At 36.7% G+C, this 70387-nt stretch overlaps 6 protein-coding genes across 14 annotated transcripts in view; 3 read left to right on the top strand and 3 right to left on the bottom strand.

The window, feature by feature from the left end:
- The first annotated feature begins 3607 nt into the window (after positions 1-3607).
- ubxn1 (UBX domain protein 1) lies at positions 3608-7221 on the top strand. 2 transcript variants are annotated; one of them, XM_048177011.1, is made up of 10 exons: positions 3608-3686; positions 4245-4307; positions 4381-4434; positions 4764-4876; positions 4995-5073; positions 5160-5351; positions 5886-5937; positions 6337-6459; positions 6555-6732; positions 6879-7221. In XM_048177011.1, exons 2-10 carry the CDS (start codon positions 4249-4251, stop codon positions 6926-6928), a joined length of 900 nt encoding a protein of 299 aa, XP_048032968.1. In that variant the 5' UTR covers positions 3608-3686; positions 4245-4248; the 3' UTR covers positions 6929-7221. The 2 variants fall into 2 exon arrangements, with proteins under 2 accessions (XP_048032968.1, XP_048032969.1); XM_048177012.1 differs by having other exon boundaries at positions 4998-5073.
- Positions 7222-7532: 311 nt separating this feature from the next.
- On the bottom strand, positions 7533-15757 carry si:ch211-114c17.1 (pre-mRNA-processing factor 39). 3 transcript variants are annotated; one of them, XM_048177009.1, is made up of 14 exons: positions 15476-15757; positions 14804-15033; positions 14594-14719; positions 14266-14384; positions 12894-13061; positions 12347-12530; positions 12154-12258; positions 10033-10269; positions 9797-9923; positions 9381-9652; positions 8602-8786; positions 8404-8475; positions 8155-8326; positions 7533-8020 (listed from the first exon to the last, which is right to left on the bottom strand). In XM_048177009.1, exons 1-14 carry the CDS (start codon positions 15696-15698, stop codon positions 7955-7957), a joined length of 2286 nt encoding a protein of 761 aa, XP_048032966.1. In that variant the 5' UTR covers positions 15699-15757; the 3' UTR covers positions 7533-7954. The 3 variants fall into 3 exon arrangements, with proteins under 3 accessions (XP_048032966.1, XP_048032964.1, XP_048032967.1); XM_048177007.1 differs by having other exon boundaries at positions 7533-8023; positions 15476-15752; XM_048177010.1 differs by having other exon boundaries at positions 7533-8023; positions 15490-15651.
- A 421-nt stretch (positions 15758-16178) lies between these two features.
- LOC125259382 (neutral alpha-glucosidase AB-like) lies at positions 16179-33814 on the bottom strand. 5 transcript variants are annotated; one of them, XM_048177004.1, is made up of 24 exons: positions 33518-33757; positions 27314-27415; positions 26994-27102; positions 26673-26800; positions 26334-26513; positions 25439-25481; positions 25080-25161; positions 24221-24317; positions 23949-24129; positions 23713-23866; positions 23363-23598; positions 23113-23239; positions 20824-20903; positions 20010-20150; positions 19746-19842; positions 19538-19639; positions 18968-19211; positions 18773-18837; positions 18592-18668; positions 18131-18205; positions 17930-18043; positions 17708-17820; positions 17501-17601; positions 16179-17376 (listed from the first exon to the last, which is right to left on the bottom strand). In XM_048177004.1, exons 1-24 carry the CDS (start codon positions 33592-33594, stop codon positions 17270-17272), a joined length of 2832 nt encoding a protein of 943 aa, XP_048032961.1. In that variant the 5' UTR covers positions 33595-33757; the 3' UTR covers positions 16179-17269. The 5 variants fall into 5 exon arrangements, with proteins under 5 accessions (XP_048032961.1, XP_048032962.1, XP_048032963.1 ...); XM_048177005.1 differs by lacking the exon at positions 33518-33757 and adding an exon at positions 28740-28892; XM_048177006.1 differs by lacking the exon at positions 33518-33757 and adding an exon at positions 28615-28638.
- Positions 33815-42039: 8225 nt separating this feature from the next.
- LOC125259348 (phospholipase A and acyltransferase 3-like) lies at positions 42040-48953 on the top strand. Its single transcript, XM_048176943.1, has 5 exons — positions 42040-42198; positions 45369-45418; positions 45842-45950; positions 46053-46321; positions 48627-48953. Exons 2-5 carry the CDS (start codon positions 45404-45406, stop codon positions 48744-48746), a joined length of 513 nt encoding a protein of 170 aa, XP_048032900.1. The 5' UTR covers positions 42040-42198; positions 45369-45403; the 3' UTR covers positions 48747-48953.
- A 5063-nt stretch (positions 48954-54016) lies between these two features.
- Positions 54017-63851, top strand: LOC125258879 (phospholipase A and acyltransferase 3-like). Of its 2 annotated transcripts, none has more exons than XM_048176063.1 (5): positions 54017-54116; positions 59909-59964; positions 60362-60470; positions 60614-60882; positions 63335-63851. In XM_048176063.1, exons 2-5 carry the CDS (start codon positions 59950-59952, stop codon positions 63452-63454), a joined length of 513 nt encoding a protein of 170 aa, XP_048032020.1. In that variant the 5' UTR covers positions 54017-54116; positions 59909-59949; the 3' UTR covers positions 63455-63851. The 2 variants fall into 2 exon arrangements, with proteins under 2 accessions (XP_048032020.1, XP_048032019.1); XM_048176062.1 differs by lacking the exon at positions 54017-54116 and adding an exon at positions 59384-59532.
- A 1112-nt stretch (positions 63852-64963) lies between these two features.
- Positions 64964-70387, bottom strand: part of scyl1 (SCY1-like, kinase-like 1) — a 9122-nt gene continuing 3698 nt past the window's right edge. Inside the window, exons 7-18 of the mRNA XM_048176061.1 lie at positions 69602-69760; positions 69368-69475; positions 69045-69158; positions 68628-68783; positions 68328-68516; positions 68123-68198; positions 67828-68022; positions 67274-67392; positions 67060-67140; positions 66216-66557; positions 65992-66070; positions 64964-65876 (exon numbers count right to left, since the gene is read on the bottom strand). Of these exons, the coding sequence (XP_048032018.1) occupies positions 65752-65876; positions 65992-66070; positions 66216-66557; positions 67060-67140; positions 67274-67392; positions 67828-68022; positions 68123-68198; positions 68328-68516; positions 68628-68783; positions 69045-69158; positions 69368-69475; positions 69602-69760 (1743 nt within the window). The 3' untranslated portion in view covers positions 64964-65751. The remainder of the gene's footprint in view (positions 65877-65991; positions 66071-66215; positions 66558-67059; positions 67141-67273; positions 67393-67827; positions 68023-68122; positions 68199-68327; positions 68517-68627; positions 68784-69044; positions 69159-69367; positions 69476-69601; positions 69761-70387) is intronic.

The raw sequence follows: 70387 nt of genomic DNA on the forward strand, positions 1-70387 counted from the left end.
AATTCAGCAGCAAAAAGTATTCTAGCCTAATTCTTGGGAAAGAAAAAAAAAAAAAAAAAAAACTTTGCACAGTAATTTTATAAATCCAAATGTTAATAAAAAGTTTAAAATGACTATTTGTATTCTTATGAAATGGAAAAAAACTATTTATATTAGATTTATATGTAAATAATTATATGTATATTATTGTAAGATTAAAAGACGCTTATTTTAAATGTATTGTGCAGCTTTTTAATGGGGCAACAAGATATGATAGATACGACAGAACAAAATAGGCTATTAATAATCGTTCAGTGTGCAAAACAATGATAATATGAAATGCTTCAAAACAGCAGCAAAAAAATAAATAAATGCTAATGCGCATCCCGGGAGCAGAATGATGTGCTTGAAGCAGTATAGAGTCAGAGCGCGCAGTTGCGCTGCGCATTGAAAAGTTCACGGCACAAAGAGAATCCCTGTGTATATCTGCATATAGCAGTTTATTAATCATATGTTTCTTCTCACTTTTTTAAATTCCAGTTATTGTGCATGTGACGCCAATTCATAGTCCTTGTGTTGTGCGATCTAACAGACATCCTGTAGCCAATATGATGACATCGTTCAGAAACAACAATAAACTCCAGCAAGATAAAGTCATTTTATGCAAATCCACAGCCCTTTATCTACATATCAAGTATTATAATGGGAATATATCATATTGGAGAGTTTTACCGTGCTGACTGCCATTACCGAACGCGACGCGCTGTTTGAGTGCTGAATGATTGACAGCTGTAACAGAGGGAGACGAGTTTCTGACCGTGAACTTAACGATGTAAGTTACATATCCTTCTGTTCCTCACATGAAGAATGGCTTCAGATGACTTTGAATATAGTGCACGAAAACTTAATTGCTTCTAGTCTACTTATTTTGCTCTATGATTCCCACTTTTGCCATATAAAAGAGCGCAATCTGATGGTAATTTAAATATTGCGACCTAATTTCCGTTTCATTTTGAGACTGTGGCGGGACAAATTAGAATGTGGCGGGCGGCCACATGATAGTCAATGTATGGGAAACATTGTATATATATATATATATATATATATATATATATATATATATATATATATATATATATATATATATATTCAACCCCTCCCCCCATCATTCAGAGGCGATGCTTCTTCACCATTGCTTTGAAAAGTGTATTGTGAGAACTCTCTGAACTGCACGCGCGGCACACACACACGTCCAGCTACAAATGTAGGCTATCATATTAATTTGAAACAGCAACCCAGAATATTTGTCACAAGCATTGATTAAAAAATATAATTACAAAAAAAACAAAAAAAAAACGACTTAAATCTGGACCTTTGGCAGTGAGAGGGGGGGTTCGTTCGAACCACCCGAACCCCCCCTGCCTACGGGCATGTATTTTATTTTATTGTAAAATAACACAAATATTTAATTATTTCTAAATGCAATAATGCATTTTTTACAAACCATGTGATGATGACATGTTAGATAAAGTAGGCTTGTAAATTTATATAGATACATTATAATCAAAAGGATTCATAGGCACATGATGCAGCTCTTCCGGCCTCCGTCACATGTGACTCTCTGCAGGTAACAGCTTCTCCACTGGCACTTCAATAGTTTTCCACATGGAGTGGCTGTTACACCCAGTGAGCACCAGGAGTAGCTCTTAACACTTCCTATGCTTGTCCAATGTCCAACAAAGTTTATTCTGTTAATAAAGATAAGAGATCAACATTAGAATGAAAAACATCACCAAAAAAAAAAACACCCTTCTTGTCACAACTAGTAATTGCATCATGCCATAGTCATATGATTTGAAGGATAGGTTTTGATTATTGATATTTACGTAAACTGTAAAATGTGTATTTATTTAAACTGCACTGTTAACCATTTGCTGATCTCTTTCTTATAAAAGAGACTTTGACATATTGAACTTTACACCTTGACTCTGAAAGTTATAAAGTCAAAGTCATAATTAAACAAATTTGTTGAAATGAAAGCTTCTTTGTCTTTTCTTTGTGTAATACAACAAACAATAAAACATTCTTTGTTGACTGCTATCACTTAAGTATACATTTAGAGAGTTTCACTGTCATTTGGTAGCTACAAATCCTTACCAAAACCAAAACTGCATATACAGCATAAAATCACAAAAATACTAAAAGAAGTAATAATAAATTATGAAATATAACTCACATTTTCTGTTCTCCTTTTTATCAGACAGCGGAAACTATGGTAGAAGCAGTGTGATGATCTATTTAAGCACACAAATGACTGGAAAAAAAGAGAGAGTAAAAGAGGAGCATGTATGAACTTCTGTCATTCAGAAGAAGAATGTCAGAGAGTATGTTGTTGGCAGATTAATTATTATACATTCATCCAATAAGTAACAAGCTGCTATATGAGGCCCATCCCATACTGCACTGTTTGCACATCCACCTGTGTAACATCATATCTTCACCTTAAACACCTTGCAGAGTGAAAATGGACATTGGACACTTTGGATGTCATATATATATTGAGCAAATGACTGTCCTTAAATAAAATTAAAACTGACTGTTGTTTAAAGTATATGACTAAACATCATTGTGATGTTAGGGAAATTTACAAAACAGTCAGAGACAAGAATACTGGTTAGATTATTTTATTTGAACTGATGCTGTTACTCTGCATTCAGGACACTATAGTTCATTTATGTAAATGAGGATAACAAAATAAAGCAAACTGTGATATATTATACCCAAAAATTCTTCATACAATCGACTACTAGTAAAATTGATAAAAAAAATTGGAACCAAAAATTAGTCAGACACTTTGACCTGACCATGTTTTGCTTAAGTGTTTTCTGACATAATTAAGATTTTTTTTTTTTCTGACACAGTTTAACTCTGAGATCTTGTCATATTTTATTACCCTTTTTTTTAAACTATTGTGAATAAACTGTATTAATGAATAAAATGTTCATGGTGTCTGAATAAATTTTTGGTTTGACTGTATAAGATATTTTTCTCAAAAGCTTACAAAATTAGTTTCAACATGGGATTTTTAAAAGATGGTTAATGCCAAATACACACACACACACACACACACAGTAACAAATTCTTTAGTCACTTTTTTAATCAATTTAATGGATCTTTTTTTTAAATAAAAATATTAATTTCTTTTTTAAAATCTTATTTACCCCAAATTTAACAAGATAAAGCAGCAAAAACCATTTTCAACATTGATAATAAATGTTTATTGAGCACCAATTCAGTACATTAGCATGATTTCTGAAGGATCATGTGACACTGAAGACTGGATTATTGATGCTGAAAATTCAGCTTTGACATCACAGGAATAAATTACATTTTAAAATATATCCAAATAGACATTTTATTAAATAAATACAGCCTTGGTGAGTTTTTGAACAGTAGTGTGTGTGTATAATATAATATAATATAATATAATATAATATAATATAATATAATATAATATATAATTATACTACTGATAACTAAAACCAATTTTATAAAAAGCTGAATAATTTTCAGTTTTAATTGCGTTTGCTTTTTATTGTGTCGTTTCTTTTACTAGAGTACTAGAGCAGAGAAAGGCTCATTTTCGCGAATTGTCTGTTGTAGGATTCCGTAGTGTGTGGTAGCGCGTCCCAGTGCAGACTACAAATGTAAGTAGCTGTTGAACGATGTACAGGGCTAATTAATGATGAAATCATGTAAAACTATTGTACCTGATATACTGAAGCGCTATTACTTAATAAAGAAAACTCTGAACAGCTCTCTAGAAGATACTAGTTAGGCAAAAAATAATTAGCTGTTGCTGGAGGCTGTTCAGTGTTAGCCTGCCAGCTAGCTGAATTTAATCATGTATTTAACAGTATAAATATTATAACCACACTTATTTAAACGGTCAGATATGATTGTTATGTATTGATAATATGATAATGTGACAGTCAGGAAAGTAGAATTCATGTAATTATTTAGAGCTGGAGTTACTTTAGTATCTACACAAATGTATCACTTTTTTGTTGTATTTTTGTATAATACATTTATAAAATATTTTAAGCTTTTTCTGAAGAGAATAAAGAATTCGTCCCCAAAACTCCTTAATTCTAAGAAAGCTTTTGAACAACAAGAGGGATTTTATATTTATTTTCTCTTTATTTGTGAACTTTAAAAATGTCATGATGTGCCTTGTTATAATGCTATTATAAACTTATTTCCAGCACAATGGCTGAGTGCACTACATTAGACAGTTTGCTGGAAATGGGCTTCGACAGAAACAGAGCGTAAGTGATGTCTCTACAGTGATGTTTACACACTGATCCAGTATTTTGCACTCACCCAGTGATTGTTTTGTAGGGAGAGGGCAGTAGCACATACTGGAAACCAGGGCATTGAGAGAGCAATGGACTGGTGAGTCATCATGGATACATTTTATACATTTTACCAGATGAAACAGGCTTATCCGGCCATGGCATGACTTGATGCCCTAAGTGAGATTAGGCATGACCAAAGGGAGGGAAAAAAATCATAATTTTATTTTAATAATGAATAATTTGTATTTTTAAATGCATTATTTATTTATTTTTAAATAAACTGCAGTGCAACCTGATTTTCATTGTAAGAAAAGGGGCAATTTAATTGCAATTTAATATAGTATATAATTAATTACAATAAATAATTTTAATAAATAAAAAATGATCTTTTTTGGACATTGCATTTACAGTTGTGTAACTGTACAGGTTAATGGAGCATGAAAATGATCCAGATATAGATGAGCCGTATGTTCCACCTGCTGGGAATACTCTTGGCTCAACAGAAGAACAGATCCAGTCTCCTACAGAAACCTCTGAATGTATGTTCTTCTAATGCTCCTTGCTCTCAATTTCATGAAATCATTGTGGTCAGCATTTCGTCACACAACACAAAATGTTACTTTCTCTTTCACTTTTGCCTTTAACCAAAACAAAAAGCAGCTATTGAAGGTGTAGAACAAGAGGGAGATGCCAAACATCCTATGACAGAGGAAGAAAAGAGGGAACAAGTAAAACGGTTTGTGCTTTGTACAGCTGACCTTAAAATGTATGAATGTAAAAAACACATTCAAAAGCTGACAAAAAGTATTGCTTTTCCCCCAGACTGGAGGAGTTGATGAAGGCGAGGCAGGAGGAGAGGAGAGAAAGAGAGCGACAGGAGGAGATAGAAAGAGAAAAGCAGAGGAGGAAACAAGGGCAAGAGCTGCTGCAGGTTAAACAAAAGCTTCAGGAAGACGAAATGAAGAAGCTGGCAGACCAGCGCAGGAGGGAGAAGATGGAGGACAGGCTTGCCAAGTAAGATGAGCATGAATACAGTGCCCGTTTCACTTTGATCAAGCACTTTCAATATTCAAAGGCCTCATGACTTTTCCAATATTTTGTGATTTACTGTATAAGGATTATGGATAAATATTTATATATATATTTTTTTTTTTTCATTAAAAGCTTGGCATAACTAGGAAAATATTCATGGTATGCCCAAGCAGTTATAAGATTTTATTAATTTACATTACTTTTCTAATGAAAAAAGTGATGCTTTTAAGAATAATTGGTTCTTCATATAAACAAATCACAGAGGATGCGTTAATATGGACATAAGGCCGTGATATTAGATAAATCTTTATTAATTAATATGCATCCATACTCATTTTCTTCATAGTAAAATGTCAGTGATGCGCAAAGAAAATTGTAACGTGTGAGCATGCAATAGTTTCTTATGAGTATGTGAAAGTCTGTATATATTTAGTTTTGCAAAGGTCCCTTTAGGGGCTCCTTATGTTGAGAACCATTTCTTTAAATGAAAGTAATAACCTGCGATTCCTTTCTCAGGCAGCGGGTTAAAGACAAGATTGCACGAGACAGAGAGGAGAGGGCACGAAAGGTATTAATTTATTTATAATGCTTTTAATTTGCTCAGGTCACATTACTGTTGATATTTCTCTCATGCCAAGTGCAGTATATCAAGTAAGGTTCATTAGTTAATCACTAGTTAATGTATTAACTATCATGAACTAACCATGAGCAATACATCTGTTACTGTATTTATAATCTTTGTTAATGTTAATGAAAATACAGCTGTTCATAGTTTGTTCATGTTAGTTCACAGTGCATTAACTAATGTTAACAAGATTTTAATAATAGATTAATAAATGCTGTAGAAGTGCAGATCATTATTAGTTCATGTTAACTAATGTAGTTAACTAATGTTAATTAATGAACCATATTGTAAAGTGTTACCAAGTGTATAAATAATAAATTACAAAAACCTGATTCTTGGCAGTTTGGAGGTGGTTCATCAAGCACGGGTTTGTCATCTCCCCCCTCTGAAGCCCCTCTACAGTCTCCACCTGAGAATCAAGGGGCTCCTCCTGCTAAGAAAGACTACGATGACTGTAGGATACAGGTACTGCCACATGCTGACTTCAGTTTAATTGAGCAGATAAAAATGATTCATATCAGTAAACTGAAACTCCTCTCTTACCCTACTTTGGTAATTAGGTGCGTCTTCTAGATGGCTCCACCTTGAGTACTGTGTTTAAGGCTCAGGAACCTCTGGCTGCTGTGAGAGTCTATGTTCAGATGAATGGGGCAAACGGACAGGATTTCAACCTCATCACCCCGTATCCTAGACGCGTATACACGGATCTAGACATGGAAAAACCCCTGCGTGAGCTGGGTAAGACTACTTATATTAGGTTAATGTCGACTAATGATATAGAAAAAAAAACTGATCGCTGTTCTGTCTCTGAGGAATCAACTTTTTTCACTTTATACTTTGTTCTCAACATCAGTCATTTATGGAGCTTTTGTTTTACTTGACAGGTCTGGTGCCTTCTGCCGTCCTTGTCGTGACCAAGAAAGAAATTAATTGAAATGATTATAGAAAAAACAAGCTGTTCTTCCAGAAGTCAAAGCAAGATCAAGCAGATTACTCTGTGGAGACTATGTATCAGTGGACTTATACTGCAGTGATCACACTCAACAAAGAGCCAAATATACAATGCAATGAGTTGATCAGTAATTTCATTAAATGTAAACCTGCCGATACCGCTCAATAAAGGGCCAAGTGAGTTCTCACAATGATGAACATTGAGAAGGTGGTTGTTACCTTTGTTTCGCTACATTGGAAATATGACATTTTCAACAATAAAATTAATCTAACTCATCTTAGTTGTATGAGTTGAATTGTATGATGGCTTTGGGAGTGAAGGCAAAATTTGTAAATAAGCAGGAGCTTATTTGGATATTGGAAAGAAATTATTTCAGTTTATGTCTTGTTTTTTTTATCATTTTAATTTAGATGGTTTTAATATATAATTAATTCATTATGCAGCCCCCTTAAAAGTTTGCTGAATTACCCTATTGGTCCCTGACCTCCTGGTCAAAAAATACAGTACAAGATGATGATGAAAGTCTTCAACAGCTGTTGAAATATGAGCAAAGTTAAAACTTCATTACAAACATATCAATTAAAAATTGTTTTATGTATAATATATTTTATTAAAATTATAAGACAGTGACTGCACAGAATAAACTGAATTTTAAACATTGTAAAAGAACTTGCTACAAAATGGTCAATGGAAAAATGTTCACAATACATTTCAGGGAGTCAGTAAATGTAACTTAATTCACAGATAAATTACTTCAAAAGTAAGTATGAACCAGTATATATTTATATATATACAAATGCATTTTAAGTTGCAAGGTGGCACATAGTACAAAAATTCCAGGGAAAGACAGGGTCACGCCCTTTAAAAACACAATAATAGGTTTATACATTTTATCCCTCACTCTTTTGACACTGGCTCAAGTTACGCACTGCTACGGCTTTCTGAGGATTGAGGATGTGTGAGTGGATCACATGAAGCAGCACCCCAGACCTCCGTCTCTGAAGAGATTTAGCTGGGAGGGTAGTACTGATTATACTGGTTCCATGGGTTTTGGTAGCTGCCATACCCTCCATACTGCTGCAGAGACACAGGGACAATATTTGTATACAATACACATTTTAAATCACCAATGCACTGAGTTTAATCTTTGAAAGGGTAGATGCAGTATTTTAACAATACGATTTACATGTGCAAATTCAATTTTTTACCTGATACCAGCTGCCATAACTTCCATACGATCCACTCATGTCTCCGCCCATCATAGAGGGAGGTGGTGTTGTCATGGGAACGTGAGGCATCGTGGGAGGAGCAGTCTGTGGAGGCACCGTCAAGGCAGATCCATCGTCCATTTTGTTAATCTTTTCTGGATCATCATTATCGCTTGAGGAATATACAGAAGCACATTAAAAAGTCTTTCACACAGCTAAATATTGAAAGGGTTTGTTTTTTGAGCTTACCCATTCTCTGCTCCTCTCTTTGCATTGTGTTCCTTTAGCAGCTTCTGGTGCTCCTCATATATGCTCAAGACACTGATAACATACAAGCAAAACACCTAAATAACATTTAAGTAAACCTATTAATGGAGAATCCACATAATAATAAGTAGATTGTAGTGAGTAAATAATAATAATAAAAAAATTAAAAAAAATTCTGACCTCTGTACTGTGGTCCCAAAGTCCTCAGCAAACTGCAGGCTGCGCTGGGAGAAAAGGATTTTGGTCTTTGGGGAGAGAGGAGCAGCAAGTGCTTTGGCCACACACTGCTGAACACCACCTCCATTAGCCCGCAGGTCACCTGACATCTCCAGCTCCAGAAGGTTCTGGTACAATCTACCATTATCCTGAGGAGCCAAATGCCAGAATACTGAAATGAGCGAGTCATAAAATATTGGTACTGTGATGCATCATATTGTGATAATTTTCAAGAATAAAGAATTTTCATATCATAGTAAGATATAAAGACTGAAATAAACTACTATTCAAAAGTTTGAGGTCATTACATTTTTTGAAAGAAGTCTCTTATGCTATGATAAAAAAAAATACAGTAAAAACAGTAATGTGAAATATTAATACAATTTAACAGAACTGCTTTTTATTTGAATATATTTTAAAATGTAATTTATTCCTGTGATGCAAAGCTGAATTTTCAGCATCATTAATCCAGTCTTCAGTGTCACATGATTTCTTATTATTATCAATGTTTAAACAGTTTTGCTGCTTAATATTTTTGTGGAAACTGTGATGCTATTTTAATTATTCTCTGATGAATAGAAAGTTCAAAGGAACAGCATTTATTTGAAATAGAAATCTTCTGTAACATTATAAATATATTTACAGACACTTATGATTAATTTAATGTGTCTTTGATGAATAAAAGATTTTTTTTTTTTACTAAGCCCAAACTGCTTGTAAAATGTCAAACGCTGGTATTTTACCGGACTCAGCTCTATGGCTTCCTGGAGAACAGTGCGGGCCCTGGCAGGGTTCTTGCACAGCTTGTGAAGGAAGCGAGACAGTTTGATGGAGTAGAAGGCGTGGAGTGTGGGGTTGTCTTTACTCTGGTCCACCGTCTCCTTCAACAGTGACTCTGCCACATCTAGATGCCCTGCTCTCCTCTCCAGACCTACCCTCCTCAGACGCACAGCAGCCAAACCAGGGACTGTTATCTCAAGGGATTCTAGAATACGCCGTGCCTCTGAATTATTACCTATGGGAGAGAAGACAAACATATGTAAAATACAGATAATGCAATAGCTGAAGACAAAAAAACCCACACATTTTAATTAAAAAGTATTAAAATGTTTTATCTTTCAGATTAGTGTATTTTCTATGCTTAAGCTGACATTCTCACCATGTTTTTCCTCAAATAAGGCCCACTGAAGGTGGATGCTGTGTTTGTACGGAAGATGGATTTCACAAGCTCTGTGGTACACATTACGCACCTCCTCCAGCCCGCGTGGCTCCAGGTAATGCACATACTGTAAAGCACACAAATAAATTACAAAAAGCAACAAAAAAGGTCTCAAAATAATAAGGCAGATCATTGTGATATTTTATAAAAGGTAGTTTGATGTCCTTTCCACTTACTTTATCCCAGAATTCCTCATAGAGTGCACAAGCAATTAAACAGCGCTCAAAAAGAATCAGTACTCTCTCGTGTCCAGCTACACACTCTTGTTTTGAATCTTCATGGCCTTCCACGGCTGTCCCTTCAGCAGCCATTGCAGCTGTTTCAGCTTCTGCTATCTCCCAGTCCAGATAGCTCTGCCAGGCTTTCAACTGAGCTCTATCCAGAGGCTTCACGTGGAAATATGGCCTTTTAATCTGGAAAAAAATGGAGAGAGATTCAAGCAACAGGAAGGTAAATTGCTTTGATGAAGTGCTTTGGTGACTGGTCTGATGAAAAGGGTCGCAGCATAGTCTGGCTATCACCAGACCAAGCTCAGTTTAAAATTGAACATTGGTCTGGTGAGTTTGCTATGTATTTCCTACTGCACAAGAGGCGTGATCAACGAGCAGGGAGCTAGGGAGCTGATTGAGACGCAGGGTTAGTTTGTATTGGTTTGTAGCATTGATCCGCGGTTTGCAGAAGCAGCAATGGCATCGAGCGATTTTTGCAGGTTGTGCAAAAAAACATGAAAGTGATCGGTATTTACACCCACTCGAGCAATTTGTTTGCTAACTAAAGAAGTCATTCAGCATCGTCGAGAGTTTAAAAGGCGACTCTGATACTGTTCTGGTTCAGTGTAAATGAACGCGGAATATAGCCGCCCTAAACTACGTCATTGTCATGACAACCAAAAAGAATTCCAGTCAGCTCAGGCAGCGCGAGATTCAAGAAGCAGGGAGACGAAACATATAGAGCAAATAATAAAAATATTGTCTACCATCAAGGGGCATTTAAGTAAAAGAGTCCTGTACTTACATCGTGAAGCAAACCACCAAAATAACAGCAGAGAATCATTGTGTGTCATTAATCGCTGTGTGTAATCTTCCTATGAAGAGACTGTCGGATCAACGCTCTGCTATATTTCTCTCAGATAAGGTAAATGCTTAACACAATCGGCGGTACTGTGATTGTGCATTGTTATTTTGGAGTGACGGGTAGATCAGATAGAGTTTGAAAGCTGCTTGCCGTCGCTTCTCTATCGTCATCGTGGATAAGCCAGTCTGTGATTGGTTCCCGCAAATGTGTAACAGCGCAGCAGAAATTAATGCACGGGTTTCCAGACTGAGTTGCCGAGCGAAATCAAATCGCCGGCAGATCAGGCTGGGTTTACCCAGACTAGTCGCAGCATTGATTTTAAACAAATCACCAAGACAGAATTCAACGAAATTCTCAGCGACTTCTACGGAACCATCAGAAGCTCCAAAGGTGAAAAATATGGCATCAGCAGGTACATAGCTTTACGTGGCAGTCTCTACAGATATCTGATCCACCTTTGAGTTTGTCCTGGTGTTTAATGAGACAGGGAATTCACCTCAACAAATAATGCTTTTGCTGGAGTCGTGAAGACACTGAGATGAGAGGGCCATGATAAAACGGAGCATCACACACCGATTTCAGGATTTCAGCACCATTAAACACACCTGAAGGACTCGTAAATTAAGTCTGGTTTGACGTGCTGTGCAGTAACATTTTGGACGAAGAGGGAAAGAGGGTAACCGAGAACTCATGCCAGGCTCATTTTTCGCATTTTAACCAACAAAAATGTCACAATAAGCTTTAACGAAGAAACGCTTTGCGTCAAGCCTAACAATGCCCTTCAGCCGTGACTTATTCACATTTCAGCACGGCCGCTAGTACCTCATTGCTTACTTAAAATAACTTTTCTATTGGAATATATTTTGTAAATGTAAATTATTCCTGTGATGCAAAGCTGAATTTTCAGCATCATTAATCCAGTCTTCAGTGTCACATGATCTTTCAGAAATTATTCTATTATTCTGATTTGGTGCTCAAGAAACATTCCTTATTAGCAATTTTGAAAATTAATAATTAGAGTTTAGTCGTCCCCCCCATGATTCTTTGATCAATAGAAAGATCAAAAGAACAACATTTATTTGAAACAAAATGTTTGTAACAATGCAAATGTCTTGGCTGTCACATTTGATCAACTTAATGCATCCTTGCTGAATAAAAATATGGATTTCAATGCAAAAGCACAACTGTGAAGCATCTTTCTGAGAAACAGTTCTGGAACTTACAGCGTCCTCATAGTTCCATCTCTTCCTGACTTCTGCCTCATTTTGTTGGTATAGTTCCTCTCTACTGATCAACAGGAGCTCCTGCATCTTCTGCACTGCTTCTTCCTGCATAAAAACATATTAAAGATTAAAACGATAATCTCTACATTCTCACATCAAAAGAAAACCCTCTAGCAAAGTGGGTTAGAGTTACCGAGTCCTCGCCGTTGTCTGCAGACTCTTCCTCCCCTGGCGGCCTCTCCTCTTCATCTGCAGTGATATCAGATCTCTCTTTTTTGGCTTGAATCTGGCTCTGTTTGTACTCGGTCCTCACCTTACTGTACTCCTCAGGAGACAGAACGTCCTGAGGCGGGTGGGAGGTTAGATGAGTTTTCAGTCTGAGTGAAGAGACAGAAATTCAAAGAACATTAGCCTTGATTAACGTAAGGGTCATCATGATTTTTATGGACTCTGAAAGCAAAAGAATTTTTGTGATATTTTGGTGATCTGGATTTGAAGTGTTTAACTGCAGGTGTTTGACAGTTTACCAATTAGGCTTTTGTTGATGCATTCAGCTGCATCTAAATATAAAGGGGGAAAGAGATCACAGAATATGAGCGTGAGAAGAAATTGTAACAAATTCTCACAAATCCATGCGTGTGTGTGTGTGGTACTTGGATTGTGTGCCTCAAATCTGAGGAGTTGTGCGAGAAAAAAAAATTGTTATGACAAATAACATATGGTCTATGAGCATAGCGTACTTTTCATAATGTGTGTTGTAGAGCTGTGTGGGGATCCTCAGTACTCGGTCATAGACACTGGTCATGGACTTCAGGTTACCCTGCTCCTTCTCCCACTCGGCGTACAGATCCCACAGCCTGTCTGAATGGAAGTCCCAGCCAGCGGCTGCAACTGCCTCCTCAAACACGCTGAGGAGAGGACAAGACTTTACTTTTCATGTTATACTGTTTCTTGGGATGTTTTATTGCTGTAAAGTATAATATTTAAAGTCATTATGAATTCAAAACTGACAATTCTTATTTTTTATGGCATACTGCAGTGTTTATATAAATGACTTATCCATGTACATAATCTTTTTAAATTTATGTGCCCTAGTAATCTTTAATCAATGACATTAGCGTCTCCTGTCCTTTTCAACGGCATCTCTTCTCTGATGACGTGCGTCCTCCAACCAATCACTCACATGAGATCGCAGCAATACCAAACAACAATGATCCAACAATCCAATCAATTCTTGATGGACAAAATTAAGTCCCGCCCAACAGTTTTGCTTGTTAGAGAAGCCATTTCACTCAGATATGTCACAACAGGGAATAAAAGGCAATCACTATCTCCGTTTTATTCTGACTTTAAGCTTTAACTAAAGGCTGAAATACACAACACCAGGCATCATACACTTGCTGACTTTGTCACTGGTAACAGAGAAAAACTGGGCATCATACACTAAATGACTGAGGACCACATACTACCTGACCTTCAAGTTATTCCAAACACAACATATTCAGTCAGAAACTCGTAGCTAGGAGATGCATTACAAAAACAATATGTGTTCTGAAATTATTTCAAAATATCAAACATGTCTGATATCCTCTGACAGGTTGTATTCATAGTCTGAAGCCAAAAATTAGACTATGTGGCCATCATACACTACCTTATTTTCTATGAAATCAGTCAACTCAAATCTGCAGACTGTAAATCACGGGGCAAAAATATGTGTAATGTGTTCAAGCCTTAATTCGTGCATCTTTGCTAAAAAGTGCTAAGGAGAATAACTTTATCGTAAAGGTATTTAAACACTTTTAAGTAGCATTAAATTTACTTTTCCTTTTGCTTAAGAACACTTGCTGTAATTTTTTTTCTGGCTAGACAGAGCTTTAACAAAGATGCAACAAAAGTTATTCAACAAAATCTGATCACATATTATCACCACTTCATCTCCTGCCTCTTGCTCTTCCCCTGCATCTGTCTCTTGGCTGGTTGAGTTAACGTGGCATCAGTGGCGACAGAATTTCAGACAAAATCTGATATTACTGGAAGGAGAAAGAGGTCTAGTAACAAACTGGATCTAACAATATTATTGAATAAACATGGAAGCTGAAACTGCATCCATACCTGCGGATACGCCGTGTTGACTCTGGCAGGTTCATGTTAAGCGTTCCCAGCAGAAGGTTGATGTAGTGGATCCAGAGATCAACACTGAGCGGAATGGCCTTCAAACCTCGTTCACACACCTGTCACAGGAACCAAATAGAGTTTTAAATTTCCGCTTCAGTATTATGAACAAATCGTTTTTGAGGATTACAAAATTGCAGACCAATCAGAACGGTTAATATAATAACATGACAACCATAAATGAGGAATTTTTTTCTGTTTTGAGATTGCTTTTGTTCTTTTGTATTTTTATTCAATAACTGAACTGTCCATCTATGCATGTTCTCACCTCTTCAGCCTTATCGTTGTGTCCGACCTGTCTCTCAAGGTCCGCAAACTTTTTCCAGTAACCGTAGCACAGAGGATACCTGACCAGAAATGCATTCAGGGCTTGACGGGAAGCTCTCATGTGGCCCTGTAGATAATGAAATGAAAAACATTAAACATTTTGGTGTCGACCCAATAACAAAGCAATATTATCTGTTTTCAACCCATTCACCTCTTGTTCACAATACTGCAGAAGGTCAGTCCAGCTGTTAAAATCTTGAGGATTGTCACTGGTATGTTTCCAAAGTCTCTCGAAGTCTGTCGGCATCTCTCCCTCCTCCTCTTCTCCTTCTGCTGTGTAGGATGCCGTTGAGACGCCTGTGTCTCCTCCATCAGCACCGCTCTTCACTGACTCCACTACATCTGGTTTGGGAAGGTCTGCAACCTCAGGCTCATAAAGCTCTGTCACAGAAAACGATGTGTTTGATTAACTACACTGCAGTGTACTTAAGTCATGTTGGTGATAAAATGGTTTATCCAAGTCAACGTATGTGGCAGTAGCTAAAACTGTAATAAATTATGTATTTAGTGTTCTCGCTTTAATCTCGCTATAAGAGTTTATTTTATTGTTTACATATTACGTTGACGTCATGTGCTTCAAAATAATATTAATTATCCATTTATATGTTAGTCTGCAATTTAATCATCGTATTAAACTTGACAGTGTGTCAAACAACTCTTACAGTATCAAAACACTCAAGTTCGGTTCAATAAATCACTGTTAGTTAGCAAGCTAGCTATATTATGAAGACGTGCTCGTGTAACTGATGCATTAAAGCATTTAAGAAATGAATACGACAAATCATTCATACATGCTTACAAACTCGGTATTTTATTAGGTAACTTTTAAAGGGAAACCTGGAGGGTTTGTGAGTTTTTCCCCGTTGTTGCTCAGGTCCTCTAAGCCTTCCGCCGCCATTATTTACCACATAACAAATGACGCGTAAAACGTGCGACCCCTGCAATTTCACATTACTGTCGCAGTAGATAGACGACAGCAAAATCTGAAATCTCAAAATAGTAAATATAGTTTTAAAACTTTTGGAAGTGATATGATTAATATACATTAAACAAAATAGTCTGACACCACTTTAAGTTTAACATGACTCCAAAAATAATGTTTTATGAATCAACACAATCCATGCTAAATTATCTATTTATTTTAGCTGTTATTACTTTTACCCCCGGTTTCACAGACAAGGCTTAGGCCTAGTCCCAGACTTAAAATGCATGTTTGACATATTTTGCACTGACATATTTTAAAATATGTCAGTGTCTGTCATTGTTTTGTCTAAAGATGCACACTAGTAATGTTTTTTTTTTTTTCTTCTAAGGCAATGTCCCAAATGAACCAAGGCATAATCCTGGTTTAATCTAAGACCTGTCTGTGAAACCAGGCCCTAATTTCAAATTGGCAATTTTAAATGGAAATATTAACCATCACATAATGCCATAATTATGTATAATTGAACAAACAGAATGTCATTGTAATATTTTTCCTAAGTGGATGAGCTGCCAAATATATGAGGGAAAACAAACACATGCAGTTGGGAATGTACAGTTAATCTTTATTACCATCTCATTTGAACATCAATTAATCAAAACTTTAGACTTTACACTTAGTCATTATCATTTTCAGAGCTTTCAGGGTCACCCTCAAAAATGGAATGAAACAAACTGGAAAATCAGCAACACAGAGCAGTCACACAGGATGGTCAAACGGGAACGTACACAATGTCCTCCTTCATTAGAGGCCCTGCCTAAAACACTTAAGTCATTTTGACAATTTATCAATTTTATAGTGGATAACAATAAAATTCACTTCACAAATCACCTTCCCCATTACAGCTGGAATTGTTATAAGTGCCTGACTGTTACATTCTGCTTTGCTGGCTCAAAACGTAAAATCACCCTACCCACCCCAAACCCAACATATTCAAGTGCTCTACAAAACAAAAATGGCAAAAACTAAGCAATAAGACAAAATAAACTCACAGATTCAGTGGGTTATTTCCCTCTTAATTAATCTAAACCCAAGAGCCCCCACCAAAATTAACTAGCAAACAGAACTTAATAGTAGTCTATAAAACCCCTGATGTGCAAATGTGATCATAGTTAAACAATTTCCTAGAGCTTTTCTGTTTTTAAAATAAGAAAAACAGCAAAGATTTGTGAACCTGATGTGTCGTCTTCCTTGAAAAAGAAAAATCCATTTGTTAAGGAGATTGACTTCCAGAACAACTGGGTTTTTACTGTGCACTGAGAGTTTAAATTCAATTAACGCCCTCATATGCAGCCCTGAAATGATTTAAATCCACTACATGATTCAGTTAATCTGACTTTATCACTACTTGTCTCACTACATGAAATTAAAAACAAAAGCTTTTGATTTGTGAATGACATTACATTTAAAATGGAAAGCATTTACTCTCTGACCCTGCCAGTTGGATCCATTTCTTTTTAGCACAAAAATCTCTGACCCATTGTACCACTGTTCGCTTCTGAATTGTCACGTTGATTTTTTTTAAGTGCTCAATGTGTTTATGAATTAAAAGTGAATTTTTTTTTTATTCTCTTTTTGGGTGAATTTAATAGATTTTGTGTCATCTGGCCTTGGCTGCTGTAGAGATCTCGTGAGCTACTGCAGCAGCAGGGTCCAATCGTTTCCGGCGTTCATCCCTGGTTTACGAAGGGTTAGCACGGACATGGAGGTATCAAACTCAAACTCCACAGGGGTTTCTTTGCCTGTGAGAGAGCGTGAGAAGATTAGATTGCCATATTATCTCAAACACTGAGGTCATTTCCATCAGAAAATATTAAATTAGTTTCTAATATTACAATGTTGAGCAGACCTGAATAAATAACTTACCATCCATTTTAAGAAGAACCTTTTTGGGCTTGCTGGCACCCAAAATGAGAACTTTTTCAATCCAGGATGAAGTTAAGAATTTACAGTCTGGGCACAGGTTGCTGAGATTATAAATGAAATTATTATTATTTTGAGTTAAAACTTTCTGCAGTAAGTTATACAAAATTGAATCCAATAATGTTTGGACAATGACATTAATATAAATACCTGGAGGTAAGAGCATTATTGGCAAAGGTGATTTTCCGATGAATTAATTCTGTCTTTGTTTCATAGTTAAAACTATGGCCATCATCAATGTACAGCTCACCTTCAGCAAATTTCTAAAGAGAGAGAGGGAGGAGAAAAACATAGCTAAATTAATCTGACTAATGGACTTTATTCTGTTACACAATTTGTTTAGTTAGTCAACAGAGAGAACTAGCTCTTTACCTTAGGGCTAAGGGCCACATACAAGGTATATGGGTCATTTTCCATGCATGCAGATGACCTTCGAACTCGGTCCTTCCGAGGGATGATAGAACCACCACGCTGGAATACTGGGATCTAAAACAAATAAATGAAAATAAAATTATTTAGTGGATATAAAACTCAAATAAACATTTTTGTTTTTGAACAAGGAAAGACTCTTACAGAGCTAAGAGTGACTGGGATGTAGAGATTCTGCACGCCATTGTGTTTTTGAAAAGTATGGACATCATACCAAACCTGGATATAGATCAGAAAAACAAGATGAAGCATCATGGTGAAAGTGTGATGTGAGTAAATGAACATGGGTTAATCTCATATAACATAAGTTATTATATACAGTCCCATTCATTCTAACATTAAAAGCTCTCATGATGAGCACAGTTTTGACTTGGAAATATCAATGGGTGTCACACAAAAACAAACAAACAAAAAAAGGCAAATAAGCTTTAGTTTATGTCACAGAGCCATGAATTATGGTTTGCTACTAACTATTGACTAGTTGGTGGCAGATACTGAAACTTTTTTTTTTTTTTTTTTGCACATAATGTAGATATCACCCGGACTGCAATAATCATCAATATTTTTGTCTCGGAAGATAAAGATTTTGATATCAGCAATATTACCTCTTCGGCTCCAGGAAGATAGGCTGTGACTCCACGAGACCCTTCCTCTGTGACTGGGTGAACCAACAAATCCCTTCCTAAACAACAAGAAACAGACTTTACCAAATAATAATTTATAAATTACAGACTAATTGATATTAGACTTTAACTCAAAACTTTGAAAGTTTTTTTTCTCTCTCACCAATTAGGAATTCATCATCAATGGTGAAAGTTGCTGTATCCTTAGGATAATCAACCCAAAGAGGTCTGAGACATGACAGAAAAGAAAAAGAGCACTAACGTAAAATGAAGTAGTTCCTTTGACAACACAAACAATCCAGTCTACTTGAAATAACGAACGGTGTTCTAAACAAGCATTCACAGGGACCGCACTCACCTCATGACTGGCATTCCGGTTCTGTGTGCATGGTAGAACAGCTGGTACCAGTATGGCAGAAGAGCATAACGCTGGCGGATTGCCTCACGCATGAGTGCCGTGTTCTCTGGACCAAAGAGCCAGGGTTCCCTGCGTGTGGTGTCTAGATGGGCGTGAGCACGGAAGAACGGCTGATATGCACCCGTTTGGTACCAGCGAACCAGAAGCTCAGTGCTGGGATTCTTAAAAAAGCCACCTACATCAGCTGCATTCAAGAAAAGAGATAAATTACTAGCATGATTATGAAATGCAGAAAGATAAAGTTACACATGTGCTTTGCATTATACATGGAAGCTGTCTGCAGACTTGGTGTAGAATAGAAACATTTATTATTCAAAATACACACATAGCCCTGCTATTAATTATGTTTGTTATTAAATATTTTGCCTGATATGATTGTGCTTTCAGCTATGAGTAAAACTGTAATATGTATTTTATCATGTTAAAATCCATTTCCCCCCAAAATCAGCACAGAAAATAAAATTTTGTTTGGGCCTAGTTATCATCACTACTACAAAGTTAATTTCTGACCTCCACAAAAAGAGATGCCAACAAGCCCAAGACTGAGACACATGGGAATAGAAATCTTCAGATGGTCCCATTCAGCAGCATTATCGCCAGTCCAGACAGCACCTGATGAAAATACACAAACCAAAATGTTTGTACAATGAAGTACAAAACAAGTACAATAAAATGATGATGATGTTTGAGGCTTTAAGTTTAGTGTGCATGAATTCACCATATCTCTGAGAACCAGCAAAAAAGGCTCTGGTCAGCACAAAAGGCCTTTCAATTCCACCGGATCGTTGAATCTGACCTTCAGCAGTGGCTCTTTGCTGCAAAATAACACAAAGGAAATGAAGGAAAACTTTTAATCCAGGTGGTAGAGCATACAATAATTGTAACGTTATTGATGTCTGTTTCTCTTAAAAGTTATAATTTATCATAAATTACAAAAAATACTCTACATGGTGGTTCTTATACATCTTGTAGAGTTCCTTACCACGTAAAGTCCATAGATATTGTGTATTTCTCTGTGCTCCCAGTTTCCATGTAGCGCATCTTTGTGCATAGTGACCTCTGGGCCATTGAACACGGACGGCTCGTTCATGTCATTCCAAGTAAAAAGGTTCTGCATTGAGCCCTGAAAAGCAACATGTAGAGTTGTGACAATGGGATTTGTTTTGTCTTTTTGACTTTTAACACCGTGGCCCAACCAGATGCGAGGCAACAAGTTCAAACGAACAATAAATTTGTCTGTTCACGCTGAGTGCAAAACTGCTGTGCAACATCACGCTAAACCATAGGAAGATATACTAAATTAATTTTTAATTATTAGGTATGGGAAACATTAGACCATTGAGATTTCACAGTGAGAAGGAACCACCTAACAGAAACCAGTGATCGATGTTCTTCACAGTCCTCTGGAGTTTGGTGTACAGCCTTTATTTAAACATGTCTATATGCAAAATTTGTTGTTTGTGTATTCTGTTTTGAATTTATTCTTGCACTCTGTTTTTGTGAACGTAAGCACTTCACAATCTTCTTGAACAATCAAATGTAGAAGGGAAATGGAACATAAAACATAAAAGCATCACCACATCCTGTCTGGGTAAGATGAGGTTAGAAACAGAGGTAGAGTTACAACATTTACTTGATTAATTTATCTGCAACCATTAGAACATTAGAATGATAAGGAAATCATTCATTCAATCTAACAATCCTTTTGGTCAAGACCGTTATGATTCAAAATAGTTTCAGATCCTTTTTCTAGATTAGGGCTTCCACTTTTGAGATTGACAACAGAAAAGTCTCACCTCATACTGATCATAGGCGAACATGCTGGCCCACCAGGCCCGCATTTCTGGATTTGTAAAGTCTGGGTAACCAGAGTTTCCTGTGATAAGACCATGCCAAAGGAATCAGAGATGAATTTTAACTACAATAAATGTTATATTAAAGGGTTAATTCACCCAAAAATAAAATTCCTGTCATTAAATACTCACCCTCATGTTGTTCCAAACCCATAAGACCTTCATTCATCTTCGGAACACAAATTATAAGATATTTTTGATGGAATCCAAGAGATTTTTTAGCCCCCATAGAAAGCTATGTAATTACCGTCATTCAAGGTCCAGAAAGGTATTAAAGGTGCCATCGAATTGAAAATTGAATTTACCTCGGCAGAGTTGAATAACAAGAGTTCAGTACATGGAAATGACATACAGTGAGTCTCAAACTCCATTGTTTCCTCCTTATATAAATCTCATTTGTTTAAAAGACCTCTGAAGAACAGGCGAATCTCAACATAACACCGACTGTTACGTAACAGTCGGGGTATACGCCCCCAATATTTGCATAATGCCAGCCCATGTTCCCAACATTATGAAAGGCATTAGACAAGGGCAGCCAGTATTAACGTCTGGATATGCACAGCTGAATCATCAGACTAGGTAAGCAAGCAAGGACAATAGCGAAAAATGGCAGATGGAGCGATAATAACTGACATGATCCATGATATCATGATATTTTTAGTGATATTTGTAAATTGTCTTTCTAAATGTTTCGTTAGCATGTTGTTAATGTACTGTTAAATGTGGTTAAAGTTACCATCGTTTATTACTGTATTCACGTAGACAAGAGAGCCGTCGCTATTTTCATTTTTAAACACTTGCAGTCTGTATAATTCATAAACACAACTTCATTCTTTATAAATCTCTCCAACAGTGTAGCATTAGCCGTTAGCCACGGAGCACTATCAAACTCATTCAAAATCAAATGTAAACATCCAAATAAATACCATACTTACGCGATTAGACATACTGCATGATGAACACTTTGTAAAGATCCATTTTGAGGGTTATATTAGCTGTGTGAACTTTGTTTATGCAATGATAGAGTCGAGAGCTCGGGAGGGGGCGGAGAGCGTGAGCAATTAAAGGGGCAGCAGCCCTGAATTGGCGCATTTCTAATTATGCCCCAAAACAGGCAGTTAAAAAAATTATTTAAAAAAAAATCTATGGGGTATTTTGAGCTGAAACTTCACAGACACATTCAGGGGACACCTTAGACTTATATTACATCTTGTAAAAAAACGTTCGATGGCACCTTTAAAGACCGTTAAAATAGTCAACGTGACAGCAGTAGTTCAACCTTAATGTTATGAAGCAAAAGAAAAACCCTGAAGCCGGCGTTCAGAAGTGCTACACTGCGTCAACTGCGTAGGAGACTGACAGGTTGAACCACTGCAGTCACATTGACTATTTTAATGTCTTTACTACTTTTCTGGACCTTGAATGATGGTAATTACGTTGCTTTCTATGGGGGATTAAAAAAAACAAAAAAAAAACAAAAAAACAAAAAAAAAAACTCTCAGATTTCATCAGAAATATCTTAATTTGTGTTCTGAAGATGAACAAAGGTCTTATGGGTGTGGAAAACATGAGGATGAGTAATTAATGACAGAAATTTAATTTTTTGGTGAACACTTTAAACATCTTATCACAAATACAACATATATGTTTAAATCATAGTGAAATTACTTAAACCACCATTTAAGAGTTTAAGATCAGTAAAAAAAATGTTTTAAAGAACTTAATACAAGGATGCATTAAATTTATCAAAAGTGACAGTTAAAAAGATGGAGTAATGCTGCTGAAAATCAACTTTGCCATCACAGGAATGTGTTGCATTTTAAAATATATTAAAATAGAAAAACAGTTATCTTAAATTAATATTTTAAAATGTAACATTTTTACAATATTACTGTTTTTACCGTATTTTTATGCTTAAATAAATACAGCCTTTGTAAGCATAAGAGACTTCATTCAAAAACAAAAAATTAAAATCTTTTTAAGGGAAAGTGAAAATGGCATGATGTGTGGCCAAGTATACTTGGAATTTGTGAGTACTGGACAGACACTCCGAGCAGTTTTTTTTTTCCATAGTGGGGCTCGGGGAGCGATTGGGGGTTAGGTGCCTTGCTAGAGGGTATCTCAGTTGTGGGTAATGAAAGTGTAAGAGAGTGCTGTTCGTTCACTCCCGCCACCTACGTTTCCTGCCAGTACTGAGACTCGAGACATTACATTTAAAAGCAAACTTCTCACCTGGCCAGCACCAGCCTTCATAATTTCCACCATCTTTGTTCTTAGTGTAGAAGTCCTTAGCAGTAATCTCGTTGTGGATCTTGTAGCCACTATCAACCCTAATGTGGGGATCTACTATAGCAACCATCTATAAACAAAATTGTCATCACAATTTTTCAGTCAGACTGTTCTTCATACTTATGTTTAGAAAAAAAAAAAAAAAAAAAAAAAATCACATTATACTACAGTTATACAAACAACTGTGGCTGACCTTGCGTCTCTTGTCCATTAGGCCCTGAAGCATCTCTTTAGGCTGAGAAAACTTGTGAGGATCCCAGGTGAAGTAGCGCTTGCCATCGGCATGCTCGATGTCAAGCCATATGAAGTCGTAAGGGATGTCATATTGGTCAAAACCTTGGTCCACTGACTTCACATCCTCCTGGTCGTTATAATTCCAGCGGCACTGGTGATAGCCCAGACTGGCCAGAGGAGGGAAGGACTGGGTCCCTAGAGAGTAAAACACACAAACACATACACACATTATGTATAGATATGTAGATATGTACAGGGTTTTGTGAATGGTTTGGTTGGTGAAGTTTAGAGCTCATAGCTGGCATTTACCTGTGAGAGAGGCATACTGTGAGAAGACATCTGATGGTTTGGGCCCAAGCATGATGAAGACATCAATAATTCCACTCTCAGAGATCCAACGGACATCAGTCTGTGGTGTCTCACTGGAGCCTTGAACAAAGTCTAGCATCTTACCAAAGACAGTCTGAAAGGAACAACAAAATTAACCATGAGGAGTTTTAAAATACACTAATAAGAGATAACAGAGAGCCCTATTGACCTCTTACCTTTCCTGCTGTATTAGAACTGATGTCTACCCAGGTCTCAGCTGCATTAAGCCAGAAAATACCCATGGTTCTCTGCGTGTTATGGGCTAGCATGACAGGTACGGATCCATACAAGGCCATAGGGTTATAGAGCTCATACTGAAACACATCTAGGTTATACAGCCTGTATGGATCACCACCACTAGAAAAATAAATGACAAAAGAAAAAAACATTACCGTTTACTGTTTTCATAGGAGGTATATTTTGATTGTGTACTAAGATATTTACTCACTCTGTAGTTTTGAGTTTTAAGTTGTCAGCATGCTCTGGAATACCGTATACATGTTCTACACCCGGCAAGGAGAAGTCTAAACTTATTGATGTGGGGCCTAAGGAAAGATTTTAATGATAATTGTAAGTACAGTATGCAGTCTTATCATCAGAGATAGTAACTTTCAAGTGAACTTTCAAATATAAATATTAACGTTTCATTATATAATCAAAATGTAAGCTTTGAAGCCATCTATATGAACTAATATGCTATAATGTACTCTAAAAAGTTGACTGCATACTGTTCAAAAGTTTAAGATTTTTTTTTTAAATTAATTAATGCTTTTATTCAGCAAGGATGAATTAAACTGAGCAAAAATTACAGTAAAGACATTTACAATGTTACAACAGATTTACATTTTAAATAAATGCTGTTATGATCAGTTTCCACAAAAATATTAAGCAACACAACTGTTTTCAACACTGATAATAGAAATGTTTTTTAAGCACCAAATCAGCATATTAGAATAAAATTCAGCCTTCAGAATAAACATTTTAAAATACATAATTTAAAAAAAAACTATTATGTTAAATTGAAATAACTCAATATTACTGTTTTTGATCAAATAAATGCAGAATCTGTGAGTATAAGAGACTTCTTTCAAGAACATTAAAAAATCTTAGCGACCCCAAACTTCTGAATGGTAGTGTACACTTATAAAATTTGCAGTATTTCTCTTCCGGGAAGTCAGACCAAAAATATTTATGGTTCATTAAGTCAAGTCTATTGTCTTCTTTAAAAAAGGAATAAATCCTTTGAGATAAGATAAGATAAGAAAATTGCATTAGTGAAGCAGTTTTTAATTTACTTAGAAACATACCATTTGGTTTAGTATCTGTATGAGATTTAAATGTCTCTTCCCATAGACCATCTTCCTCTTTATCACTCTCTCCATCCTCATCCTATTGTGTGGGGGGAAAGAAAGCTTTTTTATTTTTAAACAAAGATTTACTTCGGGTTCAATTCTCAAAAGGTATACAGTTACAATGTGATGATCATTGAGTAATACTTCTTTAGTTATTGTGGTACTTCTCACACACGTCATTCTTGCTACATATAGCTGCTAAACCAGATCAGGTGCAGCAACCGGACATGTTAGTTTTAACTGAAGACGTGGCAAGATGACACTTGAATCATTTACATAAGCACACCCACAAACACACACATACTCTTACTGACCTTCTCACTCTCTTTCACCTCGGCCCCATCTGGTTGTGCTTGCCTTTGATAAAACGGACACAAAAGAGAGATTAACAGTCAAGTTTGGGTAGTAAATGATTCGCATTTGACTTGATTTAGATCCATTAACAAATTCTCATTCGCCATTTTTGTCCAGCATATGGGAACAGATGGAGAATTATTTCAATCCAAGCAGACACTGGATATATCTTTGGGGGTGAACAATATGTTCAGCAACTACACAAACGTTTACATTTTTTTAAAGACATCAATTCAGCAAGGATGCATTCATTGATAAAACATTACAGTAAAGCCATTTATAATCTTATAAAAGATTTCTATGTATATATTCTGTTCTTTTGAACTTCATAAAGAATCATGTCAGTTTCCACAAAAACATTAAGCAGCACAACTGTTTTTAACATTGATAATAACACTTATCAGCAAATCAGCATATTAGAATAATTTCTAAACGATCATGTGACTGAAGACTGGAGTAAATTCAGATTTGCCATCACAGTAATAAATTACATTTGTCAGACTCCTTTTGTATTCAAAAATCTCACTGGATTATTACAATTAATGGCAAAATGAATGTTTGGAAATGTGAACGGATATTTCCTATTGACACACTACAGCAAAAGATATAAATAACTGGCTTAAAACCTTTTTTGGGGGGTGAAAATACTGACGTGCCTAAGACTTTTGCACAGTACTGTATATTGTAATTTTATTTTATAATATTACTATTATCACTGTATTTTTGATCAGATAAATATAGCCTTGATGAGTGTTCTTTCAAAAACATTAAAATCCTCACCAACCCCAAAGTTTTGATCTGTAGTGTATATATGCTTTCCAGCTTCCAAAAAAAAGAGAAAAACTCAGTACTCACGTGTCTTTGCGAAGTCGCAGGTGCTCAAAGGCCAGCAGGCCCCGAGAGTTGAGGGATAGCAGCACCTCTGGCCCCTCCATGATGTCCAGCCTAAATGGACGGGCACTAACAATCAACCTCTGGCTCTCTGCTCCCAGAGACAACACAACTCCATTTTCATCCTTAGACAAAAATGAGAGACTGGAAAAGACATGAAAGAAGGGGGTAAACAGGGGAATCAGAGGAAAAGGTAAGAAGCGGAGACAAGCCGAGGTTACTCAGAGGAACGCGATAAATCATGCATGTGTTTGACTGTTCTCTGAATTTCATTGTGCACTCTTAGATCAGAGACACACTCACGGCTCAGTAGGGGGCTCCGCTATGAGCACGTCTGGCACCTCAAAGCGCGGCTTCAGAGGTTTCAACTCATTTATCTTCACCCGCGTCATATTCCCCTGCAGTCTGTAGAGCTCCAACAGCAAGTGCACCTGCAAATAGTAAGAGAGCAGCGAAAAATCATGACTTTTGATCAGGAACATTGTCCCAGGCCTTGTAACAAGAGGGGCCCACTAAAGTCTTCTATGGTTTGACCATAAAAAAACGACCTGAGCAAAGTGAATAAACCATTGAATATAAAAAAATGCTGCAGCTCTTTTATTAAAAAGAGACTATGAAACAAACCTTATTGTTGTCATTAATGAGCTGGAGGGTCAGTCGGGAGTCACTGAGCTCCAAAGTGTCCAGAAGAGCACGGTATGGTGACTGACCCGGTTTGAGCGCCCGTTGACGTCTATGGACAACCAGACAGACAAAAATCACTGTATATGTGGACCCTTTGTTAAGTCAAGTTAAGCACTCTCTAATCTACCACAACAGAGTACTTAATTTTTAGTATGTCGGATAATCAAAATAATGAGTATTTGTGATCTTTGACAGGATTTTGTAGTTGTACACTGCAGAGGTCATCTATACTGTACTGGTTTACAGTATAACTGACATACTTGCAGAAGGCACTCTGATCGCAGGTTTTGAAGTTTCCCCGATCCACAGCAAAGGCGCTGCTGAAAAACAGACACACACAGACCACAGACAGCAGCCCCATCCTAAAAAAAAAAGAAAGAAAAAAGATTGAATTACAGTAGGATACTGCTATGGATCAGGTTTGAGTAATGAATGAGCAGGGTGGAGTAACAATAAAAGAATCAGTGCTATGTGCACTTCCTTTTTTAACACCCTCAAGGATCATTTCCTACTTCGTAATTAGACGGGTGACCATGGTGGAAAATTAAAACCTGCAGCCACCTGCATTTTCACATAGGCTAGTAATTTTGCTTTATGTAAAAAACAAATGTGACAAGCAACCTCCTCTAACAAACCCCAGACTATCTCTAATTTGTGCCACAATACAATTGGCATCAAGAATGATAAGGCACATTGTATTCACTTTATTCTGACATTTGTGCAATTTGAAATATTTTTTATTTTTTATTTATTTTCAATGAACTCTTTTTAATCAAACTGGGTAATCATTATTATTCAGCGCAACACCAGAGAATAAAGTGCAAACTTTTCTTGTTTGAGTGTGTACTCAGAGAACAATCTCATTCATTTTCTTCAGGTATTCTTTATTTAATTTTAGTATTTTTCTTATTTATTTTAAAGAAAAAGCCACCACCCACAATTAAAGATAGATCAAAGTCCACTTACAGGACCTGACAGAGTGTGAAGGGGAATAAAAGAGATAATAGCATTTACATATTTTATACATTTCAAAAAAAAAGTTTCACATCCCGCACGTGACACAATCTGGTGTCATTCATTCTTTCTTTAAAAGCATAAGAAGCTGAGATGCCGTCTAATTTTAAATATGAATTTAAAAACAATTTAATACTTCAGGAAATCTGTATTTTCTAAATGCATTTATTAACTATACTAAATCTTATCTCTGATAAAAAAAATAAATATATATTAGATGCCGGGTCCGTTTTAGACTCAGATAGTGCTGGATATAATAATCTGCAAACTGTTTGGATATTATCTAGCATTGCACACATATCAAACTACAATCTCGACGCCCCATTACATTTATCTATAAAAGGATCAAGGCCAGGATATGATGTAAACGGCTGCAATGCATGCCTAAAGAATCTAATCTAATAAGATATTCGTATGGACTAATTTACATCAACCCTAAAGGTGTATAAAGACATCAGTGTCCTATAAATTAAAACATGACTCGTCATAATGCCAGCGATGGCTCAGCCACGCATTCACGTCTACTTTTCGCTTCCTCGTTCAACACCTGCAGCAGATTTACAGCCCAGCTCCCACACGAACTTCTCATCGATTAGCTTGAAATAAACACAGACGAAACTCAAAAAACAGACATGACGACGAACTGATATGAGAGCCAAGTCTTTGTTTTACCTTTCAATGGAGATAACCGCCATCTTGGACACACGGCGTTAAGCCCAGCCTCCCGGAGGTTGGTTAGTTAGTGTGTTTGCAGAACACTATTGGGTAACAACCGAGTCCCCTATAGACCTTACCATGGAAACGAATCCGTCTGATATATGCTTGTGTACACAAGATAATTGTGTGATGACACTCAATCTATATATTACAATTCAGCACAATTATATGTACTAACTAGGCAGTTTCTGATGATAATGACGATTTAGACCAAAACTCTGTATGCCACTGGTTAATACTAGACAGACTAGTTTGGTTTATGTGGCTTTTACTTTTTATTTTATATTGTTCTATTTCTGTAAATAACACCACCAATAATAATAAGTAAAAAACAGAATGAGGCATTTTAATTAATTTTTATTTTTTTATTTTTTTTACTGTTTTCCACACAGCAACACAAAAAGAAAATGGGTATTATTCTCTGCTGTAGGCCTACATTTTTTTTCAGTGCTTAATGAAAAAACTCTACAGAAAGCTAGACAATATAAAGGATACCAAAAAAAACAAAAACAAAAAACAAAACAAAAACAAGATCTGATCTGGTTAGCAGAAAAGCTCTTCCAAACATTGTCACAATTAGTTTGGTTTTTGCTACTATTTTGACATCTCTGAAAACGTAGAAATATCAACTTAACACCTTATTTAACAATAGGTAGAAAAATATCTCAATATAAGAAAAGTCTGTGACTCTGGAACCTGGGTTTTTAACAACATTTCTCATAATTTCACAGTTGTCAAACTTGAAACCTCCAGCAAAGGTGTCCTAGGCGGTCAATGTTCTTATGCAGAACACTGTGGATAGGTGCAATATAGCGTGCAACATCACCGTCTCGTGAAAAGTCCCGAAAGAAAAGTCCTTGGTCAGCACAGAAGGTAAATTTCTGTGGCATTGGGCTGTTACCCCGCATGTACTCCCATACACCCAACAGCAGTAGCCTAACTTCAAAGGGTGAGAGGTGAGGCAAGACCTCATGGATGTTACTCAACACTGGTGGTAGTAGCTGGCCTTCACCCATACATGATACAAGCAAACATGAGGTCTGAAGGTGCCAGGGGGAGTCTGACACTGATGGTTCCCTTGATGCTTCCCAGTGAGCCAGTAAGGTGGAAAGTAGACCCCTTAAAATGACGGAGCAGTAGCACAGAGCTGGACGTCCAGCTGCGACCACCCGGAGGAGGTGGAACAGCACAGGGTTATTTTCAAAGCAACGACGAATGTGTATGTCTCGCTCAACTGTGGTTTTTGCATGTTCCTCTGGAGGCCAGGACAGTTCTCCGTTTGCTACATCTGGGCAGATGTTCTCTACCAGGGTTACGGCAATTACCTTCGCAGCTTCAGCATTAATTGGGGGAAGTTCATTAGAAATGTGAGGTTCACTGGCAGAAAAGCTGCCATTACTGGTACCTACAGCAGAGCCATTATTTCTAGCATTGCCAGTGGGGCTTCCTCCACCTGAACTACAGCACTGAACCATGACTGCAAGCAAAGTCTGCATATTCTGATTGATTCTATCTGGGTCAGGCTGTGAGGGAGTGTACGGAGGTTTCAAACCCTTTCCAATTACTCCAGCATGGAAAACGGACCACACATTTCCAGAGAAGTTAACAGAAGTGCCAAATTTGCAGTTGACATCCAATAGAGAGATGCCCAAGTCTGGGACAAGGTTGGGTGACTGTGTGATGTCATCACTTGGGTTTTCCTGCACACCTCCAAACAAATCTCGGTTGCCTTTGTGCAGGGCTCCCTCCACCAGTTGTTGCAGCACAGCTTTTAGAGTCAAAGGACAGTAGGCCGCAAGACGTGACAACAGTCGCATAGAGTAGCCCACTTCCTCTACCCCAACCTTAAGGCTCTCCCCTTGCAGTCGTAAACACACAAAGAAATGTGACACTGCTGCTCTACATATCAGCAAGAGATGAGCTGGAGAGCAAGCTCTGGGAAGCTGGCTACACGAGAGCAGACGGACAGCTGCCTTGGATACCGTTTTGTCACCATGGAGAAGCAATGGGCAGAAATCCTGAAGGTGGCTGGAAACGGCGACTCTGACTTGTGCAGGCATCGATGACTGAGCTGAACTCCCCATTGTAGTCCCTCCATTTTTACGATCCTCCTCTTGACTCTGTACTGCAGTAGCCAAGTTGTTCAGAAGTTGAGCCAGCTGTTTGTTGTCAAGGGTTTGAGTGTGGATCTGGGCAACACAGCGGGCTACTGTTGAGGGAAGCAACCCAGAAAGTGAAGTGGAAAGTGGGGTGTACAATTGTGAGGCTAGAGCGAGCTCCTCTGGGTTTCGGGCTTGAGTGAAGAGCTGACACAAAGCTTCAGTGGCCACGCTTGGGCCGCCATACACCGATAGTAGATACAGGAGCTGATGCAACCAGAGGTGCCTCTTCCGCTCAAGCCGGAGGGTTTCAGCACACAGATCACCTATGTGTCCCTGGAGCTCCTCTAGAAATGGGATCACTTGTGGCATTGCCGAGGCAGCAGAGGACTGTGGGAAGGGTTCATCACCCTCTGGCCGGTTGTGCACCAGCTTGTGAAGATGTAGCAGAAGTGTTTGCAGTAAGCGGTCACAGGCTTCTCGAATACTATCATGGGGAGAGGGTGTAGGGCCTGATATAATCACTGAAGATGGTGTGGCAGTGTCCGCAAGGAACTTCAGCACCCTTGCTCCACCTGAAGGGCTTTGGCTTATGAGATGTACCGCTAGACCCAACATATTCTCGACTTCCTCCCGAGGCAAGGCCTGGAACTGAGCCTGGAGTTGAACTAGGACAGGTGGTCTGAGAAACTCCACCAGCTCTGCAGAAACAGCACCCAGAAGAGTAGGGGAAAGAGCAGCCAGTTGAAGCAAGAAAGGTACAGTGGCCCTACGGAGATGAGGGGAGTTCTCCCACCCACCTGCCCCGGATGAATGCGGAGGTACATTTTGAGGGGGTGGAGACAGACTATCCTGAAACATCCTGAGAAGCTCTTTCTTGATGCTATCAGAATGTCTGGAGGCCAAGTGCCCCAGGATACCAACCACTGAGCCTATTTTGGGGACCCTACAACTCTTGTCTATTGCCTGCTGTTGGTTGACCTTCTCAGCAGAGGAATATCCATGCGCATAAAAGTCTTTGAGGCCACATGCCAGCACCCTGCTGATAATAGTGCCAGGAAAAGCTGAACCAATGTGAGCAACAACCCAGTCAAAATGAGGGGAGTGCTGGACAGAGGTATCCAACAAGGCATCTACACAGGCATCAGGGCACCAGGCCAACATGGCTGCTAGACACTGAGAGTAGCATTCCATAAGTGAGCGAGTGGCTGCACACGACATCCAAAGCTGCAACAGCTCATTCAGGCTGGACGAGTGAGGAGCTGCCCGTCGTCCTGCATGCTTGCTGCTAAGCTGGCCAAGAAGGTCTACAGCCCATGTGGACACAAGTGGAGCCCAAGCTTTAGGACTAAGCTTGATAAATTCTGAGAGTACAGCATGGACTTCTTTAATAACATCCTCCAAATTGGATACACTGGTACTGCCTCCTCCACTTGTACTGGTACCTCCATTTTCAACCTCCGCCTCCAGATCTTGTAGAAAGGATGCAACATATTCATCATAGACTCCCCTCAGGTGCTCCAAGACGGCTCCACGGCAGGCTGGCACAGTTCGAAGGAGGCGCACTGCACAGCGGGCATGATCCCGAACACTGAGTTTACGTCCCTGTGTCTGGTCAACGCCACTGATAAAAGCTTTAATTTCTAAGGCCAGTTCTTGAGGACTGATAGAAAGAAAAAAAAAGGTCAGTTGGTATAGAATTTTTTGCAATATAATACATTTTTTAAACACTTATACACATATCTTAACATAACCAAATTTTCTTTATTGAGCTTATATTCATGTCAAACAGTGACAGCAGTGTGACATGCTATACTTTATCTAATGCTACTTTAAAAACATGCCGTTTTATGACTCTGTACTAATTGAGAAGCATATTTCTACTTTCAAAAGAGTATTTATAACTTATTTTAAATGTTATAATTATGTATTAATTAAAATGTATTAATTTAAATATTTTAATATATTGTGGCCAAAACAATGGTTTGATATGTTTTCATTTGTGCTGTTTAATTAATTGTTTTACAACGGTTTTACATTTTTTAAGCCTGTAATAGTTTTAATTCCAACAAATCACATACAGTGCGACAACTTGCCAAGGTTGAGGCATGTAGACACAAAATGTCAAAGTGTTTAATGAACTGTATCCCTTTTTGTGGGCAATAACTGTGAAAATGTTTATTTATGAATATACTAATAAATATACATGTTTATTAATGCTTTAGCAATGTAACGCTGTTTACAATAACATGATATCTGACTGAATCTGAAATAACAGAAATGCAATGACAGAGGGGAGGCAATGAATGACATTGTATCCAAAATGGACATGCAATTAACATGAGCATGTATGCTTACATGAGTACATGAATTAACATGAGTAGTTATGCTTACACCTGTACTGACTATTATTAGACTGAAATTGCAAAACACCTGTATGCTATATAATTTCATATTAATACTTAATTAGGCGATAAGAATGAATAAATCACCTTAATGACCGTGAAATGAGAACGATACATTGTTCCTCTATACAGAAAATACAGTTTAATGCAAACTGGAGTTCCTTCCATTGAACTGAAGCATGAATTTATAGTTAGTGGTAACCTATATTACTATTATATTATTACTCACCTGTAATTGTTTAGAGAAGTGTGGCAGTGAGACTTCTGCATGGCTGACATGGCATCCCCTTCGAATATCGCCGACATCGTTTACGTGCTTAAGCAAAATACACCATGAAAATATTTATATACATACAAATTAACAACTACAATGGAAAATTGTGAATGAAAAGTGCAGCCTTTCCCACTCTAAATCAACACCGTTTCAATAAACGATGAACCAGACAGCGTAAAACTCACTCACAGTCTTTCGCCACATGGGAAATCACGTTTGGTTACACATATCGCCCTCTGTCGTTGAGGAGAGCTATTTTGTTTGAAACTGCAGACATGTATTTTGCAAGTACCGATGATGAACAAGCAGGGTGCAGTGGTGTTCTGAAATGAGGAGGCAAACAACGACCTTAGTTTTTTTAATTATTTTTTATTTTTTATACATCAAATGTAAATTCATGTCCGGTACTCTTGTCACATTTTCCTCATTAAATGAACATTTACATTGCATCAAAAAAGAAAAAAGAAACCACATTAACAATGTTATTAATGATCTATTTATTAAAACCAAGTCAATCTCATCAAGTTAGTGTTTCAAGCATTTTTACATTTATTCCAAAATAATAACTAAAGGCAGTAACAATTTAACCCTCTATGGTAGGCCTATGCAATATCAATGAGGAAAAAAATATTTATGGTGTTTTTTCCTGCTTAAAATTGGACACTATATCAAACATTTTCATTAATTTTAATTAAATATTTTTTAATTTTTTAAAAACATACTAAAATAGACTATGACTATACTTTTAAAAAAAATTAATTAATAACACCGTACCATAGAGGGTTAAACAATATATTTTATTTGTATTGGTTTTCAGCTGTACTTTTTAACTTCGACTTATTTCGCATCATCAGTCATGCTCGGTAAACACTCTGATGACACGAAGATGTATTTTTAATTTCACCAAGCTGATTGCTCAATAAAACCCCTGCAGTCATCATGTTTTCAGGTCTTTTGAAGTTTGCTTTTGACGTGACATAAAGCGGTGATATCTAAGTGGGTGAACTGTTTAATTACATGGGTTACTAGTGCAAATCAACACTTTTGGTAAATTAGAAAATGAAATGGACACTGCATGACAGCATCACATCAGTATGGTTGGAAGAGCAATTCAGTGTGAAAAATAAACGTCACTTTAATGGAACTTAAAAAAAAAAGAGCAAGAAAGCCATGCAACTGGGGTGCCACTAGGGGTCCAAAATCCTGGGAATTTTCAAAGCTGGAATATATGGGAATTAAAGGGGGTATATGGGAATAAACAGGGAATTGCAGGTTAGCCTATAATAGGGAACTTAAATGTAGTTGAAGCATAATCTTGGTTAAAACAACCAGATTTTATGCAATTTCAGTTTTTCAATTTTTACCCTCAGTCACATTCACACAGCACACTACTTGCTAAAGGGCTATTGAGGCCACACACCCTACATGCACTGTGCATTTTAAAATAACATACACATTTGATCAAAAATACAGAAAAAAAAACTGTAATATTGTGAAATAGTATTTGAGTGTAAAACAGCTGTTTTCTATTTGAATATATAGTAAAATGTAATTTATTCCTGTGATCAAAGCTGAATTTTCAGCATCATTACTCCAGTCTTCAGTATCACACGATCCTTCAGAAATAATTCTAATATGATGATTTGATAATATTTTTTTTATAAATTTGTGATACTTTTTCCAGGATTCTTTGATTAATAAAATTTAAAGAACAGCAAATTTTGGGGTCAGTAGTTTTTTTCTTTCTTTTTCTTTTTTTTTAAAGAAATTAACACTTTTATTCAGCAAGGATGTGTGAAATTGAACATCGGCTCATATTTAATGATGCCCCAAAATAGGCAGTTAAAAAAATTAATTAAAAAAAATCTATGGGGTATTTTGAGCTGAAACTTCACAGACACATTCAGGGGACACCTTAGACTTATATTACATCTTTTAAAAAGACGTTCTACGGCAGCTTTAAAGACTTTTATTGCTAGAAAATATTTCTATTTTAAACAAATTTTGTTTTATCATTTTATTCATCAAAGAATCCTGAAAAAAGAATCACAGGTTTCAAAAAATATTAAGCAGCACAACTGAAATTTCCAACATTGATAAATCAGCATATTAGAATGATTTCTGAAGGATCATGTGACATTGAAATAAATAACACATTAAATAAAAATTGCTGCAATAAAAATAGATTTATTTGACATATTTACTAAATTAGAATTAATTGGGTGCAAAAAAGAAATAATTGTTATTTCATGTTATTATGACCAAACAAAATGTTTATATTTATGTTTGTATGATGTTTTATATAGATTTATATGAAATTTATATAGAAATTTCCCAAAATTTCCCTGAATTAATTAATTCCCATAAATTCCCATAAATTCCTGTTAAGTTTCCAAATTGGAATATTTCTAAAATTCCCCAGGTTATGTTCCAGTGGAAATTTTTGCAACCGGTGCAACAGACACAAAATAGTGAATACAGAACAAAAGAAAACATGCTTAAAGATGCCAGATTGTTGTGTTCTGAATACCAGGTCTGTGGCACAGGGCTATGTCTGTTCTGTAGCTGTTGCAAAATTAGAGTGCTGTTATGTTGTGCTCTCCCTCTTCATGCAGAACCTTATCTTGGAGAAACCTTAATTTAACAAAATATTGGTGGCAGGGTTATTTGCTTATAAGTTGCTCCTATAATGTGTGCAGATTTCATTTGGGTTATTAACATGTTGTTTGCTGTTTTCAGTATTAATCCATGTTTGATTATCTTTAATTTAAATGTAGAGATTTTGTTGTGTCTCTGCAAACGTGTCATACTGAATGACGCTTAATGTGCCGTTCAGAGTTCCAAATAAAAGGGCAAGAACATTAAAGATGGTTGATATATTATCTTGTGGAAAACTTACAAGTTTCAGAAACATGCCTTTATAACTGCACTTGGACTTTTTAAAACCAGTTTAACAATTTATAATGTACCAAATGTAGGAAATGGCCCTTTTTATCAAATGCAAGTGGTTTATGTTCTTTTAGCAGTTCATAGTGATGTTTAAGGTGTTGCCTTTTGAGACTGACTGTGTTCTAGTTTGTCAGCAGTTTGAAGGTACAGGGTGAGCTATTTACTACTTTTTCATTAGTCTTACATTGACGACATCATTTTGTTCAGTCAGACTGATGCGTGGAACGCGCACATAAACAAGAGGCGGGATTTATCGTACAAAACAATCATATCCAATCATACCCGATCATATCCAATCATAGCACAATGGAGGCATTGCCTCCTCTCATGTGACTATGCCCCATTCATTCTCTATTACCCCCAACAAAACCTACTGCATGTTTTAGGGGCTCTGTTTATTGTCCTTATGTTCAAGGGAGGCACGAGACGCGGACTGCCCACTGTAACTTTATCTGTGGGTGTCGCTGTTGGACATTGTTCCTTTAGAAAAATGAGTGACTTTTACACTTTTTTTGTTTTTTTTTAAATATCGATTAGGCTATTTTTTCATCCTAATTTTTTGAGGAGGCACTGCGTCCCTTGCCTCCTCCTCGGAGCAAATGCCCCTTAGCAGGGTCATTATAGGGTCATATAAACTGTGGGTAAATGTAATCATGGGTTATTTTGTTGGATATTCAACACTGTTCAAACTTTATCCTCCGAGAAAAAAACGATTATACATTGCATATTTTTAAAAGTTTATTTTAATGTACAGCACTCAATACTTAGTTGGGGCTCCTTTTGCCTGAATTACTGCATCAATGCGGCGTGGCATGGAGTCGATCAGTCTGTGGCACTGCTCAGGTGTTATGAGAGCCCAGGTTGCTCTGATAGTGGCCTTTAGCTCTTCTGCATTGTTGGGTCTGGCATATCGCATCTTCCTCTTCACAATACCCCATTGATTTTCTATGGGGTTAAGGTCAGGTGAGTTTGCTGGCCAATTAAGAACAGGGATACCATGGTCCTTAAACCAGGTACTGGTAGCTTTGGCACTGTGTGCAGGTGCCAAGTCCTGTTGGAAAATGAAATCTGCATCTCCATAAAGTTGGTCAGCAGCAGGAAGCATGAAGTGCTCTAAAACTTCCTGGTATACGGCTGCGTTGACCTTGGACCTTAGAAAACACAGTGGACCAACACCAGCAGATGACATGGCACCCCAAACCATCACTGACTGTGGAAACTTTACACTCGACCTCAAGCAATGTGGATTGTGTGCCTCTCTACTAATAATGATATAGGCTGATAATAATCACTAGGTATGAATTTAAAATATTGTACGTTTTAATGGATCACGATACAGACATAATGATCTTATAATACATGATGCATTGCTGTGTCCGTTATCGCATAATTCACACTTTTGGACACTTTTGCTTTAACGGACATTAGACAACACTGCAAAATCAAGCTGTTATGTATTTATTGTCCAACATTCCCAATTTTATGTCCTTAATTTAATTTCATATGTTGGTATTAATTCAGTCTTATAATAATAATACTAGATCTTTTAAAGAATTTGAACCCAAACTGACTGGGTTTCTAGAGAGCAAAGGTTTTTTGAAAAAAGTGGAAGACTTAAACACAAAGTCTGTAAAATAAACTGTTAGAAGGACTGATGATCATTAGTGATATTATTTTATTCTGTGTTGTCATCATTCAAGCTTTAATCATTTCATCAATCATTTCAGCTTAAATGTATGTTTTTTTTAACAAAGCAGCTGAAATTGCCATAGAAACTAGTGGACTGCCAAGTCGCTTTCACCCCAAAATGGCGGAAACGCAGGGCCGCTGCTGAGCGCCGGTGTTGCAATGGAACATTCTATTGAGTGTCGGTTCTTGTCGGTGTATATTCTTTGACTCAGAGGAAGACCATGAGGGTTTAAGGTGCCATTTGGGGCCACAGACACGCCCTTCAGCGAAAACTCAAGATCTTCGCAATTTAACGTCTCAAAGGCCTTTAGATTAGACTGACCAAACATGATGTTGATCTGATTAAAGCTCTAGGAGGAGTTTGTTAAAGTAAACGTCTGGAAATGGCAAAAATTTGCAGAGAAAATTCAAAATAACACACTTCCTGTTGGGTTTTCAGATTTTGCACCCAGGGACTTTTTTGTAGGTATTGGGATGTTACATGTGTCTACAGAATTTCATACTTGTACGTGAAACCTAGCGCAAAGGGCGCTTAATTGAAATTTTGTAGGTGGCGCTACTGAGCCATTTTGCCACACCTAATTCTGAAAACCATATCATAAGTACATTTTCACCACTTCTGACACATGTGTAAAGTTTCATGAATGCTTATTTTAAAAAGGCATCAAAAATGTTTACAGTCATACACTCATACCAACCAAGTCTTAGTTAAGTTCTAAACATCTTTCCAAATAATTTTTTTATAACATTTTAAGCTAGGCAGGTTATTTGACTATGAGAAGTTCTGAGGTTTATATCATTAAAATGTATGAATGTAGCAAACATTCAAATGTCACAATTTTAGTTAAAGTGGTCATGAACTGCATTGTTTTATAATGTGTCCTGGGGTGTACTTATAACGTTAGTATGATTTTTACATCAAAATTGTCATAATTTAGAAATAAAAGGCATTTTTCCTACCCTGATTTTAGCCTTCTGATTTAAATGCTCTCTTTGAAGGGATGTGTCTGCTGTGAGACTTCAGTGTAAACACCCACTGCTGTGATTGGCTAACATCTTTGCATATGAAATAGCTAATAATAATAATAATAATAATTTGTTACATTTATTTAGCACTTTACTGGGTACTCAAAGCGCTTTACATATGGAAGGGGGAATCTCCTCAATCACTTCCAATGTGCAGCATCCACCTGGATGATGCGACGGCAGCCAAATTGTGCCAGAACGCCCACCACACACACCAGCTTATTGGTGGAGAGGAGACAGAGTTATGAAGCCAATCAGTATATGGAGATGATTAGGAGGCCATGATGGACAGAGGCCAAATTTGGCCAGGATGTCAGGGTTAGACCCCTACTCTTTTCGAAGGACATCCTGGGATTTATAACGACCACAGAGAGTCAGGACCTCAGTTTAACGTCTCATCTGAAGGACGGTGCTTTTTGACAGTATAGTGTCCCCATCACTATACTGGGGTGTTAAGACCCACACTTTCCACAGGGTGAGCACCCCCTGCTGGCCTCACTAACACCTCTTCCAGCAGCAACCTAGTTTTCCCAGGAGGTTTCCCATCCAGGTTAGCCTGACGTGGTCATACACAGTTCTAGTCAGAATATGAGTCTGATACTGCTCCATTGGGCTTTGATTATGGGGGCGTATTTCAACCGATCCAGGAAAGACCTCAATTGGATAGACCTACAACCAATCAGAGCTACAGAGTAAGTGACGTATGTTGAGCGCTGGCATAACCGCTGGTTATGTCTACCTCGTCGTGCACGCCGAGTTGCATCGCCGTGATGCCCATTTCGGTTGCTTCTTTCATTTGGTTCTCCATGAGTGCGACCAAAGGAGAAACCACAATGACCACAGGGTTTTCATTGCGCCCCATCTTCTTAGCGACCATCGGGGCCAGCTGATAAATCAAACTTTTGCCAAATCCCGTAGGAAGGACGGCAAAGACATCTTTCTCATCGACAAATGCCTTGATCACGGTCCTCTGTTCCTCTTTTAAAATTAATGCGCTGTCGATATCTTCTATAACAGACGCAATGGCGGAATCTACACATCTCAGTTCTTCAGCAACAGCCATCATTGTTGTAAACTAATTCAACCCAAGCGCTCTTTGATGACGTGGCTGATTACGTTTCTGGTGATAATCTGTCAATCATCGCCCTGACAATGTGATTGGTTCGAACAGTTTCTGTTCGGGCATAATTACTCCTCTACGGATTGAGTCCAGACCGAACCTCCCGACCTAAAAATGTTGTGGGCGGGGCTAAGTTCGGCTGGCATCCAGGCTATATCCAGGTACTAACCAGGCTCAACCCTGCTTAGCTTCCATCCCCCCCTGTTGAACGTTGTGCAAGTTTACTGCAACAATGGAGCCGTGAACTTCACAGTAGTTTGAAAATCCAGCATTTAGTTGAACCTGGTAAGCGCTCATTGTCACAGTTGTAAAAACGACGTCATTCTTCTTCCATGAGGGGGTTTGGCAAAAGAGGATAAAGTGAAGTTTCATAACTTTATATATTTAGGCTAACTTTACCGATGTAGCTATTACAGCGCTGACTTCGTACGTTTGACTGAATTGTTTGCTTTATTTCTTATTGTAAAGCTTCTTATACCTTTTACTTACCGGTTTAAATAGGCCAAGCGTTCATAGTGACATCGCTTTTTGATCCTTCGATGTCAGCTCTTTCTATGCATCATTGTGAAGCAGAAATCACCAAGCGTTGGATTATTCACCCACTAATAGGGAACGTGAGCTGGGTTTAGACCGTCGTGAGACAGGTGAGTTTTACCCTACTGATGGTCGTGACATTGCAATAGTAATCCTGCTCAGTACAAGAAGAACCGCATGTTCAGACATTTATTGCGTGTGCTTGGCTGAGGAGCAACTGGTGCGAAGCTACCATCTGTGGGATTATGACTGAATGCCTCTAAATCAGAATCACGCCTAAACGAAACGATACCGCAGCACCGCGGGAATCCAATTGGGCCCAGATAGCCGGAGGTCCAGCTCCAGCGAGGAGAGCCTCTCGAGAAGAAAGAGTGTAGCCCCCACTCCCTGGCACGCACAGAAAGTTTGCACAGAAAGCACGCACAAGGTTTAAAGTTTCGTGCAACAGAATTATTAAATAAACATTGATTAAGACAGGATTAGGCCAGAATTAGGTCTTAGTTAAATTTGGGTATAGCTTTTATAAATGTGCCTTAGAAAAAACCTTACTGGTGTGTGTCTTGAGACAAAACCATAACACTGACATATTTTAACATATGTCAGTGCAAGTTGCTTTCAGTTAAAACAGCTCAAACATGCATTTTAGCCTGGGACTAGCTTAAACCTTGTCTGTGAAACCAGGGATTAATCTATTTAAATTTAATCCCTTTTGGTGCAATCAATACATTTTTAAATATGAGGTATTAAATACAAAGTTTATTTATGAGGTCAGTATCATTGGCCATTGGTGCTGTACCACTTTTTTTTTTTTATTATCCTAAACATATAGAAGCAGTCTTCCTGATAAAAATAAATAGGCTAAATAAAATAAGGTCATCCATTCAGCGCTGAATGACTCTGATTAGCTCCCCTCAGTCCCATCAGCTGATTTATAGCCTATAGATGTTATTTTTACTAAGAGACAAACACATATAGCCTCACTGAGACTTGTAAAATATTTTTTTGGCTCTCTATCACTCTGTTTGTGACCTCAATTTTTGCTTCTGTGTGAGACCCTATTTTCAGTATTTGTTTAGGAGTCTTGCTCATATGCAGGGGTGTGGTGGCCTCATGGGCCCTGGCCATATAAACACAGGACGTGTGTTCCAACACGACAACATAACAACAGTCAATGGATGACATCCTGTTTTTGTATCAGAGCAGCAATGTGGTTTCTGTGTCTCTTATTTGGTTCTCTGAGTGTACAGTAGACTTCACGAGATCTGGAGGGGAAGACTGTAGATAATTGAATAAAATTATCTGACAGACATACATTATTGTAAGTAAGCCTATAATTCCTTAACTAGCCTATTTAAGACCACAGTGTTTGTTGACCAAAGTCTACTTGACGAGTTTCTCCTATAAGGTCTGTTTATTTCCAATGAAAATAATGCCAACAAAATCTATTAAAATCATAAATATATTTAAATATTTTCCTCAAGATCAGTGTTGTTTTTTCAAGACCGTAAGTCTTGTCGAGTTGTTCACAATCTGTTTATTTCCAATGCTCTAACTTTTAATTATATATGTGCGTATTTATAAGCTACTTATACGATTGCCTTCATATTCACGTATATATTGTGATTTTAATTTCCACATTTTCCATAAAGTTTCTCTTTTATGATGGATTTTAAATTGTTACAAATTTGCTGCCATCTCAAGTCATTTTAAGAGTAAATAAACGACATGCATAAATTCAGCAAAGAGCCAATTAATTGTGATCGGATCACCAAAAACGCATCTTAGCTGGGTGGTGAAAACAATGAGTTGTGTTGTGGCTTGATTCCGTTGTGTTGTGGCTTTATTTCGTTGTGTTGTGGCTTGATTCCGTTGTGTTGTGGCTTGATTCCGTTGTGTTGTGGCTTATTCCGTTGTGTTGTGGTTTAATTCCGTTGTGTTGTGGTTTAATTCCGTTGTGTTGTGGCTTTATTTCGTTGTGTTGTGGCTTGTTTCCGTTGTGTTGTGAACTTATGTTTGCTTTTTTAATTTCGTTGTGTTGTGCACTACTGGGCCACCGTACCTCCGCGAGACAGAACAGTTATAGGGAGAGGGGCGCACCCAGCGCAGGCCAACCCTTTATAGCGTGATGATATTAGTTATTAGTTGTGCACGCATCCTTCACGTGAGTACTGCAGTGGAAAAAAATTATTTATTCTAATTTTATCTACTTTAAATATTTTTTGTTTTCTATCAAAATGTTCTTGTGTGATAACAATGTTCTTGTGTGGAAGTGTTTGTAGTAAAAGCTGTTTTGCACAGAAATTCATTGCAGCCGGCTTTGTTTTTGATGTTTATTTGTGAGTAGGTATTGTATGAATAACATAAGTCAACGTAGCTTTACACACACACACACACTTTGTACTAAAGGTAAATCCAAAATAGTGATGTCACTGTCTAAGCAGAGGGATTTGTGCAACCCTATGGAATATAGTCCACACATGACAAATGAGGTAATCAATATTTCAGAATAATTCAAACTCAGATATTGGTGTGTGATATCCGAGTTTTAATTATTTGACTACAAATCTCACCTCATCATTCCTCCCAGTGATTATTCCCAGGATAAACTGAGATGCCCCCAAGCTGGCTTCTTAAAACTGACTAAATATTTAAAAAGAGCCAAAAGAGCCGTTCTTTTGAACGGCTCTTTGAAAGGAACGGATCGCGAAGATCCGGATCCCCTCAAAGAGCCATAAATCCCATCACTACTGACAATGTGATTGGTTCGAACAGTTTCTGTTCGGGCATAATTACTCCTCTACGGATTGAGTCCAGACCGAACCTCCCGACCTAAAAATGTTGTGGGCGGGGCTAAGTTCGGCTGGCATCCAGGCTATATCCAGGTACTAACCAGGCTCAACCCTGCTTAGCTTCCATCCCCCCCTGTTGAACGTTGTGCAAGTTTACTGCAACAATGGAGCCGTGAACTTCACAGTAGTTTGAAAATCCAGCATTTAGTTGAACTTGGTAAGCGCTCATTGTCACAGTTGTAAAAACGACGTCATTCTTCTTCCATGAGGGGGTTTGGCAAAAGAGGATAAAGTGAAGTTTCATAACTTTATATATTTGTGAAAACAATGAAGTCTAAATATCGTTGTTACAGACAGTGGCGGAGCCAGGATTTTTTCATAGGGGTGGCCAGGCTGGGGCCAGCAACCAGTCTGGGGTGGCACAGAAATCTTCATTATTTTAAGAAAAAAATGAGTCTGACTATAATGTACTGGACTGTGCCCACAACACAACTGAATACAGTTAATTTGTTCTTAATTGTAATTGAGAAGGCTGAGTGAATTTGACCATTTAATATTAATAAAGGGGCTCACACTATAGCTAAATTTCAACTTGTTCTGGTTCTCAAAACCCTTGTTCTCCATGAATGTAAAGAATAGTGAGCCAAAATTCCTGAGCCAAATGTGAGAGACTGATACTGTCATACAGAAAAAGATTCTTTCATCTTCATGAATGAGACATGCAGATAACTGTAGTTCAAAGATTATTTAATCTTCATTGAATTTATGTATAATCAATGAACTGTTCAACAATTCTGAGTTTGTCTGTTTCAAAAACTAACTGAAAAATTAAAAGCTAAATGTTTAACTTCCTATATTTTCAAAATAAATCATTGCAACAGTAGGAAAATGAAAAAAAAAAAAAGTGTTCTCTTTTGAATTCCCATTTGCAAGATGCAGAAATCAACAGCACATAAATGTCAGAATGTAAAATTAATTATTTTATGCATTTAAATGTGACACATTTGTACTTTATAAATTAACACAACATTTGCATCTTCTAGTACAAATGCACAGTTCTCACATTTATTTATGCATTAAAAATTACATATCAGCTTGTGCCTTATATTGTGATCTCATATAGAATATTTAAGTCCAGAGACATGTGACGCATATATATATATATATATATATATATATATATATATATATATATATATATAAAATAGGCCTTCATGCATGCACAGTTTTAACGCAGTTTTAATCGCCTTTTTGGTTATTTCATGACTTAATAGACGACAGAATTACGACGTTGCATGCTCGTGGTTTCTTTTGCGCTTTATTTACAGTGAGTAATATACAGCGCGCCGTATTTGCGCGTGATTGAAAAGTGAGCGGTCTTGCATCCCACCAGTTGAGAAACATTGACGTAAGCTATAGTGTTCACTGTTCACTGTTGTTCTGCTGAAGCTCATTCAACACCTGTACCTTTTCTGCGCGCGTTTGTCTGGCGCCTGCTTGGCGCTGAGGCGAAATTGTTGGAGTGCGCGTCTGAAAAGTCTTGCTTTTTTGTGGTCTTAAAGAGACGGTTCTGCGTTTAAATAAACGAAATTCTTGTCAAAAAAAGTTGTGAGCGTGGTGGAAAAAGGCCACCCCCTGGCTCCGCCCCTAATATACTGTAGCCTATAACTTACAGTATAGGCTATGTTGTTTCTCATAGAGTAAAAACAACAAGAAGAGTTTGCTGCGCTTGCCATGGCATCGACAAAGGTAAATATATTTTAACTGAAACAACCTGAACATGAATTAAATGTAATATCAAATAGCAAAGTAATAATGTTCGTGCTTTTGTTACTGATGAAATGCGACTGTCCAGTTTGGTAATTATGTTTACTATGTATTATTGCTTAAGGTATGTTACAGAGGAATTTTATTAAAGCAACAGAGAGTGTTAAAAACTGTATAAGACAGTAAGAAGAACATGTAACAGAAAGGGTTAGATACCTCTATGAAACAAGCACGTCTTGACATGCGAGATGACATGCAAAATGAACAAAAGTTTCACTTTCCTTGTTCTTTTTATTCACAAGTGCAATGGTTTTGAGTTATTTTAGTTATACAGTGTGAGATCATTTTGTTGACAAGTTCAATGGTTCTATTAAAATGAAACTCAATATTGATATTGTCTCTTAGTATGACAAGAAGCCGGAACCTGGAGACCTCATTGAAATATCCCGGGGCGTTTATCAGCACTGGGCTATTTATGTTGGCGATGGTTATGTGATTCACCTGGCTCCACCCTGTGGGTCTATTGAGCTAACCTTGTATTGAACCTGATTTTTATTTTTTAAATTATTATTATTATTATTATTATTATTATTCTTTTCCATTTCTTTCTCCATAGCTGAGCATGCTCAAGCTGGGGCTTACAGTATGATGTCAGTACTGAGTGACAAAGCCACAGTGAAGAAAGAAGAACTTTATGAAGTAGTTGGCAATGATAAATACAGTATCAACAACCTTCTGGATGAGAAATATGAGCCACGTCCCATTCAAGATGTTCTACGAGATGCACACAGGCTTTTGGGAAAGGAACTTCCATATAATGTTTTCACTATGAACTGTGAACACTTTGTTACAGAGCTGAGATACGGAAAGCCAGAGTCACGCCAGGTACGGTTAGTTGACATGTTGAGATAATTCACACAAATAACAGTGTAACTAGTGAATTATAATGTACTCAGTGTTGCTTGAAAGTTGCTTGAAATCATTTAGAATTTTCTATTTCTGTATAAATATCCACCAAAAAAGATCAGGGGCCGTATTCACAAAACATTTTATCTACCACTAAGAGTTCTCCTAAATGGCAGTAAAAGTTTTTAGCAAAGAGTTTTCTCAAAACCTATTCACAAAGCTGCTGAGACAAACTTTTACTAAGGAATAGACTGAAGTCTTAAGCTAAGAGTAAGGGCGGGGTTGACCTCGTTGCTAACACAGTGATTGGCTGACTCCTCCGTCAGCGATTTAATCATAGAAATATTGTAGAATGACGTCATGTTGCCATTTTCAAATAAAGGTTTTAAAATATAAATGTTGCCCTATTCAAATTAATATTTTTAATAAAAATGTTGGCATATTCAAATAAAGATTTTAAAATATAGACTAAGTGTCACTAATTAAACTAGTATATACAGTGAATTGTGGAGCCCTCGATCCCCTTGGACAGCACACCAAATATGCTTATTTTTTAAATTCTTTACTCTATTCAATCATTTGTAAGTGTGAACTCATGAAAACCATTGCCATAGGTAATCAGACAATATTTTTTTTTTTTTTTTTTTTTTTTGCCGTCTCATCGTAGATTCAAATCTATAAATCAAAATGTATTGCATTTATGAAGAAAAGGTTCAGCACCCAAGGCTCTATCTCTATTGTCTCAGTGGTGTACAGTGTCTTTGGGTAGATTAGGACTGTTTGTGATTTGGTCTTAGTGACTTAGGAGTCCTCTTGACTACTCCTAAGGTTTCACAGATTTAGGAGCTGGTTTTAGCGCTAAAATGCTTTGTGAAATACTCTTAGAGCAAAAATTTAGGACTCCTAAAATTAGGACTGACACGCCCATTATTTTTAAGAGTTTCTCCTAAATCGGCAAGTTAGGAGCTACTTTAGCCTTAAGATGTTTTGTGAATACGGCCCCAGATTTTCAGACTAAAGTTAAACAAAGAAAACCCAATCAAACAAATGAGACAAAAATATTAGGCTATACTTGGTCATGATCCCCCGGTAAAAATCACATTCTGGGTGGTGAAATCTTTGTTTTTGGCAGGGTTCCCCTGGTAAAATTCGCATTCCAGCAGCTAAATATCATGTTATTTGGGGTCGCTTCAACCTGCGGACATGAAAAACAAACCACGGCAACAGTGTTAAAGTAGCCCAATTCCACGGGTAAACAGTGGACTTGGCATCACTGCTAAAGGCCTTTCTATGCACATCTGCAGTTTGCTGAAGATCATATGGACAAGCCAGAGGGCTAATGGGAAAATGTTTTGTGAACAAATGAGACCAAAATAGACATTTTTGGACAAATGAAAACACTGCATTCCAGCATTAGAACCTTGTCCCATCTGTGAAACATGAAAGTGACATGACGTGAAGGCCAAGTATTGTTAACCCATTCTCCTAATTTGTCCTGTGCATTTAACCCATCCAAGTTATGCACTGTCTGCACACACATTCACATAGTGTGAGTAGTGAACACACACACTGCAAACATGGACACACACACCTGGAGCAGTGAGGAGCCATTCACTGCAGCACCTGGGAAGTGATTGGGGGTTAGGTGCCTTGCTCAGTCATTTCCTGGCGGTATTGAGAATTGAACCCACAACCTTCGGGTTACCAGTCTGACACTAACCATTAGGAACAAACATTTCTAAAGGAAAATGTGAGAACATCTGTCTCAAGAAAAAGTGTGTCATGCAGCAAGATAACGACCCCAAGCACACGTCATTCTACCAAAGCACTTTTAAAGAAGATCAAAGTTAATGTTTTGAAATAGTTAAAGTCATTGTGCAGGACTCATCAGCAGTTATCATAAACATTTAGTTGCAGTTATTGCTGCACAAGGGGGTCACACCAGATATGAGAACACTCACAGATATTTAATACTGGATCATTTTTCTCAATAAATAAATGACAAAGACTAATTTGTTTGATTGGGTTCTCTTTGTCTACTTATGTTTGAGGTCATATTTATGTAGAAATATAAAAAATTCTGAAAGGTTCACAAACTTTCAAGCACCATTGTGCATGTCTCAAATTTAAAAAAATCACAGGATTGCAGGGCTGTATTATCGTAAAATATGTGATTATAAAAATGTATTATTATAAGAGTTAACAGTATGGTCACAGAATCTCTGTTTACATTTTCAGGAACTTATAATAAATTAATATAGATACTTTCTGTTTATTCTTATAGGTGCGACAGGCAGTGGTGATTGGTGGTGCTGCTGCGGCTGGCTTTGGAATTGTTGTTGCTGCTGCTGCTGTTGTTTCAGCCTTTCTTGGTTCAAAAGACAAAGAGGACCAGAAATACTAAGTTTGGAAAAATTATTTGATGCTTCTGATAGAAATAATTTAATTTAATAACTTGGCAGGCATTGTTTTATGAGAACGATGTAAAGATATTATGTTTTATTAATGTAGTTTGGGAGGAACAAAGGTGCGTTCACGCGGCCTCGTAATTCCTGTAGTTACGACATACTAGCTTGTAAAAAGCGTTCACGTCCTCGTAGAGCTCGTAATTACAGCTTGTAAGCTGGGAGTTTCCTGAAAGCTCCCACATGTACCACGTGGCCGCTGTACCACCTGACCGCTGTAGATTCATTTAGGCGTTGATAGTGCTGCCATGGAAACGCATAATTCCCAGTCCAAGGACCAAAAAGGACGTGAACAGCTCCGAATATAACGTCACGTGTTGTTATCTCAAGATTCCGGTAAATACGAGGTGACGTGAACGCAGCACAAGTCAAATAAGCTACCCAATCATTACGTCATCTCAACCAGCTGTCAACAATTTGTAATCAACATATCTACCCAATGGGCATGAGTTCAGGCCTATATATAATCATAGTCAAATTCACCCAAGGATCCTCCACAGTTGTGAACTCGTGAAATATAAACCGAATGTACAATCTTATCTGTTGTTTGGTAACTCAGCAATAGTGCATTTTGTTTTTAATAATTTTGTTTTCTAATGAACTTTCAAGCACTTTTATAATATAATCAAAATATGGCAAGATAATATTTGACCAAATTAATCTTCAAACAAACTGCTGTGTTTCTATTTTTGTGCCAATAAATATTTGACCAAACATTTTTCATTGTGTAATTCATTTTCAGGTTGTGGGGTTTCATAAGACTCTTATATCATTATTGTCAAGGTAGATTTTTTGTGTGTTTGTGTGTGTGTGTGTGTGTGTGTGTGTGTGATACAGAAATGACAGAAACCAACCCCCACTGAAAATGTTGCACCAGCTCTGCACAAAAACATTACAATTCACTGATTAACAGAAAAACTGCAGTCTAGCACAGACAATCAGAATGACTGGACTACCTTTATGACTGAACAAGAGGAAAAGTTTATACTTTTTACAAGTCAGTCCTTATCTAATCTCAGGCACTGATTTAGGAGCAATCTCAAGAGTGAGTGCTGTCAAAATCTCGTCAATTTTTTAGGTGTGACGGTATGTATGTTTTGAGGTGTGGCAGTATGAATGTACATTGTGTTCACAGTAATGCACTTACAATAGAAATCTGAGGCAAATCAAAATTACACCCAAAATTGAACTTTAAAATTTACAAAAAGTGTATAGCCACAATAAATGTTCGCATGATCTTAGTTGGCAGTATTACCAGCCAACTTTAAGCTAAATTAGGCCATTATCTATAGCAAAACAAACTTTAAATTAACCCAAATAGGTGCAAATGCCTTTTGTTGAATGATGACTGGCATTAAGTTGTGCATGCGTACATCAGATTTTGGGGCTAGTTATTAAAAATTAAAGAGAGAGAGAGAGAGAGAGAGAGAGAGAGAAGGAACAAATAGAAAGTAGAAAAATGCTTATTTTAAAAAGGGATCAAAAATGTTTACAGTCTTCATAAACTGATCCAACCAACCACACAGACACTCTTTTAAACTTATATTAGCCAGTTCTAAACATTTCTTTTCTATTTGTTTTTTATAACATTTTAAGCTGGGCAGGTTATTTAACTATCCCTTACGAAAAAGAAATATACTTCAAATTAATTTTATTAATTATACTTAAGTAATGTTCAAATATATTTATATACTTTATGTAGTAAGTATACTAATATCAATGTACTAGTAGTAAACTTGTAAGTATACTATTTCAATACTGCTTGGGACTAAATTGGTCTACTTTTTAGTATATAAAAGTATACGTTTAATGTACTAGAAGTGTAACTTAAGTTCTCATATGTACTGCATCTGTACTACAAGTGAAGTACTAGTAGTTTTGAAGTACTATTTTAATACTTGTCGCAAATTTTTTAGTTTATTAAAGTACACTCTGAAGAATATACTATAGTAGTTTTATACTGCAAGTATTTCTAAGTTTTCTTTAAGTGAACATAGCATCATACTTATAGTTTACTATTTATTTTTGCACTTTAAGTATACTACTATGTTCCTATCAAATTTTTATATTTTAAATATACCTTTAACTGTACTTTAACTCTTTCCATTATAAAAAACATTTTAGCTTCACGTATCCTTATTATCAACATCTGAAAGTGGAAACATGGAAAGAGTAAAGTGGATTTGAAGTAAATTCCAACACTACCAGTAGACAAACCTACACAAAAATTCAGATACTCACAATTATTAACATATCTGTTTTCTTTATAAATCAATATTTTCAAACAATGTAAGTTTATAAAATAGTATGTAAAACTATGTGAAAAAAGTGTAAACACAACTACAAGCCAAGTATACTTAGAATACTTAATTATACTTTTAAGTATATCTCGAGTACAGGTATAGGTCAAATATATGTGCAATTTCAAGGATATTTCTGAGAAGTACATAAAAAGTAGACTGAAAGTATACTTTCTTATTTTTAGTTTAAAAGAAGTATGCTAATAGCACACTTGAATAAACTTTCTTTTTCATAAGGGTATAAGTTCTGAAAAAAAAATTCCAGTCATCTAAATCTTATTACAAAATAATTCAAGTCTTGGTTAAGTTATAAACATATCTTTTCAAATGATTTTTTATAACATTTTAAGCTGGGCAGGTTATTTGACTATGACAAGTTCTGAGGTATTTAATATCTTCATTAAAAATGTGGGCCAAGACAACAAACATTCAAATGTCACAATTTTAGATTAATGTTTATTGCATTTATTTAGTGTCATGTCTGTTACCCTGATGGTGTTTTTCTCTGTGTGAATGACCCTGTGGACTGTCGCGTATTGGCCTTGTTTTATGGACAGGTCACTTAATGAACTTGGAAACATGAAGTGGCTTTCTACTGTGCCACCTGTATTATTATGTAATGATCAGTGGCCTGTTGCACAAAGCTGGTTTCAGTTTCTACTCAGGTAAATTCAAGATTAGTTTAAGCAAACTCTGTTTTTTCTGGCTTATGTAGGTGGATTGGTTTTTAGCAGGTTTCATTGCTATGGTAACTTACGCTACACGGCTAACCTGCTCCGGAGCAAGTTTTATTCTGGGTTAGAGATCGCAAACCCAAACTGGACCAATCAGCTGTGAATAAAGTGACACATATCTGCTGCAATAAAGCCACAGCCCTGTATCTCTTGCTCCAAATTAAATCAGTTTATAGTGAAAACATTTTGGAGACAAAATTGCTCATCTTTGGCTGCTAATTATTTATTATATTTACATTATATTAATTAATTATGTATAATTCATAAAACAGTATATTCATATAATTGTTATGTTAATTGACAATTATAATTAAACTTTGCTTTTAAATTTATATAAATATAATACATGCATTGCATCGATATATAAAGCTTTTAAACAAATTAAGCTTATGTGTGTTCATTTGAGCTCTTTGTGAAACTAATTATATTATAAATTATTAGGCTTATTTCTTTGATTCATGTGCATTGATATAGTCAGATATTTTCTTTCAGTTGCCTTCTCAAACTTTAACTGCAGCAACAGTGTTTATTCCTGCTTTGTAAATGTATTTAATTATATATAATTATATATATCATATATAAACATTATATTTCAACTGAATAATGACTGTTTAGTGTGTACTATTGTCTTTTTAGAGCTGCTTTAAAGCAGAATTGAATTATGTTTGTATCACTGATGCTTGTTATTTTCCTGTTGATCACTGTAAAGCTGTTTTGAAACAATCTGTATTGAATAAAGTGCTATATATAAAGGTGACTTGACTTGCTTGACAACAACCAAATGGATCCACTACCACTCCTTAATGATCTACAGATCTACATCAATAAATCAAAGGAATTTGAGAAATTATGTAACACAATAGCCTATGTAATATAGAACAACAGACAAGACAGACTAGAGAGAGAAGGAGAAAACCAAAAACAAGCTGACAATGACAAAAAAAATATTTTGTTTTGTTATATGATTAATTTTAAAACCAGCTGAACTTGCTATTGTCACCGTGGCGTCAATAAGGGTAAACATTTTCATATAGTTTTAAATATTATCTCATTAATATTACTTTCCTTGATGCGAATCTGGAAAGTGGAGGCCACATTAAAATTTCCAGAGGCGAATAAAAGCACTGGACTCTATTGGTGATGTTGATGTGGTTCACATTGTGAAACATGAGTTAATTACAAACATAACACATTAAAGGTGATTAATGAAAGTTGCTTGGCTTTTTTTTTTTTTTTTTAAAGGGATAGTTCACCCAAAAATGAAAATACTGTCACCTAAAGTAGTTCCAATTCAAACCTGTATGAATTTCTTTGTTCTGCTGAACACAAAGGAAAATATTTGAAAGAATGTCAGTAACCAAACAAACAAATGCTATGGTAGTCAGTTGGGGCGAGATCTGTTTGGTTACTGACATTCTTCTAAATATCTTTCTTTGTGTTCAGCAGAACAGGGAAACTTATAAAGTTTTGGAATTACTTGAGGGTGAGTAGCCTAAATGATGACAGAAGTTTCATTTCTGGGTGAACTATCCCTTTAAGAATGCTTTTATGGTGCAGTAAAAAAACTTGTGATTTTGTATGTCATTAAGTTAATTTACATGGTGCTATTTCAGTTTTGTTTTTTATCATGTTTTGTCTTTCACTGTGTAGTGTACTATATTAGTCATTGTTTTTGTGGAAAGGCCACATCCCTTACCGTTCATTTCTGGCCAATTCAGCAGACACATTTAACTAGGAGTGTAAGAGTAGCCTAATTTGTAAGAGTTTTCAACATAAAATGCAAGCTTTTCCCCTAATGTTTATTTATTAAAAAAAAAAAAAAAAAAAGATTAAGCATTTTACATAGGACACCTTCACACAACAACAGAATATGGTGGTCAGTACTTTATTTGAGTCCTTAATACAGTTACGTTTACGGTTATTTACGGGAGTGACAACCGCATTCTCGGAAAATTTGCGCTGTGTGAACGGAATCGGACTGGACAACAAGTCTGTCAAGGGGGTTCGTGTGTGTGTGTGTGTGTGTGTGTGTGTGTGTGTTTTCACTTTCAGTAACTTACAGCGAGGGAGATATGAGCTGTGTGTCATCTGAAGTTTTTAGATAAAGTTTTGCGCGACTCAAGACGCTACACATTGAAGCACATTGAAGCTACTGTCGGTTAATGAAGTTTTAATAGATGAACTCGCTGCTCGTGTCAAAAAGTGATAAGACTTTTCAGTTTTATGGACGTCGCCATCTTTGATATTACTTTGGTCACTGTCGCTATGGTTACTGGTAAGACAATATGGGCTTGACTCTGGTTGCACGTTCATACAGACAGTATTCGAGACGCTGTGTGAACGGGGCATTTTGATGTTTACAGCTGTAAGTAAATGCAGTTGCCAATCCCAAAAACTGACAACAGTGTGAATGTAGCCAAATGAGAAAGAAAATGCTATCTGCTTTTCTATTTCTCCTTAGTAGCAACTGGTCAAGCTGTAGTGAAAAGAGAGAAACTTATGTATGTAGTGGGTGTTCATGGCTACAGTGTTCATATAACTATTTAGATGACAAATAGCCTAATCTCGCCCTGTCACTAAAATCATAAATGAAGCACTACATCATGTGGAAGAGCAACACCCATATCAGCTGTAAACACAAAACTATCAGCACTTTACAGAACTGAGATAAGGGAAGGCAGAATCTCGCCAGGTACAAGACATAGGCCTACTTAGACATGCAATATGCATGTGTTAATGTATTAGTTTTGTATTAGTAATGTAGGCCTATTAGATTCACTATATATTAGTCAGTGACAGTACTGTTATCATTTTGAAACCACAGGAATACAGAGCTGTATTATGGTAAATTATTTGACATTATTTTCTCTCTCTTTGCAACAAGCAGTTACTGGATTCATTCTTTCTAGTACTCTTGCTTTAATGACTGTAGGACTATGGAAGCACAAAAGGCAGCTAATCTTTGGAGTCGTCATCCAGATTACTCTCTAGGTGATGTGCCAAGCCAGTAAGCTACCTGTGATGAAGACAGGGACAGATTTCAGTCACTGCTCACTACAAAAATTACAGCTCAGCTATAGAAATTACCAGACTTGTTAAGATTTTGTTAATTTCCATGACTTCTCCATGCTTTAATCAATAATAAAAATAGATTTCTTATTTAGATTTTCCATGTGTGTAGAAGCTCTGTATGTAATAACAATAGGCTGGAAATTTACCCTGAAATTAACTGCCATATATTTTTATTTTGATGCCATTAGACTTATAATGTCTGAGTGCAATCTCTTTTATATAGCCTAGTAAATTACAGAGTTTCTGGCCATCTTTACAACAGTCCAGTCAGAGCTTTTTTACCATTTGCTGGACTAAATTTTGTGAAATGTAGCAATTGAGCAACAGATTGTTCATCTCTATTATCATACATATAAAGTTGAATTTGTAAGACCTAAATTCCTGATGAGACTAACACAAGAGCTTTCACAAAAACAGACGACAGACAATAAAACAATAAACACACAAATCTGGAGAAGAGATCACAAAGCAGGGGCACAGAAAGCCATTTGCCTTCTCTTCTCTGCTTACCCATCCTGATCCCCCTCCCCCTATCCTTCTAAAGTTTATATACATATACAGGTGCTGGTCATATAATTAGAATATCGTGAAAAAGTTCATTTTTTTTATTGTAAATTATTTGAAAAAATGAACTTTCATTTATACTAGATTCCCTACATGTAAAGTAAAACATTTCAAAAGTTTTTTTTTTTTTTTTTTAATTTGTTGATTAGAGCGTACAGCTAATGAAAGTCCAAAATCCAGTATCTCAAAATATTAGAATATTTACATTTGAGTTTCATTAAAAGACCATCCCTACAAATATCTCTTGTTCTTTGAAACCACACTAATGGGGAAGACTGCTGACTTGGCAATGGTCCAGGAGACAATCATTGACACCCTCCACAAAGAGAGTAAGTCACAGATGGTCATTACTGAATGTGGTGGCTGTTTACAGAGTGATGTATCAAAGCATATTAAATGCAAAGTTGACTAGAAGGAAGAAATTCGATTAAAGCCGATTCAAACACTTGGGAGAGCTTCACAATGAGTCAAATGAAGCCGGAGTCAGCGCATCAAGAGTCACCACACTCAGACATCTTCAGGAAAAGGACTGCCAAGCCACTTCTGAAACAGAAACAACGTCAGAAGCATCTTACCTGGGCTAAGGAGAAAAAGAACTGGACAGTGAACAGTGGTCGAAAGTCCTCTTTTCAGATAAAAGTAAATTTTGCATTTCATGTTGAAATCATGGTCCCAGAGTCTGAAGGAAGACTGGAGAGGCACAGAATCCAAGTTGCTTGAAGTCTAGTGTGAAGTTTCTGAAGTCAGTAATGATTTGGGGAGCCGTGACATCTGCTGGTGTTGGTCCATTGTGTTTTATCAAGTGCAAAGTCAATGCAGCCATCTTCCAGGAGATTTTGGAGCACTTTATGCTTCCATCTGCTGACAAGCTTTATGGAGATGCTGATTTCCTTTTCCAGCAGGACTTTAGCACCTGCCCACAGTGCAAAAACCACTTCCAAGTGGTTTGCTGACCATGATATTACTGTGTTTTATTGGCCAGCCAACATGCCTGACCCCTGAATCTATGGGATATTTTCAAGAGAAAGATGAGAAACAGTCGATCCAACAATATACAGATGATCTGAAGGCTCAGTATAGTGCCTCAGCAGTGCCACAGGCTGATCACTTCCATGCCACACTTCACTGATGCTGTAATTTGTGCTAGGAGCAAGTCATTTGCTGTAATATGTGCTGCCGACCAAGTATTGAGTGTACAAATGAACATACTTTAAAGAACTTGAACTTTTCTGTTTTGAAAATCCATTTTTTGATTGATCTTAGGAAATATTCTAATATTTTGAGATACTGGATTTTGGACTTTCATAAGCTGTATGCTCTAATCATCAAAATTAAAAAAAAAAAAAAAAATTGAAATGTTTTACTTTACATGTAGGGAATCTAGAATATATGAAAGTTTCATTTTTAAAAATAATTTACAATAAAAAAAATGAACTTTTTCATGATATTCTAATTATATGACCAGCACCTGTACTTTATCTTGAGAATTCATGATTTTAAAGGGTTAGTGCACCCAAAAATGAAAACTCTGTCATTAACTACAACCTCATGTCGTTCCACAACTTCGTTCATCTTCGTAACACATATTTTGGAGGAAATCTGTGAGCTATCTGGCCTCCAATAGACTGCAACACATTTACCACTTTCAGGGTCCAGAAAGGTATAGTAAAGGCATTGTTAAAATAATCTATGTGACTACAGTGGTTCAACCTTAATGTTATGAAGCCACAAGAAAACTTTTTGTGTGCAAAAACAAAACAAAAATTACAACTTTATTCAACAATATCTTCTCTTCTGTGTCATTCTCATTTGTTGTTTACGTTCAGCACTTCCAGGTTCTATGTCAGAACGCCGGCTCATTATTGGCTGGCTCCTGCATCGTGCTGCTCACATGTGTAGCCGGCATTCAGACGTAAACACAGAAGCCTTCACTGTGCATACTGCGTCAATTGCGTAAGGATAATGCAGGGAAGAGAAGAGATTGTTGAATAAAGTAATTATTTTTGTTTTGTTTTTGCACACAAAAAGTATTCTCGTTGCTGCAGTCACGACGATTGTTTCAACAATGTCTTTAGTACTTCTCTGGACCTTGAATGTGGTAATTATATTGCTATCTATGGACGAGTCATATACCTCTCAGATTTCATCAAAAATATCAAATAACCATTGGTCCTCACCACGAAACCAAGTGCAACCCTTTGCGGCACATGGATAGACCCAACCAAATTCCACAAATGTTCGGATAGTAAATATTTACAGTTCTTTTGTTCTGGTCTGGTATTTAAGGGAAAGTGGCAAAAGAGTCATTGAGATTCTGTAAAAAGAAAAACCCTTGCTGTGTAAGTCTTTGGAGCTCTGCATCCGAAATACTCATACACTACTGTGTGTCTGTCTGCTGTCAGGTATGCATCTCTCAGTCTTAGATTCTTCTTTGAGCAACTGATGTATCATTTCTGAATTGAATTGTCATTGTTTATGTTTAATTATGTGATTGGCATGAGCACACGATGAAAGACAATGCAAAATCAGTCTTTAATAAATCCAAGCAGGGGAAACACAGGAGAAAAGGCAAACACATCCACTTTAGGGCTGCAACTAATGATGATTATGATAATCGATTAGTTGGCCAATTTTTTTGATTAATCAGATAAAAAGCCCAATTTTCTTTTCTTTTCTTTTATTGGCAAAACACACTTCATCCTGCCTAATGCTGTTCTTCAAACAAATGAGCCAACTGAATGCTATGAAAACAGTGAATCTATATTTATGCAATATATTTATATATAATATATATATATATATATTGTTCAAATTTCCCTTGGTGTTGCTGTAGACCTTGCTGCTGCTGCTCTTGTTGCCAAGTTTTTTTGACAGAGAGAAGCAGACACAATGAACGGTGGGAAATGAAGAACTAAAACTACAGTTGTGGCCGCATTTGATTCTCTGAAGTAAGAAAATTGTTTGTTGCATTTTTAAGTTTAAATAAATAATTTAAATGAACAATCAAACTTAAATGTAATAACTTGGCAGGCGTTATGAGCACAAATGGAAATATTCATAAATGAACGTAAAATCTGTTGTGTTGTTTGGTAACTCAATAACAGAGTTATGAATCTGTAGTCCACAAATAAACCTTTTTTCTTTTTTATAAATAATTTTGATATCACGCATTTCTCTTTCCACTGGATTTCGAATGACATTTCAAGCACTTTTATAATTATCTTATCAAAATACAGAAAGCCAAATGAATGCTTAAATAACAGACATGTTTCTATTTTCTATTTTTTGTGCTATAATTATTTGAACAAATATTTGTATTTCTTTTTCACGTTCTGTAGTGTCATAGCCCACCTTACACTTAGAGAGAGAGAGAGAGACTGAAAGAAAGAAAGTTATTAATGACCAGTATGATTGTTTAATTATTGCACACCTGTAAGGTGTTTAGTTACATACAATAACTGGCATGTCGAATTGTGAGGGAAACATCAATCTGTATAAAAGGAGGGGAAAGTGCAGCTTTTGCAACTTTTAACAACTTCAAACAATTAAATGAATAATGCATTAGACAGACAGAGGACGTTTTGGATAAGTTTTCGCCCTCTGTAGTTTAGGAGAGCTGTTATTGTCAAAATATTCCGCGCTCAATATCGTCCTTGACAACACCGCGTAAAATCACAATACTGACGATGTTATCACAGAAATACACTGTAGATTTATAAATCATTTATTTAATAAATTTTATTTAGGAAGTCAATAACATTGACCATTGCTACAGTATAATTGATATATGTATCCTAAAACGTACAAAAGCAGTATTCCTGATGAAAATAATACAAATAAAACGTCAGTAAAATTGTAGATATATCATAAATAAGAACATCAAGATCACTTTAATAGCGTCCACCTCTGATGCTTACGCTGAATGACCCTCACGCTGATTGGTCGAATTCGCTGCCAACAGTCACATCAGCTGATTTTTAGTCCGAGATGTTATTTTTACTTCAGAGCTCAGACAAAATACACGGAGTGTAGCTCACGTTCAGAAATACAGCATTGTAAGTATGATTCGTTAATTATTTCAGTGTTACTTACGCAATTGGAGTAAGTTACGAGATGAAGACCGTGTTCAAAGCCTGGATCTTAGAGCGCAAAGCTGTTTGTTTGTTTGTTTAAATTGTCGTGTTGTTTTCGCCTTCATATTCACGTACATATTATATAATTCAATTCCCAAAAACGTATTCTTTTTACGTAGCGGTTTAAATGGTCGCAAATTTGCTGCCCTCTGAAGTTATTTATGGGTAAATAAACAAAGTGCATAAATGTAACGGTAAAGAGGCGCTTGCCATCTACGTTATTCACCAAAAGCGCATCTTATTAACGTTACCTGGTGGAAACGAGGTCTAAATGTCGTTTGTTGTGTGTTTCTCACAGGATTAGATTAAATACAAGAACAGCAGGTTGTTGAGATTTCCATGGCGCCGTCAAAGGTAAATGTTTTTTTTTTTTTAATAAACCGAAACAAACGGAAAGAATGAAATGTAACATTAAAAAGCAAATAGATCATGTAGTTAGTGCAGTGTTTGATGAAACCGTAGTTTGATACTATTGCACAGTTTGGTAATTATGTGTGCTTATTGCTCAAGGTCTGTTACAGAGGAATTTTATTAATGCGATAGAGACAGGATTTTGTTTTCTGGCAACAAAGGAGCTAGATGCATTTCTGAAACAAGAGTATGTCTGCAAAAACCGCAGCAAGCACACTTTCACTTTCATTTTTTTATATATATATATCCACAAGTGCAACATGTTATTTGTTAATATGATTTATTATTGACAAGTTAAATGGTTCTATTAAAATGAAACTCTATTGATATTGTCTCTTAGTATGACAAGAAGCCGGAGCCTGGAGACCTCATTGAAATTTTCCGAGGCACATATCAGCACTGGGCTATATATGTTGGCGAAGGCTATGTGATTCACCTGGCTCCACCCTGTGGGTTATTTACATGCTGCCTGTCGAGTTGAACTTGAACTTGATTTGAATCTTAAACATTCCATTTAAGTGACAACTTTCTGAACATGTAAAGGTTGCACATTTTATATTTTGTTTTTACTTTTCCATTTCTTTCTCCATAGCTGAGCATGCTCAAGCTGGGGCCTACAGTATGATGTCAGTACTGTGTGACAAAGCCACAGTGAAGAAAGAAGAACTTTATGAAGTAGTTGGCAATGATAAATACAGTATCAACAACCTTCTGGATGAGAAATATGAGCCACGTCCCATTCAAGACATTCTACGGGACGCACACAGGCTTTTGGGTCAAGAACGTCCATATTGTGTCTTTAGTACGAACTGTGAGCACTTTGTTACGGAGTTGAGATACGGAAAGCCACAGTCACGCCAGGTACAGTTTGAACATTCAGATGATTCTCAGATGTAGTGAATTGTAGTGGTCTCATTAATTTCTCAGAAATTTGTAAAATCACTGTATTAATACAGGCATGTTACCAGTTACCATATTAATTACATGTATCTGGATTATGTAATCAGATTACAAGTACTTGTAATTAGATTATATTAAGTTTTAAAATAATCGAAATCAGACTAGTTACTAGTCAAGGCAATTTTATTTGTATAGCACATTTCATACACAATTGTAAATCAAAGTGCTTTACATAAAGAAGAGTAAAATACATAATAATAAAAATGGAACGCATAAGAAATAGAAATAACAGTGAAAGAGAATTTCGCTATCTGGATGGAAGAGCTAGGAAGTTTCAGGGAGTTTTTTGTTGTCCATCAGAGCGGATCTAAATGGATCTTCACCTGTTAAGGCACTTTGAACTGATATACAAAGTTTCAATCCCCCCTTTTGCCAAGACACCTCAAACTGTGCCACACAGCCCCAATCCCCCTTCCGGAGATATCTTAACTATGCAACGCAGTTCAAATTTCCTCTTTGGAAAGTGTCCTGACTGTAATCCAGAGATATCTTAACCAAGCATCACAGCTCAAATTTCCCATTTGGAAAGTGCCCCAACCAACGTGTTTTGATTTCCGGAATATGTTAATCACATTGCCTTTGCAAGTGATTGCAATTCCACTTAGAAACCCCTTCCATGTACTGCATGAGTCAGGTAACCCAACCATCATGGTTTGTCCCCTTATCCAAATTTACCAAATTTTAACCTAATCACAAATGCTTACTTCCTTAATTCTCCCAGCTCTTTCAACCAGACAGCAAGATTTAAAATGTATTAAAAGTCAGAAATAACAAGATGATACATACAAGATATAAAATACATTTAAAAATGAAATAAAAACAGGACAAGGAATTAAAAGAATAAAAAGATAATACGTATAAAATAAAATGCAAGCAGTTCGGACATAGCATAGTGCTCAATCGGCAAATGAGTCTGGATTTGAAAGTGGCTACTGTTGGAGCACACCTGATCTCTTCTGGAAGCTGGTTCCAGTTGCGGCTGGTGTAACAGCTAAAAGCAGACTCTCCTTGCTTTGAGTGAACCCTGGGTATTTCTAAGTGACTTGATCCTGATGATCTGAGTGATCTGTTAGGTTTATATTCTGTGAGCATATCTGCAATGTATTGGGGTCCTAGGCCATTAAGTGATTTATAAACAAGTAACAGTGCTTTAAAATCAATTCTAAATGCAACTGGAAGCCAGTGCAAGGACCTGAGGACTGGTGTGATGTGTTCATGTTTTCTGGTTCTGCTCAGAATCCTGGCAGCAGCATTCTGTACGAGCTGCAGCTGTCTTATGGTCTTTTGTGAGGAGACCATTACAATAATCCACCCTGCTGGTGATGAAAGCATGAACAAGTTTCTCTAAGTCTTGACTGGAGACAAAGCACCTAATTCTTGAAATATTTTTGAGATGATGATAATATGCTATTTTAGTTATTGTCTTTACATGGCTACTGAAACTCAGGTCTGACTCCAAAATCACACCAAGTTTCCTGACTTGATTTTTAGTTGTTTGACCCCTAGAGTGAAGGTACATGTTCACTTTGAGAACTTCTTTGTTTCCAAACGCAATGACTTCAGTTTTGTCTTTGTTTAACTGAAGGAAGTTTAGGCACATGGAGTCAATGGGGCTGTAGTCATTAGGTGATAGGGCTAGGTAAATCTGGGTGTCATCTGCATAGCTGTGATATGCAATTTGGTTCTTTCTCATTATTTGGCTCAGTGGCAGCATATAGGTTGAACAGGAGGGGTGCAAGTATTGAACCTTGAGGGACTCCACATGTCATGGATGTCCACTCAGACTTATGGTCACTGATACTCACCTAATAACCTCTCCCTTCTAAGTATTGATTAATTGATTATGTTTCTAACTACAATTTTTGTCATGTAATTTGGAATCAGTAACCATCTTCCCAGCACCGCATGGCAGTCAGATACATCGCACACAGATTACTTGTAAGGGCTGCGAAGAGTCTGTTTTGCTGTGCTAAACTTGGCAATAAACATGTTGAAAATGCACTATAAACAGGTTATATTAAAGAAGCAAGTAAAGGAGTGAAAAATTGCTCCTTTACTGCATTACTGCTTTAAAACAGACATCTTTTGGGCTGTTATTCACCAAAATGCACATTTGTTTACTAAAATAAGACATTAGTAACATCGATTGGATTTATTAACATATTTTCAAAAATTACAATTCAAAATGTATTAAAATACCTACATTATATCCATATTGACTTTTGAGTTGACCTCAGAATACTACACCCATGATTACAGGGCTGTTTTATGGTAAAATATTTAATGTTGATTTAGGCAATGATGGGCACTTATACTGTGGATTAATAGAAATGCTTTCTGTTCATTCTATTAGGTGCGTAAAGCGGTGGAGTTTGGTGTTGGAGTTGGACTCGCTGCAGCGGTTACCTTCGGAGTTCTTGCTGCTGCTGCAACCATTTTTGGTTCAAAAGACAAAGAGAAGCAGACAAAGTAAGGACTGACAAATGCAGAAGTGAAAAGTACACTTGTGGAGGCCTTTCATTTTTAAAGTCAATGTAATTTAAAGTCATGTAATAACTTGGTATGCTTAGTTTTGTGAGCACACTGGAAATATTCACAAACATTTTAATATGTAAAAACAAGACATTCTCAGCAACCAAACAAAATTGTCCCGTTTGATAACAAAAGTGTATATCGCTACTGACAAATCTCAAATACCTGAAGGATTTTTTCAAATAATTTTGATTCTTTTTCTACTGGTTTCTTAATGACATTTTAAGCACTTTATCTGTATATTCAAAATGGCAAGCTAACTATTTGACCAACTTTATCTTAAAACAAACTGCCATATTTATGTTTTTGTGCCATTAAATATTTGAAATCATATGTCATATCAGGTGTTTGTGTATTTATTTGTGGTGTTCTATACTGAAAAAGATGATATTAATCAAATAAATTCTGTCGTTCCATGGTGCAAGATCACCATTTACACTGGAGGCTTCTGTATTGCTGGCTTGAATTACATCAGCTCAATGAGACCTTTGTTACCATTTGCTGGTAAATACCAAATTCTTGCGACAACAAAGCAGTGGGAGGCACAGCAACTGAACAACCCACATCAGAGACCTCGTCATCTGCTGAATATCTCTAGTGGAACAAATTAAAGGGATATTTCACCCAAAAACATTTACTCCTCAAGTTGTTCCAAACCAGTATGAATTTCTTTCTTCTGCTGAACACAAGAATGTCGGTAACCAAACAGTTGATGAGCCCCACTGATTTCCATAGTATGTGGGGAAAAAAATACTATGGAAGTCCATGGTGTCCCCAGCTGTTTGATTACTGACATTCTTGTGTTCAGCAAAAGAAAGAAATTCATACAGGTTTGGAACTTGAGGATGAGTAAATGACAGAATTTTCATTTTTGGGTGAACTGTTTCTTTGTTTTTTAATGACTAAAATCATGTAAAAAAAAAAAAAAAAAAAATCTGGTGTCAATACAGTGCCTCATTTTCTTTGATTTTCGTTCCATGTATTTCTATAATTTTTTTCCTATATAAAAAAAAAAGTTATAATAATTAATCCCAGGGATCCCAGTTGTTCATCATTACTGCATAAAGATTTTTATTAATAATTTTTAAAGATAGAAATGATTTATACGAAATTTAATTAAATATTGGTTAAAGCTAAGGACAACCAGTTTTTTTCTAAGCCTGGGAATTATTAATTAAAATTCCTTTATTTCCTGATTTTACATGGTTATAACCAAACATGTAATATAACCCTTTTTTCCCCACTTATTCACTGCAAAATATGAAGCTTGTTCTATTTCAAATCTGCACTTTCAAAGTGCCATCTTATCACTGATGACAAATAAATTTAGAGGAGGTGCATTAATCTTCCATTATGTATTGTTGAAAAACAACATCAGTTCAGTTAGACCTTTATCATTTGCTGGACTAAATTCTTTGAAACATTGCAACAAGATTGTGTACGGCGCATCTCCAAAGACAGACTGTTCCTCTTTATTATCGTACATATGAAGCTGAATTTTACATGTGTGTGTGTATACAGTACATGAATTACCCATTTTTGAAAATATTGCACCGAATGTCTCATTAAATAAAAACAAAATCATCTGTTGATTAGTTTATTTTACAACATAAAAATACCGCCTACTAGGAACGAAAAAGAAGGCACAAAACAAAAATAACAGGAACATCCACCTCACCGTGTCGTATGGCAAACAAAGAAAATAAAATGCCTTTCGTGAGCTGCAATTCGTCCACTGAATTCTTTGTTTTGAAAATATTCATCTGTGTTTATACATGCGCTAGTAATGACATTGTCCCACCTCGGATCATGATTAAGTTAACAGCATGTTTGAGTTTCTCTGCATCATCCATTTTCAAAAGTCCTCAAAGTCCACATTCAGGGCAAAGCGGCCCATATTTAATGTATAATCAGTGTACATACATACAAAGATATCTAGGATTATATTGTTCAAATTTCCCTCGACTCCTAATACTTCTCAAAGCAGTGAGTTCATGCACACTCAGTAAACTATGATATTGTGTAATATAACAATCATAGTACTGTGAGGAGAGTAAAGGAATATCATAGTTTATGGTGTGGCAGCTGTTCCCAAGTCAGAATTTCAGTTCTTCCAAGTTGCCCAACACACAGACATCTGTGAGGCTCGTCATCCTCTCTGACATCACGGAATGTTTCTTTAAAATCTCGCAGTCCCTTCATCTTCAAATAGTCAATGATCTGCTGCACCTCCAGTGCTTAGTCCAGTTTGCGTGCGCCCAGTTTAAGAGGACCCTTTGCTGCCTTGCGCTCTGCCCGTTTGGCCTCCAGCTCTTTTCGCCTTTCTTCTCGTTTCTTCTTTGACAATTCTGCTTTACTTAAACCTAAGGGAGCAAGAGAAAGTGTGGTTATTCAGGCTTTGAAAACACAAAAATTAATCTGAATTTAAAATACACTTCAATGTGTAACCTGGAGAGAAAAAAAAAAAAAGTCTCTGACCCTGATCTCCATCCAGTGACTCCCAGTTTTCTTCTGTTCCCCAGTCTCCTGCACTGTCTGCGTCCCAGCCATCAGACTTCTGTGGACCAAAAACATACACAGTTTTTCAGTGACATGCCGGGATTAAACTGGGCTGGAACTATAATCCAGAATCAAGTTCCGCCACTTTTAGAAATTAACAATTAAAGAAAATATGACCTATATCTCCTCCACCAGAGCCTTACCATAGCACTTCGTTGTGACACACTGGAGAACAGATCTGATGTTGTTGATTTTCCTTCTGCTGCATCCCAGTTATATTCGCTGGCCAATCGTACTCCTTCTTGTGCAGAGCTTAAACTGGCACTCTTTGAAGCCCCAGTTGAGGATTTTTTTCGAGGCGTTGGGGTGAAACTCTCAGCTAGACCCCCTTCATCATCCCAGTCATTACCCCAGCCTTCATCAGCAGGTGAACTTTGACCCTGACCATCTGCGTCTTTCTCGTTAGACCAGCTGTCATCGGCATCCCAGCCAGAGCTCCAATCGGAACTCTGCTTCTTCACTGCCTCTGTGGACTTCCGACCCACCTATGGAAAGATAACAAGTGAATAACAGTTAATAAATCATTTTTAACATAATTTCTTTATTTGTGAAGTGAAATTTGAATAAATGCACATAAAATGTTATATTGTCCATTCAGGCACAAATAGACAAAGAAGATAATGGCATTCGGTGTTCATGTGCATCTGTGCTGCTCTGTGTGTGTGTACACACAGAAAACAGCCGCACATTCAGAATTGAGTTCTCTTTCGCATATTCATGCTCTCAGATTGTTTAAAATCTCTTGAATGTTTAAATTATAAACTTTCATTGTATGATGGTCAAACTTTGCAATTAATCAGAGAATCATGTGTGTTTTGAAATGTGATGTCTGGTCCGACTCTGTAAAGATTAACGATCCCTATACTAGACATCCCATATCCTGCGATGTTACTATTGTGGATGCGCACATCGCTAAAACGATATATCGTGCAGCCCTAATATATAACCTGTCATGTTTTTCCATGTCAGTAAATAGAAATCACCTACATTGCTTTTCTTCTGTGTTGAGGACACTGCCGACCAATCAGAATGCAAATCGTCTGGATCTGTTTGTACTTTCTCAGGGTCCTGTGCTCACACAGATAAGGAATTATTCAAATTTCTCAGTATACATGTGTATGCTAACTTTTCATAGTATAAAAGGTCAAGCACTGAAAAAACACTATAGAGACTTTGCATAATTTGAATAACCATCAGTCACCTCAAGGCTTCCCCAATCTTCATCATCCCACCGATCTCCTTCTGGCTCCACCGTTTCCTCATTTGATGTCTCTGACTGAATCCTACGTGCACTGGAAGTCTGCGTTCTCATTTCTGGGCCTAAAAGGAAAAGAGGAAGCTGATGAGATAACAACTCAGCACCTCTCATTTCAATTATTATTTATTTTTTAAAAAGGAATATTTGGCTAAGATTATGATTGTAGAATAAAGCTGTTTGGTAGATTGAAAACTAGGTTATTAAATAGGTTATTAAATGTTAATAAGCAAATCACACTTTAAAATCTATGCATAAAACAGATTTTTTTTTTTCATACATAAAAATGCAAATAAGTTATTTTTGCATACATAAATATGCTATCCTTATTTTAAAATCTCAGAATGAAAAGGTTTTTTTGTAAATGTAAATGCAAAAGTTGTTTTGAGTATGTACATTTGTTTAGTGGCAACTGGTTATATAACTTGCTATCCTAAGATATACTTCCTTGACATCCTTGATGACCTATGCAACTGACAAATAAGATCTTTGTTGCACACCTTTGTTTGCATTATTTGTGGATACAGGTGCAGCAGTAGGTAGAGAGGCAGTGCTGTTTTCAGCAGGTGGTGCTTCCGAACCAGCCGGAGCATTTCGGATGAGTTTGGAGGTGAGAGATGAGACACCTGTTACTGCCCATCCTGCCCATGTAGCAGCCGACCCTCCTGTCTGAGCTGACGAAGTCACATCCTTTTCTGCAATTGAACCATTTAATTACATTACATCATTTGAAATGACTGGAATTTGCATTTTAATGAACAATCCCTTTAACATACGGGACAAAATATGCTATACCTATTTCAGTTAGTTTAGAAGGGTCTTCAGAAACTGTCTCCAGCTTACTAAGGAAACTTTTTATGGCTTTGAATGCCTACAGGACAAAAAACACTTTGTGAATTGTAATTTTCAAAAATGACGGATTATACACCCAAACCACAGAATATATAAATAGATACTGTGTCGTTGTGTACCTCAACTCCTGCCGTGCATTTTTCTTTACCTGATCTCTGACGTTTTTGTCTGGATCCACAGTCAGTGTGCACAGTGTGGGCAGGATACGATTGGCGCTTTCAGCCACACTATAGTACTGATGGGTGGCAGCGAATCCCAGCACGCCTGCTGCACGCGAGGCAGGAAACGGGTCTTTAGTTGCCCGTGAGAATGCAGAGATTAGTACACGCTGGCGCATCTGAGAAAAAAGAAAAAAAAAAATCAAAGGGAAAAACAACACAAGATTGTCATTTAGAAAGAAAAATATGCCTGAATAAATAGACGAATATGGGTTGTTAGTTGAAGTTACCCCAGCATTGAGGTAGGGGGCAATTTTGCCCAGGCAAACAGTGGTGTTGCAGCGGATGGGGCCCTGATCATCCCGGGCCTGAAGTCGTGCAAAGTGACGCATCAACTCTTGATTTAAATTGGTCTCATTCAGTTTAGGGGCCAACAGAAGCATGGACTACAGGAACAAGAGAAATTAAAAGAAAAGTAATTTAAAAACATATTAAAGTATAATAAGCATGGCACTGGTAACACCAAGGACATGGGTTCAATTCCCAGGGAAAGCATGAACTGAAGAGCTTCAATAAAAAGTAATTTGCTTTGGATAAGTCCATTTGAATGCATTTAAATGCATAAATGTAAAAGTATGCTGCTATCAGTTACACTGACCGAGTGTTAAAACCCTCGAGAGGAGAGAAGAAAATAAAAATACAAATACCTTTACAGTCTGCTCTCGGATGGCAGGGTTTGTGTCTGTGAAACCATGAACCACGTGTGGAAAAATCTGGGAGTTAACTGCTGCTTCATTCAAATACTGAATAAATTGCTCCATCTGACAAAAAAGAAAAAAATAATTCATTTAGAATTGACAAAGTGTGTATGAGAGAGTCAGAGAGTTGGGATTAGACTTTTGTATGACTAAACTGTAACGTAGAAGCTCTTACAAAAACTATATAAATATAAATGTATATATATATATATATATATATATATATATATATATATATATATATATATATATATATATGAAGTCGTGTATACCTGCTGTAGCAATCGTATCCTCATGGCACGGTCAGTAGAAGAGAACATCTTCACTATGACTGGGATGATTTTCTGCTGGTACTCCTCAGCTGACAAAAACTTCCCTACCTAGCACAAACAAAATAACAAAATGGTATTAAAGGAACTTGCTGCTTATAGGTTAGGATGCTAACCTAACTGAACATAATGTACAACATGGGTAAGGGTCAAAGCAACACCAAAAATGTCTATCACCTTGAATAGCGGTGTAAGAACGACAGCGCCAGCATTGCCAAACTCGAAGGCTGTAAGGAGCTGAGGCAGCACTTTATGTTTACAGAAATCTTCAGGGAAAGAATCAAGATTCTCACTCAGGTCCTGGAAAAACTGCTGCTTCTCTGCAGGTTCTTTAATCTACATGAACACAAACAAACAAACATTTAAGTCACTTATCTGACCAAGTATTAATGAAAATACATAAAACAGTGCAAAGCAATACACAGAAAAACATCATTCAATACATAATTTGCAAGAAAACCTTTATACTTGTAACATGCACTAAGAGAATATCTGAATTATACCTTTAACAGAGTATCGCCAATTTAAAGAAATAAAAACTTTTATTCAACAAGAATGCATTAATTTGATCAAACTTGTCAGTAAACATTTACAATGTAGCAAAAGATTTCTATTTCAAATAAATGCTGTTCTTTTGAACTTTCTATCCATCAAAGAATCCTAAAAAAAAATGTATCACTTTCCACAAAAATAAGCAGTACAACTAATTTCAACATTGATAATAAGAAGAAATGCTTCTTCACCACTAAATGTTGGATCATGTGACACTGAAGACTAGAGTAAATAGCTGCTGAAAATTCAGCTTTGCATTACAGAAACAAATTACATTTTAAAATATAATAAAATAGAAAACAATATAATTTTAACTGTGATATTTCACAATATTACTGTATTTTCAGCTTTGGTGAGCATAAGAGAGTTCTTTCAAAAACATAAAAACTTTTGAATGACAGAGTAATACAA

The sequence above is a fragment of the Megalobrama amblycephala genome, linkage group LG23 (genome assembly GCF_018812025.1).
Source record: "Megalobrama amblycephala isolate DHTTF-2021 linkage group LG23, ASM1881202v1, whole genome shotgun sequence".
NCBI lineage: Eukaryota > Metazoa > Chordata > Actinopteri > Cypriniformes > Xenocyprididae > Megalobrama > Megalobrama amblycephala.

What these genes read in the sequence shown, in the direction of transcription:
- ubxn1 (XM_048177011.1), top strand. Translation starts at nt 4,249, where the DNA reads ATGGCTGAGTGCACTACATTAGACAGTTTGCTGGAAATGGGCTTCGAC. An exon ending in ATTGAGAGAGCAATGGACTG is followed by an intron (nt 4,435 to 4,763) that starts GTGAGTCATCAT and finishes GTAACTGTACAG; the next exon opens with GTTAATGGAGCATGAAAATG. An exon ending in GAGAGGAGAGGGCACGAAAG is followed by an intron (nt 5,938 to 6,336) that starts GTATTAATTTAT and finishes GATTCTTGGCAG; the next exon opens with TTTGGAGGTGGTTCATCAAG.
- si:ch211-114c17.1 (XM_048177007.1), bottom strand. Translation starts at nt 15,698, where the DNA reads ATGTATATTAATCATATCACTTCCAAAAGTTTTAAAACTATATTTACT. An exon ending in ACAACGATAAGGCTGAAGAG is followed by an intron (nt 14,385 to 14,593) that starts GTGAGAACATGC and finishes TTCCTGTGACAG; the next exon opens with GTGTGTGAACGAGGTTTGAA. An exon ending in GATGGAACTATGAGGACGCT is followed by an intron (nt 10,270 to 12,153) that starts GTAAGTTCCAGA and finishes ATTTTTTTCCAG; the next exon opens with ATTAAAAGGCCATATTTCCA.
- LOC125259382 (XM_048177002.1), bottom strand. Translation starts at nt 33,594, where the DNA reads ATGTCGGCGATATTCGAAGGGGATGCCATGTCAGCCATGCAGAAGTCT. An exon ending in ACTTCTCTAAACAATTACAG is followed by an intron (nt 32,547 to 33,517) that starts GTGAGTAATAAT and finishes TCTTTCTATCAG; the next exon opens with TCCTCAAGAACTGGCCTTAG.
- LOC125259348 (XM_048176943.1), top strand. An exon ending in GATTCACCTGGCTCCACCCT is followed by an intron (nt 45,951 to 46,052) that starts GTGGGTCTATTG and finishes CTTTCTCCATAG; the next exon opens with CTGAGCATGCTCAAGCTGGG. An exon ending in GAAAGCCAGAGTCACGCCAG is followed by an intron (nt 46,322 to 48,626) that starts GTACGGTTAGTT and finishes TTATTCTTATAG; the next exon opens with GTGCGACAGGCAGTGGTGAT.
- LOC125258879 (XM_048176063.1), top strand. An exon ending in GATTCACCTGGCTCCACCCT is followed by an intron (nt 60,471 to 60,613) that starts GTGGGTTATTTA and finishes CTTTCTCCATAG; the next exon opens with CTGAGCATGCTCAAGCTGGG. An exon ending in GAAAGCCACAGTCACGCCAG is followed by an intron (nt 60,883 to 63,334) that starts GTACAGTTTGAA and finishes TCATTCTATTAG; the next exon opens with GTGCGTAAAGCGGTGGAGTT.